The sequence below is a fragment of the Ambystoma mexicanum genome, chromosome 1q, assembly GCF_040938575.1.
Source record: "Ambystoma mexicanum isolate Mex_15411 chromosome 1q, UKY_AmexF1_1, whole genome shotgun sequence".
Classification (NCBI taxonomy): domain Eukaryota; kingdom Metazoa; phylum Chordata; class Amphibia; order Caudata; family Ambystomatidae; genus Ambystoma; species Ambystoma mexicanum.
This window is the reverse complement of record NC_090922.1, coordinates 379583789-379655877: the sequence shown is the minus strand read 5'-3', so window position 1 is coordinate 379655877 and position 72089 is coordinate 379583789.

The window sequence follows — 72089 nt, the reverse complement described above, 5'->3', positions numbered from 1 at the left end:
AATGTCACAGGCATGCTCTACCTTGGCTCTGGAATGTTCAAGGACCCACCTGCTCACCACCACTGGTGGAGGCTATGGTGGTGGCTGCATCGAACTAGCCTGTGAGGATGGGTACACCGTTTGCATTCTTCTTTACCACAACCACATGTGGTTGTTTATTGCTGTAGTCCCAAGGGTAAGGCCCCCCTTACCACTTGTGTGCCCCCACTTGACCCATTTTCAACAGCCCTCTCCCATGCAGAAGACCTCGGGTTCCTCTCCCCTGATGGTTTTCCATGGTGTCAGGACTAAATAGTTCAACCGGGAATTCTGACAGATGTGTGTGGGGGTTTGATGTCATGACTTTGTGGTATTCCTTCAGGCTTCCCCACACCATGTCAGGAAGAGGCTCCTCCACTGTAACCTCTTCCTATACCTGCCCCTTCCTCTCCCTATCCCTATCAGGTAAGTACACCTCCACCTGCAGTGCATTCAAAGCTTTTACCTCCCCAAAACCCTTTCTGACAGCCCCCACACCTTAAATGTAACAGCACTCTTACAATGCTGGTAGAGGTAACTTCTTCCGCCATGCCCCCTATCCAGTCAGGACTCCTCCAGGGTACTTGATGCTGCCACAGTCTCCTCCCACGTGATGGCCATGCCTGTCTGCTCCTCCATTGCTTCAGTGGGAGTGTCCACTTGAGGCCCTCCATCCTTGTCACTGTGCTTGTCTCCCCTAGGGGCTTTCTCTGATGGCCCCAGCTCCTCTTCTACTCCTCAGGCCTCCCCAATGCCTCAACCTCCCTCACTGACTTAGATGATCAGCAGTACTCTATGGCCTGGGTCTGTGAACTACCACTAAGAAAGAGATCCAGGTTCTCCCTCCTCACTAATCATGATGGTATCCTCCTCTTCCTGCAAGGGGAAAGGCAGCTCCTCCTCCTTCCATCTATGCTCCTTCATCCTTGTCTGACTTACATCGGAAGTAATACATGACAAATGTAGAGAACCATGCATGTGCGCACCCGAGAATCCAAAAGTGTGTAATAACTAGTACAACATCAAATTATCAAACAAGTGGATCAACAAGGGAACAAACAAAACAATCCTAAATCTAGAACTGCAAGCACAACTGTAACTACAATTACAACAATATGATAAAATATAATACAATGCCATAAAACAGTACATGACAAACACACAGAGAAGAACATGTAGATTTAAAATTGTTTTTGTTTATGACGCAACAAGTAGCTGGGTGAAACATTGTTTTGGCATTTTAACTGTTATAAAAGGACACAATTGGGAAATGCAAACATTTTTCTTTTTTTATAAGGGGAAACAAGCATAAGGTTTACACTCTAACACACACACACTGAATAAATACTTAGAAAATGGGTAAGAAATACATGATTTCCAAAGAACTCTAAACAGCAAAGGACCAACCACAAAAGAAAACACTCCTACAAGCTCCTCAAATGACTTTTCAAATCTCTCAAACAGCAAAAACCTCTTTCTCAAAATCATCTCTCACAGCATACGAAAACCGACAAAGGAACACAAAGTGAACTGGGCCTTATGTAGGGGGGGAAACTTCCTTTAGGATATTCTTGGTTTCTGATTAGCAAAACAAACAAGGACAAACTCGACAAATCATCTGAGAAGGCAGTTATTGGCTCGACAAAAAAGACAAATAAACTTGTTAGTCACATCGAGTTCCAGTGCTCCGGAATGGCAACAAATCATTATGCAGGACCTGTAATCCCAAATTCATAGTGAATTCGTCAGTATCCAAATACTCATCCTGTTTTTACAGTAGGGAGAACTCTTCTTTTAAAGATTGACTGCACAAGAAGGTTTAAGTAAAGGTCAGGTCTGAGTAATGTGCACCTTAGGGCTGTCACTTCTGTCGGTTAATCTTGAATATAAAAAAATCGTACTTTATTGAAAATATTGTTTTGTGTTGTCTATTCATCACTTTAAACTACACATAGTTTGAGAAGTTTCTTTTGCATTTTGTAACACTGTGGAAACAATAAGTATATAGTTTCCAGTCTCCACTGTTCCTATGCAAGAATTCATGGGCTAGTGCCACATTAACAAAATCGGGTCATATTCGCACATTCCTCCTCTTGTCAAGTCCTTTCTTACTTGGGTGAATATCACCTAGTTTTACAAGATTATTTGGCTGACTCCCTCCTGTGCCCCCTCCTCCCCTGCTCCACCTACCCATTCCAGCGACTGCTGCTATCTCCAAAGCCTATTTGTAACCACTTGATGTTTCCCATATGTAAAGCGCTCCATATGTGCTGAATCTCACTGCTTCCCAGGTGGGTTTGTTGTTTCCATAAATATATGAATGTATACATGCACACAATCTTCTACATTTACAGGGTAATTCATAGAATTTCGCACAAAAGTGGCGCACGCGGCTGGCACACAGATTTTAGCCTCCAAAACCAGCCGTGGCGCAGAGTGGCGCAGCGACCCTGCAGCAGCGCCAGTTACGCCCCTAAGAACGCCCTTGCGCAAGGAAAAGCCTTCAAAATCCCCAATCCAGTGCAAAGGGCTACGCTAACCCTGGACCAGTTTACAGGGCTGCCAAACAGCAAACGCCAAGCAGGGAATGTGTATTACTGGGGTTCGCATGAAGTTTCACACGCGAAAGGGCCTGTGCGAGTGGGGTACGTGTATAACTGGGGTTTCCGTGAAGTTTCACACGCGATTGGAGCAGGGTACGTGTATTACGGGGTTCGCAGGAAGTTTCACACGCGAAAGGGCCTGTGCAAGGGGGGTACGTCTATAAGTGGGGTTCGCGGGAAGTTGCACACGTGATTTCAGCAGGGTACGTGTATTGCGGGGGTTCGCGGGAAGTCTCACACGCAATTGGATCTGGGTACGTGTATTTCGGGGGTGCGCGGGAAGTCTTACATGCGATTGGAGCAGGGTACGTGTATTACAGGGTTTGTGGGAAGTTTCACACGCGAAAGGGCCTGTGTGAGTGGGGTACGTGTATAACTGGGGTTTGTGAGAGGTTTCACACGCAATTTGAGCAGGCTACGTGTATTCCGGGGTTCGCGGGAAGTTTCACATGCGAAAGGGCCCTGTGCGAGCGGGGTATGTGTATTCCTGGGGTTCGCGGGAAGTCTTGCATGCGATTTCAGCAGGGTACATGTATTTCGGGGTTGCCGGGGACTCCTACACGCGAATTGGCAGTTTGGGTCCTCCCAGGTGTTCCCTCTACACTCTCCACGGCCACTGCAGGCAGCCCACACCTCAGGGGACTATTCTGCACCCCTGGTCATGTCCCGCAGGTAGCCCATCCACCATGGGCATGCCCCCCAGCCAAGCCACATGTCACTTTGCACTACTGATCACCAACTCTTGTCCCCTTGCACCCACACCCCCCAGCACTGAGTGGCACCTGCCAGCAGGCCCCCACTCATGTCCCCCTGCACTCCCACCCCCCAGCAGTGCAGGGCACCTGCCAGCAGGCCCCCACTCATGTCCCACTCATGTCCTCCTGCACCCCCACCCTCCAGCAGTGCAGGGCACCTGCCAGCAGGCCCCCACTCATGTCCCCTTGCACCCCCACCCCCCAGCAGTGCAGGGCACCTGGCAGCAGGCCCCCACTCATGTCCTACTCATGTCCCCCTGCACCCCCACCCCCTAGCAGTGCAGGGCACCTGCCAGCAGGCCCCCACTCATGTCCCACTCATGTCCCCTTGCACCCCCATCCCCCAGCAGTGCAGGGCACCTGGCAGCAGGCCCCCGCTCATGTCCCACTCATGTCCCCCTGCACCCCCCCAGCAGTGCAGGGCACCTGCCAGCAGGCCCCCACTCATGTCCCACTCATGTCCCCTTGCACCCCCACCCCCCAGCAGTGCAGGGCACCTGTCGGCAGGCCCCCACTCATGTCTCCTTGCACCCCCACCCCCCAGCAGTGAAATTCTGATCTCATGACACAAACCAAAAGTCAACTATGTACATCAACACATGTCCATCACACACATACACTGGTTGGCATTGCTTGTGTAAACCCACATTTTCACATGCATCAACCCAATGAGCAAATCCCACACATGGAACTAAAAAATTAAAATGTATTATGTACATGAAATCAAAAATGAAATTAAAGCATACCAAAATATGAAACATGAAATGAAAAGCATGTGAAAAAGATGATTGAATGAAAATGATAACCATTCCAAAAAAATGTGAAAGAAAAATAGTCCAAAGTCACCCTCCAACAACGCAAATCCAAAGGAAATGTAATAAAAATCTCCATTGCTTCATGTTCATAATAAAAAAAAAAGAGAAATCAATCCATAGTCCAACTATTTACAATCCATTGTCCGGAAAAAATAAATCCATTGCTCCATGTCCATAATGCAAAAAACCCCAAAAATGAATACATGATGAAACTATATACAATCTATTGTCCAAGGATGTAAAGGGTCCATGATCCCAACCAAACAAATGAAACCTACCTAACTAACTACCTAAAAATATAACTATATAAAAATTTGTGTGGCATTGTCCATTGACCACAAATAAAAGGAAAACGAAAAGGAAACCTAACTCTAAAAACTATTTACAAGGGCAGCGGGCTAGTCCGACGGCTCACTTTTGGATGTCCCGGTCCAGGGCATCATCGAACTCCTGCTCAATGTCCTGGAGGCGGTCCTCTTCCATGGCCCCGAGGGTTCGCAGGGACGACGTCATGTTCTCATCCAACTCCCTGCGAATTGCCTCGAGGCACTCGGCCCTGACCATCGTGAGTTCTCTGCCGTGCCTCTTCTGCCCGCTGCCGGTCCGCATCTATAGCATGGCCTAACCGCTGCCACATGGAAGACACTTCCAGTCCTGGGTCCTCCTGGCCTCTGGCCGATGCCTGCCCCTCCGATGTCGAAGGCCCCGAGCCATGATGGCTCCCACCTTGTTGCTGCTGCTGCTGTGCCTCTGCCTGTGCCCTGGCTCTTGCTGCCTGCACCTCCTCCTCCGGCTGGGGTGCAGTTGTTGAGGTGGCCACCCCTGCTGGACGTACGACTCCCGACTGTGGCAGGGATGTGTCCTCCACCAGCCTGGCCACAGGGTCAGAAGCAGCTCCACAGGGTACCCAGGTGATACATGGGTGGGAAGATGGCATGGAGGACGACTGGGGCATAGGGGGTTCAGTTGAGGAGGGGGTCGGAACAAGGTCCAGAAAACGGAGGAATCCGGCCCTGGTGAACTGTCCCAGTAGGTCAATGCGGTTAAAGAGCCATTCGAGAAGACGTGCAGTCTCCTCATGAAAAGACTGCAGGTCACCTCGCATGGCACATTGACGCAATGCCACCCCACCCAGGACAGGCTCAACCTGGTCCCGGATAGCCACGTTCGCAGGGAGAGGAAGGCCAGTTGTTGTAAGCAGATCCCCTCCCTGAAAACGGGTCTGGACGTAGGCATCCCTGCTGGTGCGGGATGATGCAGTCACAGGATCGGGGACAGGATTACACACAGGCACCTCCTGTGCTGCCTCCTGTCCCTGCCCCTGCACTGCACCACTAGCACCAGTGGAATCCCCACCCCCAGACCCTGTGTCTGTCCCTTGCACGGCCTCCTCCTCCACCAAACCCCCAACCAACCTGGATGACTCCGTGCCATCTTCCTCCGTCGGACCTGGTGGCAGTGAAGCTGGTGGTCCTCTGCCTCTCTGGCTGGGGGTTGCCAGTGCTGCCAGATGGTGTTGTGCTGGACATGGCAACCCCAGAGGCAGGAGTGGGTGGGCAACTGGGTCCTGGGGCTGGGCTGTGGAGCGATGGAATCCCAGTCGGGAGTCTTCGGTTCCAGCAGGGGTGGTCACAGCAACTACACCCCTGGCTGACGTGCAGGTAGCAAATGGCAGGGCAGGTGGGCAGCAGGCAGTCAGGCAGCAACAGATGGCAGGTGGGAGTGTGCTCGGGGCTCTAGGGGGCAGTAATTCGGCCTTCTTGGCAGGAGCGTGGTCTTCCGTGTCTTAGGGCCTTAGCATGTAAGTGCGTCAGCACACGCACGTGATTTCATTGGACCAAAGGCCCTTAGCGCGTAAGTTACATTACGCGCACGGGCATTTCCCTCATAGCATGTGATGACAGAGCACATGTGGAAAAACTGCACGTCCGAGCGCATCGCGTGTAATTGGAGGAAAGCGCCCGCGTACACGTGTATCTGACGTGTACTTGAGGGGCGGTTTAAAGGCTATATGTAGGACGTCATTTCCTTGTATGTGCTTTTCGTGGAGAGCGAGTGGGTGAAATCTGTACTTTTTGTCGGTTCACACGCGATTACATCACAGCGTTTCTAGTTCGTACTCCCTGTACCTCTGACAGCTCTTTTCTGATTTTTTGTTGGGCCTGTTTCCTCAAACAGAGTTCACTTCTCCTTTTGTCCTGTCTCCTCAGACAGCGTACAATTCTTCTTTTGGCAGGGGTGTTGCCAATGCGCACACGCGCATATTTTTCACATTCTTTTTCCAGACAGACGGTGAGTTCCACACGTACTTAGCAACTATGCTTGCCCCTTGTGTCCCGTTCCCCTTCAGAGGTCATTGTAGGCTGCGTGTATTATGCGTACGCTTAGTTTTGTGTTTCTGGGTGCCACAGCATAGTGCGGGTTCATTTTGTTCACGCACGCGGTCTATGAGGGGTTGCGTGCACGTTAATTTTTGATTTTGGGATGCCTGTGCATTGCGTGACCCGTCATCTTCCCCCAGGGGTCACAGACAGCCTTGTTAGAGCACTAGGGTACGAATTCCATCTGGTATCCTACCCCTTTGACCCCCAATTGCCCGGGACAATAGTTTACTGCAACTCCCATACGCACAACATCAGTGCCACGGTTGGGAGGTGACCAAGCGGTAAGGGAGGCAAAGGTGGCCGACCTTCAAAAGGTGGGCGTGGTGGGCGCGGTAGGGGACGTGGCCGGGATTTGCAGGGTGCCCCTGTACCCCCATGTGTGGAGGAACAATTAGAGACACCCCTACCCCCCCATGGTTGAGGGAAACGTGGCTGACACCATCCCAGCTCAGCCCCTGTTGGACCAGCCCATTGTGGCACCTGACCTGGCACCGGATGACTCCCTGGCTGACTTCCAGGTCAGCAAGTCTAGGCCACGTTTGGCAGTGCAAGTTGTTGTCATCAAGCCACGTGGATCTGGGGCAGCTATGTCATCTGCTGCCCCAAGTATGCAGGGTGGGGAGGCTGCAGGGGCAGCTGCAGCTCCATCCGCCCCAGCTCTGACTCTCCCAGCCAGGACAGTGTCAGTCCAGGTCCATAAAACTGACGTTCCCCCTGCCAACATTACCCTGTAACCAATGCCTGCATCAAGACCTATGGTCATTGTGCATTCCCACACTCCTACTACCCAGTCCACTGGTGATTCTGCCCCTACTGACCAGAGCGGCGTAAGCTCCACCTTTAAAGAAGAGGAAGAAGGGTGCTCTGGCATGAAAGGCTAAGACCCCAGACACGGCTACACACTCCGGTACTTCAAGGAAGCCTTGTTTTAATGATCCGGAACTTGATGCACTTGTGGCCTATGTGTCAGCACATAGCCGCGAAATGGTGGTGACTGCAGGGTGCAAGACCACACCTGGTCAACGTAGGGCACACTGGCAGACCATCGCAAACCGCATAAGTGCCCTTGGATTTGTGAGGCGCACAGCTGATGATTGCTACAAGTGGTGGAATAACCTGAAACGCAGAGCAAAGAACAAGCTGGCCTCAAATCATGCCGCTACTCTGGTGACTGGCGCTGGGTCTCCACAAGAGGACAACAAACTCACTGAACATGAGTCTGTTGCTGGGGCCTTCGTCACAGAAGAACAGATCCAAGGTGTGGGAGAACTACCTGATTATGATGCATTGTCCGGTGAGTGCCCATGCATGTGTGTGTAATGCATGTGTATGTTGTTTGGGTGACGGGTTCTGATTGAGTGCCAGGTGAGGGTGTGTGTGTCTGAGTGGTATGGGTCACCCATGTGCTTCATCCAAAACATTCAGCGGCCTTGGATTTGGGTGTGACAGTATCCCTTCTGCCCACAGTAGTAATTTAGCGCAACATTATGGCAGTTGCCCTTAAAGTGGCATCTTGCAACAACATTGTTTGTATTTTTCAGTGTTCGTTCAGGCTGATTGTTTCAATTCTCCCACTTTTGCTACGCATTCCTCAGCCCTATTGTCACATTTGTGACATGCTTCTGTCTTTGATGAACCCCACATTGGCCCACATGTGTTACCTTGTTAGGTGAATGATTTGACCATTCAGGCTGATTGAGTATTGGCCTGAACACATACATTTGTGGGGCCTGTTTGAATGTGGAACATGATATTTGTTTCCTTTCATGTTGAAGTGCACAACCATTGATGTGTACATCGGCCTGCAATCACTGTATTTTTGTACACTGGATGTATTGTAGTGTGTGGCACATGACTATTTTGTCACACTATGTAGCATTTTTCATCTCATCATGTCCATCTCACATGGATGGCTGACAGTATTCATTCACTGACATATGGATGTACTTGTGGAATGTACCATGGCTATGGTACATGCCATCTGTGTGATTGCATGTGTCATGTATGTGTATTGGACATGCCACTCACAGGCCAATGTGTGATGGCAGTGCTACCCAGCATGCAGCAAATGTGTTGCTCTTCCATCTTGGAATCATCAGTGTCTGGCTTTTGCCTCCCCTTCCAACTCAGTGACAGTGCATGCATGGGAGGGTTATAGTCATGTGGGACATGTGTAAATCATGTACTGCTTCTGTCAGGCCTATTTGTGTGCTATGGTGCTAATGCCTTTTTCCATGTTTTGTCTTTCATGTTTTTGCAGGGGATGACGCACTTGATGCTGTTGAGGCTGAGAAGATGGTGCAGACCCAGGAGGGATCTCAGGCACGACCGGGCACCAGTGGGGGACGTGGTGTGGTGGTGGGTGAGAACCCACTCTTGCTGCAGACCATTTTGTCCAGGGGTGTCTCTGGGTGCACCTCCACAAACCTCTATTCAGGTGCTGATTCGGATGATGAGACCTATGTGGCGTTCTGTCCAACCCACCTGCACCAGGGGTAGAACCCTCTATAGGGATGTCAGTGTTGGTAAGTCCGCCTTTGGCGGTTACGGATGAAGGGTCACACTCCACAACATCTGATCCTCTTCCTGGGCCAGCAGATCAGAGGGGGAATGCAGTCCTGCAGCCTCAGGCAGTGCCGGCACAGCAAGGTGCAGATCGCCTTGCCCCAAGCAGGTGTGGTGCCCGCCGACGCGGTGGCCGTACGCCACCAGGCAATACTACATGGGAACAATCTATGTACGGTATGGCAACCCAACAGGCAGCATCAGTTGAGATGATGGCTCAAGCAATGGAGAGGGTGGCCACTTCCATTGTCCCCCCTGAAAGGCAGATGGAGCAACTACAGCAGGCAACAGGCTCCATTTGCCAATCACACAGGGAGGACATGTTGGCATCCAACAGGGACAGACGGGCGGCACTGGAGACTCTACACCAATCGATATCAATAGAGTCCCAGGGCCACAGGGAAGCCCTGAGGGTAGAACTCCATCACCTCAGGGCGACTCTTGTTGACCTTGAGGCTTCCACTAACTTGAGGACAGAACAGCAGCTGGAGCGGCTCACACGTTCGCTCTCAGCTGAGATGCAGGCAACTCGGGAGGAGATCCGGGCATCACGTCAGGTGGTGCATGGGGATCTCTGCACTATAATCCTCCAGAACGAGACCTTCCACACCTGCATGCTTGCTGCCATGGAGGACCATACCAAGGCTTTGCGTGGGCTGCCTCCCATAACACCACCACCTCCTGTGGCAGCAGCAGAGGGTGATGAGAGCGACAGCAGCAGTTCTCTCACATTGGCATAGCCGTGCAGGCCATGAGCCCATGGAGGTGTTTTTTTTCCCAACTTCCACACAGGTGGCTGTTGGTGCGCACCCTGTCCTTGGACCTCCTGGGTGGCCTCCCGCCCAGCCCCCACATGGCCATTTTTTATTTTTTATTTTTTTTTACAGTGTGTTGCCTTGTGTGGCTCCCGTGGGCATCCACTGTATTCCGGCTGGGCACATGCAGGCTTGTCCTGAGTTTGGGTTAGATGCTTGGGTTCGTGAGACACACACCCCTCCTGCTTCCCGTTTCCATGCAAAGGATGTGCCCAAATGACAGTGACTTACACAGTGACGTTGAACTCCCATGAGATGTGTGGGCATTCTGTAGTCAATACTGTGTATACATTCCTAGTGGATATTGTTGTTGTATTGTACACTGCATGGTGTATTCATATGTGCTTGTGCATCCATGTCTTCCTCCTAATTTGCAGGTTCATTCCTCATGTCTTCACAAGGCCATCTACTTTGGAGATGGAGTTCATGTTGTAAGCAGTGCACTTACACATTTGCGTGGCAGCAACACTGTACAGTTGGAAGTGGTCGATGTGCTGGCATAATCAGGTTGTAAGACTACCACTACTTAGTACTGTCATGTTTATGCTATGTTTGAGGTTGTGTAGCTGCATTGTATTGTTGGGAAGTATTTGGTCAAGTGTGTTGTTAGATCTACATTACTTGGAGCATTTTGTGTGTGGCCAGTTTCCATTAGGGACACTGTACTTTGTGACACTTGTGTCAATATTTTGGGGATTGCTTTATTTGCTCTCACATAGCATGACATGCCATGGTGAGTTGGGTGGCGGTGCTGGGGAGGGGTTGGGTGACATGGCACTGTTGTCATGTTGTATTTTGCAAGGGGGTAATGAATTTAGCAGCAAAGAAGTGTGTCTTTTGATGACACAGCATTGGTGGTGTTTGTGTAGGTAGGGATGCACACAATGTAACACTTCCAGGTGACCAATCTCAGGCTCGTATGGTTGTGACAGTTGACTGTCCCTTATGTCATCATCATTGATTGTCAGATGGTATGTGCCAGGGCTGTGTGCACTCCACAGGGGTGTGATTTTAGGTGAAGTAATTAGCCACCAGCTGCGTACGGGCTGCCTCACCCGTGCCCTTTCCCCTCCCATTCGCAGCGGGCGTGCATGTGGTTGGGGATGTGAGGGCACCACCATGTCCACGGGCAGGCCCTGGCGTGTTGCAACATTGTGCAGGACACATGCTGCCACTATGATCCTGCACACTACTGGGGGCGCGTATAACAGCTGCCCACCAGAACGGTCAAGGGAGCGAAAGCGTGACTTGAGCACTCCGAATGTGCGCTCCACTATGCCCCTCATTGCAATGTGGGCTGTGTTGTATCTTACCTCGGGTGGAGTGGTGGGGTTCCGAATTGGCGTCATCATGTGGGTGCTCAGAGGGTAGGCACTGTCCCCTGGGGAGGTGGTGATGGGTATCATTAGTGGGGTTGTGACATTACTCAGTACCTGACATGCATGCATGTGCTGTAGCATTTATACTCACCGAGCAGCCATGTATCGCCATGCCGCCCAGCTTCTAGGTCCCGGTTTAGGGTTGACATTCTGTAAATAAAACTGTCGTGGGTGGAACCTGGATAGTTGGCATATACTGAGGTGATGATTCCCTTGGCATCACATACTACCTGCACGTTGATGGAATGCCAGTGCTTGCGGTTTCTATAGATGTGCTCTGATGCCCTGGGGGGACGTAGAGCCACATGGGACTTTGGGGAATTGTGCCACCCCATAGAAATCCTGGACGGCAGCCTGCCTTACTGCAGGTGTTCTGGGCAGGTATATGTGCCTGCGGACTGATGGGCGTGCAGTCATGATGGCCAAGACCTGGTGTAGGCAGTGTGACTGCGTGGCCTGTGACCACCCCCCACTATAGCATTTGTCCGCTGAAATGATCCAGTGGCCAAGAAGTGCAGTACATTGAGGACCTTCTCCAGGGGGCTGAGTGCTTGGGAGTACAGGGTGGGTGATGTGAGGTCATCCTCCCACTCACTCACCAGGTCGAGTATTATGTGAGGTGGAAACCTGTACCTCCCATACACCTGGTCATCACGCATCCCAAAATGGCTGGTTCTGGGTGTGAAAATCCTGGGCCTGACTATCCTCCTCCTCCTCCTGCGGTATCCCACGACCACTGCTGCTAGGAACGGTATATTCATCCTGGCGTCTGAGCTTGTTTGTTGTTTGCGTGCACTTTTATGCTGCACAGGTCCACGTACGCCTGCTTCCTGCTGGCGTACGTGTTTCAGGATTAGCGTGTCTTTTTTGGTGCACACGTTAGCCCCGTTCAAATCCATGAATACGTGTTTTGAACGTGCATGTGGGCGTTGCGCGCATTTACCTCCTGTACTTCCCCCGTGACGCCCACATTTTCATGCGTTGTTCCCCATTCCGCGTCTCATGCCCCCTGTTCCTCCTACTTTTGTTGTGTGCGACGTGCTACGTGTGATCTCGCTGTGCGCGTAGCGCACGCTGTTTGGAGACATGTGCGCCAGCGTGCGCCACGCAGTCTTTTTCGTGCACATCCTGGGATTTACACGCGCACAGACTTCCATGAATCGCTGTGCGTGGGTTTCGCTGCGATTTTCGCACTGGCACTGCGATTCGCACGCTTTTGCACGCTTGCGCTGAAAATTTCAGCACACATTAATTCCATGAATCGTAGCCTTCATTTTGCAGCCCACGTTTACTCTTGGATCTGCTATAATGGCCTCCTCTGCAAGTACTCCCAGCATCACCTCAGGGGGCTAGGAGTAGAAAACATCTCTTTCAATCAGTGTTAGGCTTAGTTGTAAGGTTGAGTGGATGTAAGGTTTGACATCTGCTTTGGGCAACATTCTCAAGGCTTAAGTCGAGGGTACACGCAGGAGTATGGAGGCCCACACCTTTATTGAAATCAAACACATTTTTTCCAGAGGGCACCTTGATATGCTAATTTCTGGTGACACCACATTCAATTGGTATGTTAATGAGTCCCACCACATTTTGTTTTAGGACTTGACCCCTACTCACTCTGATTTTAATTTCATACGATGATGTCTCAATGGGCAGGGATGTGGGTGGCGTCCCAGCAGTCTTCGATTGGCATTTTGGTAAGTTACAGATGTATTGCCAGTTTATGACAAAAGGGACATATGCTGAGTTAATTCCTGATGCAGTCAATGCTGCATTAAACCAGCATGGAGCAAGCCCCCGCCCATTAGAATGTTAGGCTGTCCAGGGAGAGGAAGGTAAGGGTATATACCCCATGTTATTCTTTGGCTTGCTTGGGATGGCGCAGTTTCCTACATTCTGATTCCCTGAAGGGGGGTCTCTGTTCACCTGGGTTGAAAATGTCATCTAAGGCTGTGTATTTTTAGGCTCTGTATTGAGTGCATGCATTGGGACAAGCACACACATTTAAAGAGACAAATCCAGCTACATCAGTAGGAAACACTGGTATTAGTGTGACAAGGTTGTGGATTCAAGAACTGAGCAAGGTATTATGCCATCATTCTTTTTTCCTCTTGTCCTCGCTGACATATGGTGAGATGCCATACCATGGTATGGCTACCTTGATGTCCTTCTGGTAATGATATCAGGCTACAACGTGACAATGAGGGGCGTATGAAGATGGCTCATCTGTCTTTTGTTCAGGATATAGGGTCTTGTGCCATCTGTTGAGAACGTGCTCGTCCTAATGCTCAGTATGAACGTAGTAATTGTGAAACAATGCTCTGCTGGAATTCTTTTTTCACATAAAAAGTGATCTCCAAACCCATGCGATCAGTGGCACTTTCCACTTCACATTCTTTGCCAGGCTTTTATCACATCTTGCTCTTCCATTGGCTCCGTGCATGAGTTCTCTCAATCAGTATGAAGTCTTTCTTGGCTTTGCCCAAGGGGAACCTGCTCAGGGTGAAGGAGGAATCTGTGATCTGGGTTCAGTTGAGTATGTTTCAGAGAGTGGCCTTTTCTGCAGCTTACTTGCTGCTTGTGCTTCCTTTCTGCCCGTCTTTCAGACCAGGTGTCAGTCCACATTTATTTCAGTACAAGGTTGTTTATATTTCCATATAATGAAGCAAGGTCATTCTCTTTGGTCTGGGCTTAGGAATTTTCAGCCATCTAGGGTAACATAATGTTTTCATCCTTCACTCCACTTGTGGCCATGACCAGTGGCCAGATTGCTCAGAGCATGGCTGAAGCCATTGCCAAGGCCCAACAGCCCAAAAGACCTACAACCCCATAGCACGGCAGACCAACTTAGCACCCCCTTCCCATATATCTAACAATCTGGCTACTGCCAATTTGTAAGTGCTTTCAATCTGGCACACACCCAAGTCACGCCCAGCATGCAGTGTACAAATGAAACCCTTATTTATTTTATTTATAAGTTCAATATTCTGAACAATATACCACTCATATCACACCCTTCTCCTGAGACACCCCCGGTCACACTGAACCAGGAATCAGGCTAGTTTGCAAAATATGTATTTATGTATTTAGAATTTAAATCACAATATATTTTAATAGGTAACAATAATCACCAATGGGGTGACAGAAAACTAAATTATGCCTTTAATGCACTAGGAGTCAAATAATGAACACAAAAACAAATGCAGCACACAAAAGAATACTGGTGTGTTGGTTTGGAACAGATAGCACTATGGTTAGAGGTTCCCACTGCAACACCCCTCCACCCACCAATAGGCAATTTAAATAGATGTAAGGAGAGAGCAGTTATTCAGGAATAACACAAATTAAACAGAATATCACTCCCACCTTCCCCCTTTTAAACACAAGAGAAGAACGGAGTTGACTTTCAACTGTCAGAATGGCTATGAAATTGTCTATTCAAAAACACCAAATATGGTCACAAATGCTTAAATTATGATACATTTCTATGGGAGCCTCTTTGAACAGATGCCACAATCACAAGCAATGATTTAGTCAAACGAAAACTTTTGGAATCGTATTCACACGTGTAAAATCTTTCAGATGGATAGCTAAGGATGTTAGGTACAAGTAGGAGTTGACATTTCGCTTCTATCATAAAAACTGAGGGAGTTATAGAGGTTTTAGTAAGAGTCGTTTTTGCGAAATAGGCGCGAGAATGGAAAGCAGAAATTCAGGTTAAAAAAGACAGATAGGTTTTCGTATACTAGGTCAAGGACTACAAAAAGGAGAATGCCACACAGGAATCAGTTATTCATGACTGCTCATAACCATTCATGCGTGATACTCTACTTTCCGTTTGGTTTGGGAATTACTTTTCTTAATGAAATCAATAAGAAGTTAGGGTTTAGTAACACAGATGAGAGAAAAGTCAGCGCAAGGATAGTTCTAGCAATACTATGGTTCGGAGTTAAAGAGGGGATGGGTTTGAGATTGAGATCATACAATGCCAATATATTATGGCTCACTGTTCTTCCTATTAATACTTACAGTCCTTTGTAATTAAATTGGACCATCAGTTCTGGTCATTGGATCGGGTCCATCAAGGAAAGGAAAGCACATCAGGCACGGGACTGGATCAGATAGGCCGGTCACTGGATTTGCACAGGATCTGCCCTCCTTGTTTCTGGGTATTTCAAATCAGCTGGATAGCGAGTTCACCAGGCAAGCCTTGTGGTAGCAAGTCAGATAGTTTCAGGATACTGGTTCAGAAGGCCTTCCCACACCACAGCGCTCCACTGGGTTGTGAGAATAAATTTGAGGATTTAGGCCTTGCCAATATCAATAGTTCTCTACTGCTTGGCAAGGTTCTTGGCATCTGGAAAGATGTTAAAGCTGGATGTTGAATGCTGGAACAAAGTGCTTCACCGGAATCAGGAAAGTGAGTGTATCAGTGAGTCCCTATGTGTTGTCAGCTGTCTCTATTTATCCTTTTAAATGACAGCACAAAATGGTTGTACAGGCCGGCTAAACTAAGCATTCCCCTGTGAGCTGGGATTGGATCAGGATCTCATCTCCGCCTTGCATCTGAGTGATTGGATCAAGGCCGGATGATGTCACATTTATGGTCAACTTTACAGTCCTTAGAAACCTCCCCTCAGCCACTAGTGTCAAAATCGGATTTTATCCTAAATACATATTTCTACATTGGTCACCTCTACACAAATCATGCACAAAGATTCCATATTTCATGCAGCATCTGTTCATCAAAATCCCGCAGCTTTGGGATCTTGTTTCACCTTTCTACAGAATTTTGCCCTTTTCACCATTAACACATTTTCCAAATTGTTTGCAAATTTCTAAAAATGTATGCGTTTAACATAGGGATGTGTGTGTAACTTTTCACAATTCTAGCATTAACACAGTTCACATACAACCATATATATTGCCATTCCTGTCCAGAATATGTTACACGGTTCAAACTTCTCTTAAAATGTGCAGCCACAAATTAAATTAACAACTCTGTCTTTTTTATATTTTTTACCACTTTGAATCACAAGCTATGAGTCTCTAAAAATTGTTCATTGTTCATTCTTAACAGCAAATGGTCCGCACCTTCGTCTCTCCCTGGAGTCCAGGAGTAGCCCCCTCCTTTGGGGAATTCCTTCCAGGAGCAGTTTACGACCCTTTCACACATCCGTTTCCTAGGCTGGAGGATTTTCCATTGTTCATTCCCTTTTTGTAGACAAAAGTCTGACCTAACTCACAATTATCATCTACCAGTGAGTTTTTGCTGAGAGGATTTCCCTCCCCTTGGGAGAAACCTGTTTTTCCACTTCTTATAGCTCAGCCAGGCTAATTTATTCTTAACTTCTTAAATCCAGCAGAAACCAAATGTATTGCATCAAACATAAATACATTACTTTCTTAGCTTTAAATCTGTGGGATCAAAAACATAACTGAGATCTGTATTTCTTTTAGCAACAATCCTTTTGTGTTTGCTAATCCAGCAGACCTTTAATTTAGATACTTTGCAGTTTCATCAGGAGCTCATCTGACAGCTGTCACTCACAGGTAACCCAGTGTACTACACACAGATTTTGACAGGAACTGTCAGTTTACAGACATCCAGTTTGTCTGAGGAAATGTTTTGCTCTTTACACTTTAATACTTTGTATATTTGCCATGCTTCATTAGATTCCATGAACTTAAGTGCCAAGTAAAATATTGAATGTTTGAGAAGTGTTGTGTATAGGCATTTTGGAGTTTTTAGCAACAAATCAAATGTCATTTATAGGCACATTTTGGACTTTCATTTGCAAAACGCTTCTTCTCTCTCTGCACTCTGTTTGCTGGTCATGGAGCCCACTGGCACATTTTCTGCAGTGCGTGCTCTATCCCACCATATATGCCCCATTGGTGGCAGGTTGTGCGTTTAAACATGTGGTTTTGGAGGTTTTTGGCGCACACAAAGGTTTTGCCGCCATTGTTGTTGTTACTTGCACCATAACTATCAGAGTGATGCCGCATAAGATAGCGGAGTGGGTCAATACATCCCACAAATTCCAATATGAAACTTTCCATCCCTTATCAAAACTAGGGCCTGCATTCACTTTTCCCTATCTGTAGCACAGGGACCATTTACCACTTTTGAACAAAGAAATTAACACATATGCACACCTCAGTTTCTCTGGAATAGATCAATTTCTGGTTTTTGGATAAGTAGCGAGGTGCAGAGGAGAGATACACAACCCTGAGACTAGGTTGTGAGTTAAAGAACTGGAAAAGAAAGGGTATCCACAAGCTGTGGAACCCTTGCGTCCCCTGCACACTCAGGTTTACTGTCAAACAGCAGTCAATCTATTTAGCTTTCTAAGTACATGAAAGTATAAATAAACACTCTCAAAAATGATCATACCTGTATGGTTCAAAAGCAATCATTCTATCAATGTATCTAAGGATAAAGTGTACCTAGAGATTAGATGCTGTAATTCGTTTGATACCACCCACTTTTTCTCAATAGTTTTAATAAAACATAGATTTCACTAAACATTCTCAAGAAGAAGAATTTATATTTATTTATACACCAATACTATTGTAATCATAGTTAAGGGGAATCATTTTTTGCCATACATTTGTGGTGGTCCTTATTTTCAACATATTAGTTTCATAAGATACACAAAATGTGAGGCAATCTCTGTTATAAAACACAGAAAATAATGCCTAAAACTCAACGTGTTTCGGGAAGTACAATCCCTTCATCAGGAGTAGATGTTTAGGGTTTTCACGGTCTAATGTTGTCGATAATGTTTTCTTCGATTCAAAAAGATTCAATGTTGATTTTCTGGATATATATAAAAGAAACAACAATGCCTAGGTTGTATCTTAAGGATATCATATTGTGCTCTTGTAAATAATTCTGTATGCCACAAATTGTAGTATTTCCTACCTCACATCGGTGCCCCAAGGTTGTCACTAAGGATGTCGTTTCAGTAATAGTATTGGTCACACTCAATAATATTACCATTCTTAGGTGGTATGTGTCCTATAATATAAGGATAAATTGGTTTAGCTAATAGAAAGTGACATGCTGAGCATATACCTAAATGATAGAAATGCTTAAGGGTAAGTAAATTGCTCATAGTTTTATCACGCTTTGTCTTCAACTTATAGTTCTAAGAGATGCAAGAAGCTCTGGGTGTAACTTCAATTTCCTAAGTGAAATTGAAAGAACAATGAGAGTACTATTGTAAATTGGTATTAATGTATATTTACTCATATGTGCAGAAAAAAGGAAGGGCAGCTTACCTGCCGTTTCTCATAGGCTCAGTGTATTTAGTGCAGAACTAGATTCAGGAAGCAACAGAGCACTTAACAATCATAGGGGGAAGAACAAAGTTAGGGATCAGAGAAACGCGGAAGTGGAGATTCTTACAACACAGGAGGGAGTGAGTTCTTAGCAATGGGTCTACAAGTAACCAAGAGAAGAAATAGTGGTGATGTAGGTGTTAAGGAGGAGCCATACATATATTATAATATATGGTTTTGCATATAGGCATGATGTAATTGACCATAGACTGTTATATGAAACCTGTGATTTTAACCACTCCGTTCCACTGGTATTTATTATAACTTCCAGACACAATTTAAGTGAGCATGCCGTGATTGTGTAAAACCTTGGAACGGCTCCACATTTTGTATGGTAACTTTACAGCGAGTGGGACTTTTGTTCTGAGTAACTTGTAATTGCCCCACACCAATGAATGATGCCTCTGACAAGTGAAATGAATACTACTCCTATTCATCATTCTGCTACCATGATTGGGTGTCCACATCTGGGTTTGATGATAGACGCCAACCCCAGGTTTGCATGAAAAACTCAATAGGGCCAATCAGACAGTACAGAATTGTCTACCAATGTGGATTTAACATATTTCTTGCAAGATTCCGTTTCACTCCTTATCTGGAGTGCAAAGCTTTCGCTACTCAGGAATTACAAATAACTTGTTACTCGCAGAAGTGACCACGAAAATACATTTGTCACCTAGTAATTGTAACACCAGGTGCATTACTTGCAATTACACTTCTAGAACTGCCTGTTCCTTCACGATGCACTGCGCGCCAGTTTCCAATTGTGTTACTGGCAATTTGGTGCCCATTGACACTTGCAGAACTAATAGGAGCCCTGTTTGTAATACTGCCATTACAAATGATGGACTGTCAGAAGACTTGTATAATGATGGCGAGGTGTATGTGCTTTCAAAGGAATTTAATGACTATGTAATTTTAAAACTGCAATGCTACACTTTTAATGAACAGCAACATAATAAATCAATCATATATTGCATTTCTTGACCTGGATACACTATCCTCATTTATAATGTGCCTCATAAAAAAAAGTGTGAGTAACGCAAATAGAGCTGAAAGGGTTAGAATTCGACTCATAACCATTCATGGGTGATACTTTAGTTTCCGTTTGGTTTGCGAATTACTTTTCTTAATGAAATCAATAAGAAGTTAAGGTTTAGTAACACAGATGAGAGAAAAGTCAGCGCAAGGATAGTTCTAGCAATTCTATGGTTCTGAGTTAAAGAGGGGATGGGTTTGAGATTGAGATCATACAATGCCAATATATTATGGCTCACTGTTCTTCCTATTAATACTTACAGTCCTTTGTAATTAAATTGGACCATCAGTTCTGGTCATTGGATCGGGTCCATCAAGGAAAGGAAAGCACATCAGGCACGGGACTGGATCAGCTAGGCCGGTCACTGGATTTGCACAGGATCTGCCCTCCTCGTTTCTGGGTATTTCAAATCAGCTGGATAGCGAGTTCACCAGGCAAGCCTTGTGGTAGCAAGCCAGATAGTTTCAGGATACTGGTTCAGAAGGCCTTCCCACACCACAGTGCTCCACTGGCTTGTGAGAATACATTTGAAGATTTAGGCCTTGCTGAAAATCAATAGTTCTCTACTGCTTGTCAAGGTTCTTGCCATCTGGATCTGGAAGGATGTTAAAGCTGGATGTTGAATGCTGGAACAAAGTGCTTCACCGGAATCAGGAAAGTGAGTGAATCAGTGAGTCCCTATGTGTTGTCAGCCGTCTCTATTTATCCATTTAAATGACATCACAAAATGGGTGTATAGGCTGGCTAAACTAAGCTTTCCCAATGTGAGCTGGGATTGGATCAGGATCTCATCTCCGCCCTGAATCTGAGTGATTGGATCAAGGACAGATGATGTCACATTTATGGTTTAACTTTACAGTCCTTAGAAACCTCCCCTCACCCATTAGTGTCAAAATCGGATTTGATCCTAAATACATATTTCTACATTGGTCAACTCTACACAAATCACACACAAAGATTCCATATTTTATGTAGCATGTGTTCATCAAAATCCCGCAGCTGTGGGATCTTGTTTCACCTTTCTACAGAATTTTGCCCTTTTTCGCCATTAACACATTTTCCAAATTGTTTGCAAATTTCCACAAATGTTTGCGTTTAACATAGGGATGTGTGTGTAACTTTTCACAATTCTAGCATTAACACAGTTCACATAAAACCACATATATTGCCATTCCTGTCCAGAATATGTTACACAGTTCATCCGCCTCTTAAAATGTGCGGCCAAAAATTAGATGAACAACTCTGTTCTTTTTATATTTTTCACCACTTTGAATCACAAGTTATGAGTCTCTAAACATTGTTCTTTCTTAACAGCAAATGGTCTGCACCTTCTTTTCTCTCTGGAGTCCAGGAGTAGCTCCCTCCTTTGGGGAATCCTTCCAGGAGCAGTTTACAACCCTTTCACACATCTGTTTCCTGGGCTGGAGGATTTGCCATTGTTCATTCTCTTTTTGTAGACAAAAGTCTGGCCTAACCCACAATTATCATCTACCAGTGATTTTCTGCTGAGAGGATTTCCCTCCCTTTGGGAGAAACCTGTTTTTCCATTTCTTACAGCTCAGCCAGGCAAATTGATTCTTAACTTCTTAAATCCAGCAGAAACCAAACTTGTTGCATCAAACATAAATACATTACTTTCTTAGCTTCAAATCTGTGGGATCAAAAACATAACTGAGATCTGTATTCCTTTTAGCAACAATCCTTTTGTGTTTGCTAATCCAGCAGACTTTTAATTTAGATACTTTGCATTTTGATCAGGAGCTCATCTGACAGCTGTAATTCACAGGTAACCCAGTATATTACACACAGATTTTGACAGGAGCTGTCAGTTTACAGAAATCCAGTTTGTCTGAGGAAATGTTTTGCTCTTTACACTTTAGTACTTTGTATATTCGCCATGCTTCATTATATTCCATGAACTTTAGCGGAAAGTAAGATTTTCAATGTTTGAGAAGTGGTGTGTATAGGCATTTTGGAGTTTTTAGCAACAAAGCAAATGTCATTTATTGGCACATTTTGGAGTTTAATTTGCAAAACACTGATTCTCTCTCTGTACTCTGTTTGCTGGTCATGGAGCCCACTGGCACATTGTTTGCAGTGCGTGCTCTATCCCACCATATATGCACCATGGGTGGCAGGTTGTGCATTTAAACTCGTGGTTGTGGAGGTTTTTGGCACACACAAGGGTTTTGCCGCCATTGTTGCTGTTTCTTGCACCATAACTATCAGAGTGATGCCGCATAAGATAGCGGAGTGGGCCAATACATCCCACAAATTCCAACATGAAACTTTCCAGCCCTTATCAAAACTAGGGCCTGCATTCACTTTTCCCTATCTGTAGCACAGGGACCATTTACCACTTCCGAACAAAGAAATGAACACATATGCACCCCTCAGTTTCTCAGGAATAGATCAATTTTTGGTTTTTGGATAAGAAGCGAGGTGCAGAGGAGCGATACACAACCCTGACACTAGGTTGTGAGTTAAAGAACTGGAAAGAAAGGGTATCCACGAGCTGTGGAACCCTCGCGTCCCCTGCACACTCAGGTTTACTGTCAAAAAACAGTCAATCTATTTAGCTTTCTAAGTATGAGAAAGTATAAGTAAACACTCTAAAAAATGATTATACCTGTATGGTTCAAAAGCAATAATTATATCAATGTATCTAAGGATAAAGTGTACCTAGAAATTAGATGCTGTAATTTGTTTGATACAACCCACTTTTTCTCAATAGTTTCAATAAAACATAGATTTCACTAAACATTCTCAAAAAGAAGAATTTATATTTATTTATACACCACTACAAATACTACAATTTGTGGCATACAGAATTATTTACAAGTAGCACAATAGGATATCCTTAAGATACAACCTACGAATTGTGGTTTCTTTTATAGATATCCAGAAAATCAACATTGAATCTTTTTGAATCGAAGAAAACTTTATCGACAACATTAGACCATGAAAACCCTAAACATCTACTCCTGATGAAGGGATTGTATTTCCCGAAACGCGTTGAGTTTTAGGCATTATTTTCTGTGTTTTATAACAGAGATTGCATCAAATTATGTGTATCTTATGAAACTAATATGTTGAAAATAAGGACCACCACAAATGTATGGCAAAAAATGATATCCATTAACTATGATCACAATAGTATTGGTGTATAAATAAATATAAATTCTTCTTTTTGAGAATGTTTAGTGAAATCTATGTTTTATTAAAACTATTGAGAAAAAGTAGTTGTATCAAACGAATTACAGCATCTAATCCCTAGGTACATTTTATCCTTAGATACATTGATAGAATTATTGCTTTTGACCCATACAGACATAATCATTTTTGAGAGTGTTTACTTATACTTTCATGTTCTTAGAAAGCTAAATCGATTCACTGTTGTTTGACAGCAAACCTGAGTGTGCAGGGTACGCGAAGGTTCCAAAGCTCGTGGATACCCTTTCTTTTCCACCATTTAACACTTCCCACATTTTGCACACATTGACAGTCTCCACAATCCCTGTGGCTATCTTACAGACATGCATAAACAATAAAGAACTCACAGGGAATCTCCTATGAGAACCCCAGCCTCTAGTGATGCCCTACTGTTGGGCTGAAGAAGTCAAATTTCAATTATTAGTTAGAACAACTTCTTAACACTAATATTCCTTATGTTCAAAGACCAAAGCTGCAAGAGCAATCTTGACAAAGTGTAATTTGCATGTACATACAGCGATGAGGCAGTGAAGTGCTAACACGGGTTCAAAACCTGCCTATGCATTTCGGATATAATCCGTCATCAGGGCCAAACCCTATGCTAATCCATGCACATGAGAAATGAAATGTAATAAAGCAGTTTGAGATAAACAATCCACATTCAATCAAAAGAAATTCCACAAGAAGGTCATATGTGTCAGCATGTAGATTTAGCCACAGTGATGATAAATAGAACCGAAAACAAAGACAGAAAAAAAACAAGATAAATAAAACTCTGGTTAGTACCTCTGTGTCTCTGATCAAAATACTTGAGACAAAAAAAACAAAAACACATTTACCTTGGCTTTCACTGCTAGCTAAAAACTGCAGGAAATTTATTTTTTATTTTTATTTATTTTACATTTTTAAAGCGCTCACACAGCCCGCGGGCATCGAGGCGCTGTTACAGGAATTGTTTTTGTTTATTTAGTTGCGTAATTGTTTTTGTCTTAGTGGCGTATTTATAACACGCTTAAACACCCAGAGGTTTCTAAGCGCGGACCCGGAGATTGAACCTGTGTTGCTTCGTGTTGTCTTGCTTCCAAGGCGCACCTTGCCGCTGAGTAAAGCACGTTCAAATATGTGAATATGGTATAGGATACACTGCCACCTGGTGACAGTGTAATCCCTCACCTGTGTTTATCTTCAAACGTCAGACATGAGTGTGGTTAACATGCGTTGTTGGTCTGCATCTGGGGAAACATTAATGTGTGTGTTGTTTAAATTAACAGTGCAGAGCTTAAAGATGCAGCATGAACATCAAAGGGGCCTAACGCCCACCCTCTTACCATGGAATTTCAGCAGCTACCAGCAGCATGTTGTGTGGGTAAAGCCGTTGGCCTCCTTCTGTGCTCCTGAAGAGCAACAGGACCGTGATGGTACGCGCACCGGAGCGTGATGACGGGGTGCGCAGTGAGATCACTCACGCACTGTGTGTACACAATGCGTAATGATGATGTAGGATGCTGTGATTGCTAGAAGGAATTGAGCTACAATGGGGCACAACAAAACAAATGGGTACAATGGGATTAGTGCAGAACTCAGACCCAGAGGGTTAAGCACCATGTACATTAGCTGGGTGGATTAACACCAAATTTGCAAAATCCCTCTTTTGGGGTGAGGCCGCTGCACTTTGTGCAAATTTGGTGCAGTTATGTGTCGGGTTTCAGAAATGGCAGTATTATTATTATTATTATTATTATTATTATTATTATAATTATTATAATTACTATTATTATTATTATTATTATTATTATTATTATTATAATCAGGGAATGTATTCAGTGCAGAACTAGATTCAGGAAGCAACAGAGCAATTAACAATCATAGGGGGAAGAACAAAGTTAGGGAGCAGAGAAACACGGAAGTGGGGATTCTTACAACATAGGAGGGAGGGAGTTCTTAGCAATGGGTCTACAAGTAACCAAGAGAAGAAATAGGGGTGATGTAGGTGTTAAGGAGGAGCCATACATATATTATAATATATGGTCTTGCATGAAGGCATGATGCAATTGACCATAGACTGTTATACGAAACCTGTGATTTTAACCACTCCCTTCCAGTGGTATTGATTATAACTTCCAGACACAATTCAAGTGAGCATGCCGTGATTGTGTAAAACCTTGGAACGGCTCCACATTTCGTATGGTAACTTTACAGGTTCGGAGTAACCTGTAAATGCTCCACACCAATGAATGATGCCTCTGACAAGCGAAACGAATACCACTCCTATTCATCATTCTGCTACCATGATTGGGTGTCCACCTCTGGGTTCGATGATAGACACCGACCCCAGGTTTGCATGAAACACTCAATAGCGCCAATCAGACACTACAGAATTGTCTACCGATGTGGACTTTACATATTTCTTGCAAGACTCCGTTCCACTCCTTGGGCCTCATTCCAACCCAGGCGTTAAGGGGTTTACGGCGCCGTAAACGCCGCCGACCCTTCACGCCTGATTACAAGGTCCCTTAGCGCCATGGTGAGTTTAACGCCTGCTTTTTGCAGGCGTTAAAATCCATGGCGCTAAGAAACCTTGGAGATAATTACGGCACCGTAATTTACGGTGGCGTAATTATCTCCTTCCCCACTCCCATTATTCCCTATGGGGCAAAAATGGGAATGGGGAAGGGTAAATGGGAAATGGGGATTTACCGCCCCACGCACCTTGGAATGGGGCGGTAAATCCGCCAACCACCATGATGTAAACGTAGTTTACGCCATGGCGGTAAAGGTACGACCCAGGTGGTAATTTACCGCCTGGGTCCTAATGAGGCCCCTTATCTGGAGTGCAAAAGCGTTCGCTACTCAGGAATTACAAACAACTTGTTACTCGCAGAAGTGACCACGAAAATACATTTGTCACCTGGTAATTGTGACACCAGGTGCATTATTTGCAATTACACTCCTAGAACTGCCTGTTCCTTCACGATGCACTGCGCGCCAGTTTCCAATTGTGTTACCGGCAATTTGGTGCCCAGTGACACTTGCAGAACTAATAGGAGCCCTGTTTATAATACTGCCATTAAAAATGATGGACTGTCAGAAGACTCGTATAATGATGGCGAGGTGTATGTGCTTTCAAAGGAATGTAATGACTATGTAGTTTTAAAACTGCAATGCTACATTTTTAATGAACAGCAACATAATAAATCAATCATATACTGCATTTCTTGACCTGCATACACTATCCTCATTTATAATGTGCCTCATAAAGTGTGAGTAACGCAGATGGAGCTGAAGGGGTTAGAACTCGGGTGCCTTTAGATTGCCTTAGCTTATTAAAAGGGATTCTTGCTGTTTGACTTTCTGTAATTGACCGCTGGAATTAACATTTCTCAGATCATAAATGTGAATGCGTTTGGAAGCAGAGCTGTCTCTCAATATATAAATACTGTCTGTTCACAATCTTAATGTTCATTAATATATCAACAAAACAAAGATTATCACAATACATTTTCAAATAAAAAAAACAAAGCGTGTGCTTATAGAGTTTTTATCAACATTCTTCACATTGTAGTTCCCTGGCCAAAATGTTTGCAGAGGAACCACATTACTGAATGGTTTCCAAAATGTAGGTTTGCGCTTACTTGAAATTATAGATTTACTTTGGTGATTGTTCCTAAAATCTATTAAGATAACAACTGTAATGCCCAGAATTAAATATTGTGCGTCACTATAACCCCTTCAAAATGCATCTGTCCTAAGATATGGTCCTCCGGTTATTCCTTTGCATATGTTGGATTTGAAAAGCCTGTATCAAACAGTACAGCACTCCAGTATTCAGCTTGCAAATATTGTATTTCACACATGGGATAAGGTACCCTCTACCGTACGTTAAAAGGATATTGCAAGTCATCAATGAGTTTCAAGACCAAATAGAGGAATGAGGATGAGTCCCTTTATAAGGTTACTGAACTCCAAGTTGATATGATATGTTATTTATAACGCGCTTAATACCCAGAGGTTTCTATTCGCGGACCCGGGGCTTGAACCTGTGTTTCTCTGTGTCGTCTTGCTTCCAACGCGAGCACGTTGCCACTGAGCTATCCTCCCAAGGCTTGCAGTATCCTTTTATGTATGGTTTGAGGTATTTTATTCCGTATAATACATGGCCACACTCATCACTTGCATAATATAATGTAAGAGATCTTCCATTTGCTGAGCCATTTAAATAACATAGAATATGTTTGGATTTTATTTAAAGCAAAAATTCAGCTCCTAATGTTTTGCAGAGAAATAATTCAGTCAGTTTAATAAAAATGTTTTCATTGTGTGCTTTGAAATAATTAATAACATACAGATTCTTGTTCACGTGTGTTAAAATCCAGCAGTACACAAACAAATCAACATAAACAGTTCCTTGTCAATTAATGGCCGTAAAGAGACACAGAAAACTATTCTGCAAGCAAGGATTTGGAAAACTTTTCAGGGCTTTAAATAAGTGCTACAGTAGAAGCTGGAATTTTCTGCTGGCTCAAGCAGCAGGTTTTGTGATATCACAAATGAAGCTTAAACACGGATTTCAGAGCAGTTGTGATGTCATGTTCTTGTTAAAGGTCAGTTGTAATGTCACAACTGACCTGTAATAAGAGCATTATTTCATGGCTTGTATATGGATATTGCAGGTAGGCATGTATTATATTGAGATTCCATGCCTCACTTCTCTGTATTCCCGGGATGAGAAGTGTTTCACCACAATGCGCACGGAAACTATACTGACTGATAACCATCCGCAAGTCAGCTTATTGCCCAGTCCCCCTTCACAATTGGCAGATAGGGAATGAAGTCACTGCCTGCCTGTGGGATCGCTCCATGTAATGGGGCTGTCACTACAAACATCTGCTGTATTCCACCTTTCTAAGAATGCTGTAAGCATGTGGAATGGTGGCAATAATAATAATAATTTAGCATTTATATAGCGCTATGAACCCTCAGGTATTTTGTATTCATATTTTATTATTTTCATGTTATTTAAGTGAATCAGAGAAGAAATCTGCACCATAAATAAATGTCCCTGCCCTCCCTTCTCTCCTCCTCCAGAACGTCTTCAAGTACCATCATTAGGTGCAGAACCCTTCCCCAGATGTCTTCATATGTCTTGCTTTTCCACGGGCATTCAAATGTGACTCTCTCCACGAATAAGAGTTAATTCAGTTCTTGCATCCATGTTGCAACAGATTGATGTTTATCCATTTTTGCGGTCTCTTAAGATCAGTTTTCTAGCCATTAAAGCTAAGTAGCCATTTCTTCTGTCAACAGGTCAATTCAGTCACAAAATTATCTTCTCCTGCCGCAGTTGCTGGAATGGCCACCGGATGCCACACTAGAGATGGCAGTTGCTATGCGCAAACTGCCTCCTCCAAGACTTTGATCTTCGGCTTCCGAGTCAAAAGCACCTGGGAAATGGCCACCATTTGAGTATAAAGGCAGGGTTGGGCAGCAGGCCATTGTGCCTTTTTGAGAGTATGTCTGTGAATGTTCATCTTGCTATTCATCACCCTTGTCTTGATTATTCATTGTTTCCTGCTGCTCCTTCCTGTTTCCCTGTTGCCTCTTATTCTCTTCCTCGGTTCCTTTTTCCCTGTCTCTCTTGAATTCATTTCTGCCCTATAAGGAACTTCCTCCTCTGCCCCATACATGGTAAAGGATACATCTTTGCTGTAACCAGCTTAGATTCCATTTGTCTCATCACGTGCAAAGTGGCTCCACTTTGCTTTTTTTTTTACCGCAGCTTGATGCCTAGCAGGTTGGCTTCCTCCATGGGATGACCCATATTCACCATAGACGAAGACAAGCCCTTGGAGGTAAGACCCACAATTACCAGAGATATGTATGCTACCAATCTCACTTATAAGAATATTCTGTGTGGCCTGCTCGGCTGTCAATATTATATCTAGTCTTGAATATATGTCATGTGCTCCAAAGTGAAAAGTATCATCTTTATCAGAGGGATGTTGAAGTCTCCATACATCCATCCATCAGGTTATATTCCTCCATCAGAACTTTCAGGGCCTTGAGATTCCAACCCTTTTCTTCTTGCATATGCCTATTACTCTTGACTACTATTGGGCCCAGCACTTTGTTGGAATCCCTGCCCAGTAAAATATTATTGAAACCAATACCATGCAGGTGTTGTGCTGCTTCTTTAAAACATGAACCATTGCCCTACTATCAGAGGCATATATATTCCATATAGTCACTTCCTTCTCTTTCATTTTAATTTTAGCTGAGTCTAGCCTCCCATCTTTATCCCTATGATGTAACAATACTGTTATTGGAAGATTCTTAAGTAGTAAGAGCGCTACCCCTCTTGTTTTTGAATTAAATGAGAATGCATATACCTGCCCAACCCAACCTTTACGTAGCTTTTGTGAATACTCTTCTGTTAGGTGAGTTTCTTGTAAAAGCACCACTTTGGCTTCTAATACCCCCAGTTACCATGGTATTTTTTTCCTCTTAATAGGACAGTTCATGCCATTACCATTCCAATAGACAATTTGCATACTTCTATTTGCATACTTTTCACCGACATATTGGTGATCTGGCTATGATCTGGTAATTGTTGACATAAAGTATAGAGATTTGGAGACGAAATTGGACAGAAAGAAAAAGGATAAGGAACCCCCAAAAACTTCTTAAACCAGTGTCAGTCCTGATTATGTGCAGTTTAGCATCAATCCTGAACCAAAACAATGCTTTCTTCCACCTCCCCAATCCCAAATAATCTCTTATCATTCCTACCCCTAAATACATTTCTTGACCCATCCCATATTATGATCATATGTTTGCAATATGTACTCTATTCAATCCCTAAGATTGATGACCTCCACAATGTGATCTTAGAGATATCATATTCTATCTACTCTAAATAAGAAAGATACTAAACTCCACGTTAGCACATCGTGGGGAAAACAGTTAACAAAGAAACCTCCTTAACGTGTAGATTGAGATTGTCCACACTTCTCTTTTTTATGTTACTGGCACTCCAGATTACTTTCATTTATTAGACATTTATTAGACACCTTCTGTGTTCTTCATAAGCGTACATCTGCATGCGTGTTACTAGCGGTAGTCCAGATATATTTCCTTAGTCCAATGACCGGTTCCCAGAGTTTTGCAGATTTTCCTGATTCAACCATCTGTGTACTCCGGTACTTCCTCCAAGGACACTCCATACATCTGCATGCGTTTATGACCCATGTTGCATCTCTGTGAATATGAGTAAGGGACCTTGTCCTTTGTTCTTCCTGCTTCTCTGGCCTATGTTCTGTAGATACCGTTCAACTGTTCTCACTTCCCCTCACCATTTTGTTCTGTTAATGCCTATCTGTGTTAAAACATATATCTCTAAAAAAACACTGAAAGGAACCGATCAAACTCTTTGAAAAGTAGTATAACGTATGACTGTCCTTGCATCTGTCTTGGTGGGACTTCCAACCATGTTCAAAGCTGGATGAAGCCCTTGTAAGCTAAGCCAACACAAAACCTAAACTGAGTCCTCTGTGACATTGGTGCCTTCGGGTAGGAATATTTTCATTGTCGCTGGTTTGGTATAAATCACCATGATGTTTTTGTGTTTCTCCACTGCCTTAGCTTCATTTAAGGATTTCCTTTTTTTCCATTATTTCTTTAGGATTGTCAGGAAAAACAGAAAAAAAGTTTTTTTATAAGCATCCAGGGTGGGGGGAGCAATCAATCACATGCCTGATCAAACGTGTTGCTTCTCTGCTGGAGCCTGGCCAGCACTGCTCAGCCTTTGTCTGCCAAATGCACACACGAATCATAATTGTTTTCCAGTCCATCCAACACTGAGGATGGCACATTAAGACTATAATAATGGTAAAAGTGGCGCTATACAAATGACAAGTATAATACAATACAATAATGTTTCTCAGATCGTGGGCTGAATCCCACGATCGAAGGCTGTATTTCTGAGCAACCTGACGGCTGCTCCTCCCACTCTGCCATCTTTTCCCACCCTCTCTTCGCATCTCCTTAATTAATTTCCACGTCCCTCCCACCTCCACTTACCTGATGGCTTCAGCGGCATTGCCCCCGCCATTGCTGCTGCTCTGTCTCTCTTCTGGCCACTATGGAAATGGAAGAGGGACTCCGCTTGGAGCCCCATCTTCCAGCTCAAATGTAGCCATTTTGAAAAAGTCTTTTGAATGAATAAACAGGATTGTCAAGCCGGTGTGCTAATAGCAATAATCACACGTTCCAGTCCTTCGAACGGGTGATCATTGCTATATTAGCATACAGTATTTGATCATTCACCTGTCAGCGTTAAAAATACTTTCTTTTTCACTAATGTTAGTGAGGACCAATGTTATTTGGTCCAGATCTGAAGGGTTAATAATGCCTGCTCCATATATTTCAGTAAGAGATCGTATAATTATTATTATCCTTCTTCATCTCACCTTGTTCCTCCAAGCCCAACAGGCGCAAGTTATAGCATCTACCTTTCAGCTCCAATTCTGTATTTCTGATCCCTACCCTTGTTAATTCACCTTTTAGTTCATTATATGTTCTAAGGCTGCCAGAAAGTTCAGTCGCAAGTCCTCTAGTTTCTTTCTCCACTTTTCATTTTTTCAGGTGGTACAACTTCATAGATAAGTCAGTTAGAGTTGATTTCACTTTCCCTATATCTTGCACTACTTTCATCAGAAGAGTGTAAATGTCTTGTGGTCCAGGTACCTCATCCATTTCAGGTGTAGATTGAATTTGCCTGGGTTATGTCAGCATGGGATTCTCTGAAGTCTTTGTTTTTTTCTTACTATTATTCATGTTATCCTTGTAATATTCTTAAACAGGGGAGTGCAGAAGCTTCACGATTAAACTGCTATTTTGTAAACTGGCATTCTTCAGGCTTGTGTAATTGCATGTGATATACGTTTAAGCGGCATAGTGTAGTGGATGGCAATGCGTGCGGTGCATTCTGACATCATGGTGCTGAGTGCTTCTATTTTGCAGTGTATTCCAGAGTCTGCTTTGCTTTGGTGGTGAAGGAGTGTAAACGTGAGGCATGACAAGAAACTCGGTTTTTGTACATGCAAATGGATGGACTAAGTTCTCAGTATCAAGCCCCCACCACCTCTCTCCACTGAACGCTCCTTCCTGGATCTGGTGTGAACTATTGGGTGAAAGAAGTTAAGAACAAGTTTGGTGATCCAGTCGAATAAATTCAGACCTGATTTAGTCAGCTTTTTTATTTTGCTTCTACAGTTCTACAAAGTTAAAAAGATTTACAGTGCAAGAATACAATGTGCGTATGTATACAAAAGCAATGGTCTGCTTTACAGAGGATTAATTTGGCATATGTAAAACATCTTGAATCCCTTTCTACCTGGTATTCATTTCTTCTAATAAACTATGGAGACTGTCATTTGGGTATTTGCTAATATTAGAACACAGGGTGGGGGAGCAACCAATAAGGTTGCTCGGATCACGGTCTAAGACCCTCCATCCAAGCACATGTTCCGATCAACCTGATGGCTGCTTCACTCGCCTTGGCATCTTCCCCTCACCCTTCCTTCCCTTCTCCTTAATTTCTCTGTCCCTCCCACCTCCACTTAGCTGATAGTGTCAGCAGTGGCAGCACCCCTGCCACTACTGCTGCCCCTCCGTCTTCCTTTTGGTGGCCAGGGAAATGAAACAGCAGCTCTGCTTGGAATCCTGTCTTACAACTCAGTGGCAGCCATTTTAAATAGTCATTGAATGAATGAACGGGACGCTGCGAGGAGTACTGTTAATTTATCCAAAAGACAAAGCTATCAGCACCCAGGGTTACTAGATTGGCAACCAGGGGCCTTAATAGAAATACCCAATCCAGCTCAGGCCTTTATCTCCCGTTCTGCACTGTTACCACCTGTTCCATCCTGTGGAACAGGTGTTTATTGCTATATTAGGACTCTGAGGAAAGACTCAGCACAGCATCACATTGCTAGAAAAGCAATGATGACTGCAATGAAATGACACTATTTTTCCAGCAAATCCCATTCACTGATGTTTAGATCATTTTAAGTAAAAGGGGTGTAGATAAATGGAATGTAGTCCATACTTTCAGGTATGTCTACGCATCCTTACATTGGATGATTTTTGATTTAGGTATTGTCACTGGTGTAACAAGGGCCCCGCGACCCCATGTCCTGGGAAGGGGCCCCACTTGAAGTAAAGAAAAAAGATTAATTTTATTTTTTTATTGTTTCTTTTTTAATTCACTTTGCATTCATAAAGAAATTATTTCTGCAACAGAAATAATTTCTTTATGAAGGCAGAGTGAATACAAAGAGAAACTTTCTTTTTAAAGTCCGGGCGCTAACCCCACACCTTGACATGAAGATCCTAGGCTGGAGGCCTCTATGTGATAGGGTGAGGGACGCCCTATGACTTCAAAAATAAATAATTTAATTTAGAAGTGACTCTGCCTTCATAAACACATTGTTTACGTTATGGTTCGGTCATTAACGGAAATAATTTCTTTATGAAGTCAGAGTGAATTCAAAAAGAAACAATTTATGTTTGAAGTATTATGGCTCCCCTTAACCCCATGACGTGTGCATGTGTGCGTGTATGGTGAAAGGGTGCACACTTAAATGTATGGGTGGCTGCCTGGGTCAGTGTATGGTGAAAGGGTGCACACAAATGTATGGGTGGCTGGGTGTGCATGTACAGTGAAAGGATCCACATTTAAATGTATGGGTGGCTGCCTGGGTGTGCCTGTATGGCGAAAGAGTGCACACTTAAATGTATGGATGACTGGGTGTGCGTGTGTATATATGGTGAATGGTGTGTGGGCTTGTGTTCAGGGGGGCCCCATGGGGGCTAATACTTCAAATGTTGGAAGAGGCACTAACTTCCCGTGTGATGGGGAGGAGCAAATGTATTTGTGTGAGTGCATCTAACTTCTTTACAATGAGACTATTTTAGTGCAGCTTCAATGTTCCAAGCCTTTAAGTCTCTCCTTTAAGTCTGAAAGCACTCACTTATGGACTCCCGTGAGAATGACTGGTTTCCTGTTCCCTCTCTACCCTTCCAATCACTCCCCTGGCATGCAAGTACTAAACCCACATCATAATTTCAATTGCCTAAAAAATGTGGTATTCGAATGCAGGTACTAACAGTGAAATGGTGTACAATAATAATTGCTGGGCCAGGCCCTTGTTAAAAGAGAAACCCAGGTGCTGTTTAACATCTGTGTCCTTTTCTGTCCGGCAACCGCTCTGTAGGTCAGCCAGGTCAAGTCAACATAGAACACACTTTCAGGAGGGCGAGGGGAGTGCTGAAGCCCAGTCAGCTCAATGGTGTTGCACCACTACTTGTGTTTAATGCCTTGATTTCTTATTGGTAATCTTCATTACTCCTAGCTCTTTTCTTCCTCATCCCAGTACTTGTGTATGAGGCAGTACTTGTGTAGAAGGCACTATGCCTCATAGACAAGTACTGGAATGAGGTAGAGGTACATGAAGGTAATGCCTGATTAAGCTACCTGTAATCTTCATTACTCCTAGTCCCACTCTTCTTCATCCCAGTACTTACCTATGAGGCAAGGAGCCTCATACGTAAGCACTGGGACAAGGAAGATGGACATGGAGGTAATTCTGGGCCAATGAGCTGATTTTGGAAGTTGGGGTGGAGCATGATATGATATGATATGATATTTTATTTGTATCGCGCTCGTACACACGTGTTTCAGAGCGCAAAGGGAGGGAGAGGGAATGTGTGGGGGGTGGGATTGTGCAATAAATCATAATGGTCGTCCATGTCCTTTCTAAGGAGGCATGATATGTGGTAATAGTGGCTAGAGAGGCATTTCAAAGTAGCCAGTCTAGTCATTCCTCAGTTTGGTAGGATTGGCCAGTTCCTTGCAAATTTTAACCGTGTTGTTAGAGGCCACAGAGACGCAGGCTTGAATGTGTGCTCTCTTCTTGATGAGTCTTATTGCTTCGACTGGCATTTTGGTGCAACCAGTCTAGGCATGTCTAAATGTGGCCTGGCATGCTTTACTTTAATGTTATTACGCGACTACACTGGTCTACATTGTGCCGCCAGTTGGACATGTTTTCATTGTGGCATGGCATTTTTAATAGCAAAGCATTAATGTTCATGTGCACTGTTGGTGACTTGCATGTATTGCATTGGTGTTGCCCTACAAAAGAATAGCAAACACTGTGGCTTTTTATCCAATTTTTCTAAGAAAGTGTGCTGTATATTGCATTAAACATATATTTATATCTTTCTCCTAGTGCAGTGTGCGGCATACCCCTACAGCAGCACGTTCGTGCGTATTGAGCAAGTGCGGTAATCTAGGTCGGCCCAGTGTGTGGCACGGCACGTGATTTTTTGCCGAGTTGGGGGCTGGGGGCCCCCTCAGCGGCTGCCTCAGCATTGCTCGCAAGGGGCCCCCCAGATCTTGTGTTACGTCACTGGGTGTTGTATATGCGTAACCCACATGATAAAGTAAGCAGTTACTGAATGCCTGCTTGTGGTATATGGGTTTCATCAATGGTGATTAATGAACTATGGGCCAACGTAATTGAAGTGTAAATAATAGAAGCTAACCTGTCTAAAAGTGTTATGACAGTTTCATAGCTGGATGACTAATGCGGATTAGTGTGCATGCTTTAAACCTAGTAGAACCTCGCTTGCTGCTTGACACTAACATCTACCAAGAGTTAGTATTGAACCCTGAGGCCAGCTGATGCTGTGGAGACGTACCTATGTGATATAAACTCTGTGTGTTTAGGAATGTATAAAAAGGAGCATTTGAACACACCTAGAAATATGATATTATTATTAGTATATTAGACACAGGCTTGAAAGAGAGCAATCCTTTCTGTGCATGAAGGTAATCATTAGGGTTATCAGCACTTTCTCATTATTTTATTTTTATTACTCTACCTTCCCTGTATATGCTCATATGTGTATACATTATACTCACTCTCCTTTCCTTTGGGTGCAGTCACATCATGCGATACACATACATATGGTAAGTAGCAGCTTTGAAACAGAGCAATAGTTTCTCTGCATAACGACAATCAGTTAGGTTATGAACTCTTTCTGCTACTTCTTCTGCTTTTTTGTTTACTTCACTGTCCCTGTATATAGTCATATTTGTATGTGTTGTTGTCTCTTTGTGTTTTGTCTGTAATAATTATGTATTAAGTGGGTTTTATTATCTACTTATTACATGTTTCACAGTACGCAAAACTCTAATAAGAAAGCAGTTATCATTTCACTATTCAACATGGCAAGATTATGAATATGGCACCTTCATCATGTATGCTGCATAGACTGTCTATGTTTCTGCATGAGTAGCTTAGTATACTGTATAGAACTTCATAATAGAATGCTATTTATATCAATGCATTGCTTAATGCACTAATTAGCTCATGATATTTATTCCAATGATCCTTGACAGTTTTTGGTCAGCATTATAAGAATCCCTTGTGCAGAGTTTTTATGAAAAGTAAATGCACATGTGATGTCATCAGTGATGTCATCAATGACATTGGTGATGTCATCTTTGATGCCCTGGGTGTTAGTGTTAGCAGTGCACGGTGGCGCGAGTTATGGTTGCTTATTTTACCATAACTGCCGAATTTCAGGGGTTTTTTGGTTTTACTTTGAACCATAACCTCCCTTTAACAAAGTTTTTTCACTGAATTTCATAGGTTTTTAGTAGCGCAACTTAACCATAACGTCCCTTTAACAACATTTTTTTACTGAATTTCATATGTTTTTAGTAGCACAACTTAACCATAACGTCCCTTTAACAAAGTTTTTTTACTGAATTTCATAGATTTTTAGTAGCACAACTTAACCATGATATCCCTGACTTTAAATACATGTAACATAGAACATACTGAACCCCTAGCTAGTGATTTTGATGTCCGCGGACTACCGCCATGTCCGCGGACATATCGAAAATCTGAGCGTGGTGAATGTAAATTTAAATAGTGTGCCCCATTTCCCCTTTGAGGTTGGCTCTGAAAAGAGCCGTTTTTTTGGTTTTTTTGCAGATGCTTGACAGACACCTGTTATTTTGTATTTTTTTCTTCTTTTTTTCTTACTTTACTCCTAAAACCTTCACATAACCTTCTCCAAAGCAACCCTTACATTCCAAAACAGCATGGCATTTCCCATAAAAGATAAGGAAATGCCATCTTCTTTAAAATAAACAGCATTACTGGAATCAATATTCGCATTATTACAGAAGAGCATACCAGCTCTAAGCATGAAGGCACACATGCCTCGGTTGATTACACACCTAGCATTGTTTTGCTGAGGACTAAAAACTGAACTATTGTCCCATATTACCCTAGGTAGTAATCCAGAAAAAATTACTTTGGCATTTGGAAGGATGTTAATTACTGCTTGAACCAAGTGTTCCAAATCTGCCAACAAAGTAGGGGCACTGACATAGCCCAAACGGAAAGCACCATAGTGCAAAACTACCACATGGGGACTGTTGATCCTGCCCATATCTTCACAAACTTGTACAATTCCCTGTACATTGCAATCAGGCACAGTGCTCCACACGACCTCCACTCCTTTAACATCAAAATTCTTTGCAACATGCCTGCATTCAGCGTACTGCTGTAAACCATGAACAAACATATCTCCGAGCACCAACACCCTGACATTCTCCACTTCTGCCATCTTCACTACACACAGTCTCTTTCAACACAAATCCACAACCTCAACATCTGATTGGCTGATCCCTACAGTCTTCTTTCCATGCTGGATTTGCTGGAAAACCCTGCATGTAGCACGCCCTGTCCACGGACAGCCGTGGTGTCCACGGACCACATAACTCTTGGACAGCCCTTCTACCATTTCCACTTCACTCTCTGTGCCATTCCCTCATTGCATACAGCTAAGCAGTCACACAATACGGAGAACGTCCTCAGAACACCCCCATTTTGTTTATTTTCGAACATTTCAGGACACCGCGAGTGTTCTTATAACACATGCTACTTGCCAGCGAACAATACAGACAACGTCCTCAGAAACCCCCATTTTCTTTATGTACGAACATTTCAGGACACCGCGAGTGTTCTTAGAACACATTTAACTTGCCAGAGTACAATACAGACAGCGTCCTCAGGACACCCCCATTTTGTTTATGTATAAACATTTAAGGACACCGCAAGTGTTCTTAGCTCAATTTTGGCTTGCTTGCGAACAAAACGGATACATACTCTGTCCTCAGAACACCCGACCATTTAGTTTATATAGAACATTTCAGAACAGCCGTGTTGTCCGCAGACAAATCAAACACAACAAAAGTGTCTAGCATATAAAAAAAACAGAACATTGAACCTATCTCATACTCCCCCACCCTCCCCAATTACTCTTACACCAACACACTCCACTAAATACAATTTTTAATCCAAGTTTCACTGCGCTGTCCGCGGTCATCCGCGAATGCAAGATGGCAGGCGCCACAGAAAATCTGACGTGCTTCACGCACCACGCCGTCCAATCAGCGAACACGTCGGGTGTCCGCGTACATCACGCAAGCCGCTCTGCCAATCAGGGCACTGTCCGTGGAGCGAACAGGGAAGTCCGTCTGCGAAGTGAACAGAGATTTCACTAATTTTTTTGCCTTACATTTTGGTCATTTAAAAAAAAAACTACTGGACGGATTTACACCAAATTTGCAAAAGCACGCTTTCGGGACCAAGCCCCCACTCCTGTCGCACATTTGGTGTAAATCCGTCCAGCGGTTTGGGCTGTAGGCGTGCGCAAAGTTTTTTCCCATTATGTCTATGGGAAAAAACAAAAGTTTTGGGACCCCCCCATAACTTTGCCCCCCCGCACCAAACCTCTCCAAACTTTGCAAAAAAAAATTCAGAGTGGGCCATATACTTTTTTTGCAAAGTTTGGTGAGGATTCGTCCAGAGGGAGCGAAGTTATAAGCCATCCAAAAAGTGCTCTTCCTATGGAAACACCAGCTTAACCATAACTACATGGACGCTACCGCGTCCATGTAATATTTATTATGTTATTGCTCATTTATAACATGCTTAATACCAACGGGGGTTTGGAAGCACAGGAGCAGGATTCGAGCCTGTGTTGCACCATTTTGTCTTGTTTCCAAGACAAACGTGTTTCCCCTGAGCTATCCTTTGTCTCAGAAGATTTAGGACCTCCCTCAGTCTACATACTTTATCATTTTATATTCATAGTATGTGCCAAATTCTTCAAACATTGTGGGACAAAAATTGGGTAGTAGAACAATTAATAATTTGCACTAAAAAAGATGTACCCTATTCCCAAAGTGCATTTTGATGCAAACATCATAATGTGCACTTTCAATTGGCCTTTCTCACCCCTTTCCATATTTGTGCAAATCGAGCCGGATTTATGTACAATCTAACATTTATCCCACATTAAAAAATGGGATGCATTTTAATAACAACGATCAGCCAAGAAACTCCCTACAGCCCTTTACAAAAGGTGCAAAGCTATATAGAAAAGAAAGCACAATTCTTTCTCACACTTTCATAATTTGTTTTAAAGTGGACCTGCATCAGTACAAACTCCTCTAATCCCATTTGCATTCCTATCTCTTAAAAGGAATACAAATACTATTTCCAATTTCCATTTTGCAACCCGGGAGGGGGCACTGGCCAATCAGGAAACTCTGAATGAGGGCTATATTGTAGGGTACAAAAGATGCCTCCTAGGTTTAAACTGAAAAAAACACTGTGATTTAGTGTGAGCAGGGGTGGGAGGAAGTTTGGGGGTGAAGGGGTGGCTGGAGGGGGGGCTTGGCAGGCAATAGCAAAAGGGCTCTACTTCCCCCATGTATCCTTGTTTGCTTTCTCCCACTGCTTCCCCACCTGTCACCTGACCTTATTAAAAAACACTGCACATTCAATGTTACATCGTTTTCTTTGTAAAGAAAAAATATTTGTATTCATATTTGGTCAGAGCTATTTTGATGAATTGTAGACATATTTGAGCCATTTTTGTGATTGATGATTCACATCTTAAAATTGGCTGAAATTCTTCATAGTAGCCCCTGACTACTGGCAAATATTTGTATTTACAAAAAATTGTTTAACATGGATTTTTTAGTGTCTCCGTCTGTGGCAACAGGTCCTCTTTGTATGTGTTTCTGTCTGGTGCAGCGCTGAAAAGGTTCAGCTGCCTGTCAGCTTAGAAGGAAAGCTGTGTGAGTACGACACTCGCATGAGGCCACAGTGTCACGATCATGTTCCAACCTACTGTGCCTCTCTAGAGCACCGGCACCCAGCAACCAATCAGAAGCTGCAGGCCCCCTAATTGCTACGTATCACTTTCTTTCTTCAAGGAGAGTTTAAAATTAGGAGCAATTTTTAAATGATGGTTCATTTAAAGGACCATTGTTTTGGACAAGACACTCATAACCTTTCTTTGTAAAGAAATGCAAATGGACATTTAATTCTGAAAGCACACAGAATGCACAAGTTGGTTGGCTAAATCTACGCCGTCCTCCAGGCAAATGTAACACAGAACAGTTTAAAAACTAAATGCATTATTTTCAGAATGTAATATTTCCACCATATCTTAGATGAAACCTGCATTTGTCAAACACAAACAGGTAACCCTTTCACATATTAATTACCTTTTGTTATAAGCTTTGAAAACCCAAAGGCCATTTTTTGCCTTTTGCTGAATTGCATTCTGGTATTTAGAGTCTCCCAGTCAAGATGGGGGGAATGATGCTACAATTGTACTATTGTTCCCTACCATAGTTCTTGTAGGATTATACATGTATGAATACCTTGCTATAGTATAAGTGCTTTTCATTTACTGGAACATTTCTTCTCTGAGGTTATTTTTCTGGTGTTAATTACTTTTTTTAAAGTCCAATGCTCTTTTCTCTTGCACACTTTCTTCTAAGGGGAACTACATTTGCATATTTCACTTTAAGATATGTTCACTTACTGTGAGTATTTTCAGGGGTGCCAGCTTTTGTTTTTTGATATGGGGACAAAGGACCCCCACACAGAGTGAAGTGAGAGAGCCATGCTCATCCCCAGTCAAAACAACACATTTTAAAGCGTATGTCGCTGCAAGAATAGAAAAAAAGCCATATGGTTTACCGGAAGGTATAAACATAAAACTTCCCAACAACAATCACCTAACCTGCAGAGTTTTCAACATTCTGTAATAGGATCCCCTGTCCAACAAACAGTTGTGGCCTGCTCACCCCCTCCTCTCAAGCCTCAGGGGGTACATTAATGAGACTCCCTTCTCATTTTTTAGTGAGCAGCACTTGATAAAAAGTTATCTGCTTGGTGTCTATTTCTTTTGGCAGTCAAAATAATCCTTATTTCTACCAAAGTGAGTAAGATATTACTGGATTAGCACATTCATCTTTATTCTCCAGAAAGTGTTCATAACATCTTGCTCTGAGAGACATTACCCTACTTATACACGCAATGAATCAATAACAGAATATTTGTGTTATTACACTGGAAAAAACAGTTATCTGTGTTTTTTAAGGGGGCAAATTGGAAAACACTGATAAACAGAGATTCTGAACATTTTGGAAAACACGGGAAATGAAATCGAATAAACCCCTAAAACAGGAAACCCTCATTATAGTAAAGGTAATTGAGTTCTTAAAAGCTTTTTGGGTGGGTGGAGAATGTGATGTAGGCATCAATTCAAGAACATAGTCATTAAGTTGCAGTTGCAGTACTGGATGCCCCCACCTCTGTCACACTTTTTATTTTATCTTTACATAGTTCTACGTTGCTAGTTTACACTGTGGTTCATATTGTCATAGGTATCCTCTACCTAAGCAATAAGCAGTGAACAGTGGGAGTTCAGGGGGGGCATTAACACTTCAGGTAGTGCCCCGGGGCCCATAGTTACAGGTTCAAGTGAAGCACAGAGGGTGACAGGGGGAAAAGAGGAGGGAAGAGGGAAGCACATACCTTATTCCCATGAGGGAAGATGGCGGCCTCCAGCTGTGTGGAGGCTCAGAGCAGGGGATTGCCATGTGGTAATTCCCACGTTCACAGCCTCCTCATTGGCTGGGAGGCTGCCACCCACCAACCCCCAACGGGTTCTAATCTAAAGTAGATACAGTGTCGACAAGTATACAGATGCTTACTTCTGTGCTGGACAGATTATTTGGTGCGGCAGTCATCTCCATACAAGAGGGGAGATACTGTATGCTGACCAGTATGTGTCCTAGGCAGTTCACTCGAAATCAACTGTGCTGTAATGTGTAAATGCACACTTCACACTAAAATGTTAATGTATTCTGTAATTCATACATCCCTGCAACTCCGAACCAATTCTAAAAGGCCATCTATTGTACATCACATATACCAGAGAGCAATATGATTTTTGCGAGTGTCCAACTGTACTAGACGTGTCTGACCCCGCACCCCTGCACCTATATGCATTTAATTTGACCTCCTCTTCATGTAGCCACTCACCCAACACCAGAACCCTATTTCTCTGGGTTCACACTTGATGTGTGTCTTATATTGTGGTTACTGAACAGTATGCATTTAAAGTAGTTTACTGGAAAGCTTTTTTGTGGCAATGATAAACGTTTAAGCATACTGTGATGCATAAACACTGCACCTCTGGACCCATTACAAAAGTACATGTAATCTGGTCTTCAAAAGTGCCACACTGTATTAGCCATGTGTCTGGACCAGCACTCCCCACCCCAGATGCATTCAATTTGACCTCCTCAACAATGTGGCCATCCTCATAATGTCCAATACCCATCTTTCTGAGTTCACACATGATCTTTTTGAAGCATTTCTCTCTTGCCACACTATCCTACGATAAACCTTGGGGAGTCAGGGGAACTTTCAAAGTTTTATATAGCCTGGGTTAGGCCCCATGAGTGACTGTTCACATTGCAAATATCACAACTATATAAGCACATGAAAACTGGCAGAACATCAATGAAACATTTATCAGGACAACATTCAAATGCATGAAGTTGTTCAGACATTTCATAATGCGTTTTACATGATGCAGGACAGCACTAGAGTTTCCACTGCCCAATTAATAACACTGTTTGGTATGCTGCAACATATGCTGTGGAGCGGGTGGCGATGCTCCAAGCAGTCAGATAGCAGTATTGGATTATTGCTGTGGCTCCTATTGGAAGTTGAAGGATGGACAAATGTCAGAATAAAAATCCAGTCAAGAATTGTATCTGGCAGCATCCACATATGGACATCAAATGCCTAAAGTATTGTCAGGAGAAATAATACATTATTACCCATCTCTGACTAATAAATGGGGTATTAATTTCATTAAATAGCCATACAGAAAAAAAACCCGCCCCACCAACACTTCTCTACCTCAGACATGCAAAAAGGGCCTGCGGGTGCCGCCACATACCTGGGTGTCTAATAGCCACACAGGCTATTAGCCACATAGGCATCCTGCTTCAGTAGCATACTGTAGGCTCATTCAATGTAATGGGATGCATTAATCCACACTCTAGAGGCCCATCCACCCACCTTGCTGTAATAACAGAGACAACGCTCCCAACACAGGCCATCAAAATAGCCTGTCAATGAGAGCTTACTCAAATCGGCATGAAATCACACCACAGTATTCTGCAGTTACATGATGTAGATACTTCTGCCCACTCATTGCATTAAGTGCTGGTTATCCAATTTAGTGGCCAGACTCTGCAGTAATGAAAAATGTGCAGTTCATTTTTGTCATCCAGTCCAGCACTGTAAAGAGTCACATTCAGAACAGTATCCAATGTCCATCCTTTGTGCTACAAATAAAATGTAAGATGATGTGAGATGTGAGCATTAAAACATCTTTTAACTAGCAAAGGTCACTGAGGAGAGCATGCCGGATGCGTGCCATATACGGTACTTGGGAGAGTGGGGAAACCAGCTTGTTTGTCAGTTCTGACTACAGTACATACTGGTTGGGGACAATGAAGCTCATTGCTTTCCAGTGTATGATCTGAAACGCATTCCAGACTTAGACAAATAATGCTAAAACAGATGCCTGAATATGAGATGGCAGGCAATTTATTTCAAAGTGATCAATTTAAAGAAAGGTCAGCTTGCTACAGTATACACAGTACTAGATACTAATTAATGATATGTTTAACTTTGCTTCCATAATGTCTACCTGATTCTTGTACAAATGGCAGTGTGTACTTCTCATGATCTTAAGTAGCCATGCTGGAACTTCACTCATCATGTTTGATTTCAGAGAAATGCTCAAGGAGAATACTAGCCGTTTCTATGTCTTTGCATTCATAATATTCAAAGGAAATTGGGGTTCTACAACCTGGCACTCGGTTGCTTCATGCCACTGAAGGCTACGCTGCCACAGACATGAATGCTCAGGTATGAGAGTTTTTGAGGCTGGCCATGATCATCCTCAAGAACAAGATCCTCGGCTTAGAACTCTGTATGGTTCACGATTACTGTATGGGGCTTCATTGTACAGTATCTCTCTGTCTCCCTCTCTCTCTCTGTATCTCCCACTCTCTCTGTATCTCCTTCCCTTCTCTCTCTGTCTCTCTCTGTCTCTGTCTCTCTCTCTCTCTCTTTCTTCCTTTCCCTCTCCTATTCCTTCCCCCTCTCCATCTGTTTCTTGCACTGCCATGTGAAATATAACATGCTTGTCATTTCTTTTTGCAGGCACTCCTGCTAACTTGATGGACTAGTCACTGTCATCATTGGAGGAGTAGCTCTTGGACATGTCCCTCAAGTGGGACATTGAAGGTCCTGTTGGGAACCCTGAAGAAACCAAAGCACCAGAGTGCTGACATACCCAATCCCCACTGGGGTTTGCAACCACAGACTCCATGGATAGCCCTTCAGGCTTCCCTACAGAACAAGAATCAAAGAAACACACTAAGATGGCTGCCACTACGTTGTCCCTTCTCAACAGAACCTTCGAACCCTGCATAGCGCTACCTTAAAGGAACGCTGATAGGCCACTCGTGCCTTCATCATCCACGCTCCCTGCAAGCCAGCAGGGGTTGCCGGCCCAATGAAAGGCCAGCATCCAAGGCTGAGGAACAGTCCTGTTGGGACCCCTGAGGAAAGCAAAGAACCAGAGTGATCACATACCCAAACCCCAGTGTGGGCTGCAACCACAGACTCCATGGATAGCCCTGCTGGGTTTCCTAGAGAACAAGAATCAAAGAAACACCATAAGATGGCTGCCACTGCGGTTTCCCTTCTAAACAGACCCTGGCGCCCTGCACAGTGCCTGCCTCCAAGGAATGCTGATAGGCCACTGGGGTCTTCATCATCCACACTTGCTGCAAGCCGGCAGGCATTGCTGGCCATCATCAAAGGACAGCATCCAAGGCCAAGGAACAGTCCTGTTGGGATCCCAGAGAAAATCAAAGCACCGGAGTCCCCACATACCTAAACCCCACTGGGGGTTGAAAACATGGACTCCATGGATAGCCCTGCTGGGTTCCTTAGAGAACAAGAATCAAAGAAGCATCCGTAGATGGCCACCGCTGCGGTGTCCTTTCACAACAGAGCCTCAAGCCCTGCACAGTGCCCGCCCACAAGGAATGCTGTTAGACCACTGGGGCCTTTGTCATCCACACTTCCTGCAAGACAGCAGGCGTTGTGGGCCCTCATCAAAGGCCAGCATCCAAGGCCAAGGAGCAGTTCTGTCGGGACCTGTCAGGATTCAGGAAGGCCCGGACCCATCCAAGGCTTAACACTGTATGTTGCATCAATGCACAAAATATTCGTTGTCACACTCCGCATGGCAACTTCCCGACCCACTCCACTGTCCCTCTCAGAAGCTTCCTGCCACCACACAACCCTAAACCGCTTCTCCACCTTATTTGGGCAGCATCGAGTAGCGGACCAGCAACACCCCCCTTCTACAGTTCCAGACCATGTCTCCTAGCCTCAAGAAATACACGCCTCTCTACTAGGTGCATGCTCCTCAGCAGACCTATGAGAATCTGCCTATGAAATGAGCATATTGGCTCTAGATCCTCCCCACATTACACATATACCAAGTCATGTTAAAGGCAGAAGTGTGCCCCTGAACAATGCACAGCCTCTAAAAAATACTCAAGCTCCTTTACTCACTCACACACGTGTATCTGAGCCCACCAGTCCAGGCCTGCTTAATGGTAATGGCAGCATGTCCTATTTAAATGACACTTTGCCCAGAGTTGTTACGTGTATGCCTAAAGTCAATGCTACTATACCCTCAGTGGTTACCTGTATGCCTAAAGTCAATGCTACTATGCCCCCAGTTTATAACTGTATGCACAAAGTCAATGTTATTTTGCCTTCTGCTGATACCTGTATGCCTAAAGTCAATGCTAGTATACCCTCAGTTGATACATGTATGCCTACAGTCAATGCTACTATACACTCAGTTGTTACCTTTATGCCTAAGGTAAATGCTACTATGGCCCCAGTTTATACCTGTATACCCAAAGTCAATGCTTTTCTGCCTTCAGCTGATACCTGTATGCCTAAAGTCAATGTTAGAGAGAATTCTCCAGAATGGCTAATTTCCCTTACCTACTGAGTCCCTCAGCAGCTTTGCTGGATGTCTAGGATTTATTTTTTTCACCTGGTAAGAGTGTGAGCCTTTTTTCCCACTCTTACATGTGTTTTGCTGTGTGTTTACCATTTTTGTGTTCATAAACTGTGGAGCCTCACCTACTCCATAGTCATCATCTTTTTACTGTGTGTCACACAGCACCTTCAGTGCAGTGACACAGGGTTGTCTTTTTCAGACTTCCCACTTTAAACTCCATTTTCTCGGACTGACTACTGTCTCCCTGAACATGTAAAGTTGCCATTGACTTTATTAGTCTTTTTAAATTCACAGACCCAGTACAAACTATCTTACATAGAGTACTTGAAAGGGTTAATAGTTATCCCTTTTTGTCTATTTCTCATGGAACATTATTTAGTTCCCCTTTCTTTAAGATTTGGCTGGTGGCAGTGGTATCTACCATATTTTTCCTATCGCGGTCTATGAAAATAGCCTTGGTACTGTTTTAGGCTAAGTTAGTAGCCTCAAACTTTAATCAGCTGGACCCCATTTACTTTTATTTGGTTCCGGCTGGGTTTATTTGCCATTTCTTTTTGTAAATGTCTTTCTCGTGTTTTACTCTGTGCGCCAAACCAGGTTTGGTTCCTTTGTTCGCCGTCCTTTGGCGGGCTTCTGCACAGATGCTCTCCTTAGGCGGCTGAGAATCTAGGGAGACAGGATGTGAGGGAGGGGTTTTAGGCCCCCTTCATAGGATCTCCTTGGAGACCCAAGTCGCACTCTTGTCTGATTGGCTAGGTGACTGTCCTGCCAGGACAGCCACCCTGCTGGGTGATTGACAGCCAGGCTGTGTGAATAGGGGAAAACTGCATAAAAAGCAGGTTTCTGGGACTTGGAAGGCAGAGTCACCACTCGATCGAGAGAACCAAAAAGAAGCTGAAGGAAGAGGACTTCTGCAACTACTGAACCTCCCGGTGATGCCCTGTTGCAGGTCCAAATCTCCTAAACTTCGACAACACAGAAGATCTGCAAGGAATCTTCTTCCCTTGAGCTGGTGGGACCAACCAGTTCATCAAAACACCAAGCAAGGCCTCCCTCCCCTGGTCGAATTTGCTGTGCATCGCTGCAGTGAACCAGATAGCCAGGAGGACCGGACCCTGTTTCGGTTTTAAGGAGTGCACCTTTTATTCGTTGCTTTGCTCTGCTGCTGGTTTCTTCCCTTGGCAGTGCAGGACCCTCCAGTCTTCCTCCTTCGTGTCAGTCCGACAGTTGCTTCAGGAACCGTGAGCCTGCAGGGTCTGCCAGGAACTTCTGCCTCAGCTACAGCATTCTTCTTTTTCTAAGGTACTGTTCAAACCCAGTTGTTCGTTCAGTCCGACCGCGGTGAAAGTGTCTTAAATCTTTCGCCAATCCGAGGGCTTGTCCATCTCTACTCTTTTAAGTAACTATTCTTCTGACCAACTTCGTTTCAAACTCTTGGCAAAGTCTTAACCGTGAACTACTCTGAACTGTGTGATCCTCTGCAAAGGTGCTGAACCATTAACATTGGCCCAGTCCTATTGATTTGAATCCTCATTGTAGTAAGCCTTTTCTAGATTGCCCTGCCTACTTACTTGTTGGTGCTGCTTAATTTTGTACAACCTTGTCTTTCCCTCCCTTTTTAAATTCCTGGAGTGCCAATTTGCTCACACTTCATTTTGAGCTTAACTTGTCCAGAATTGATTGGGTGTTGTGTAATATATTGAGGTTATGATTTTTCTGCTGATTTACTCAGTGAACTGTTTTACAAATGATTGTGTAAATAAATGTATATTATTTGACTCAGAAACCTTGAGCCAGTGTTTGTTTGAACCATAGCAATTGCTGCCCTTTGTGTAACTTCTGGTACTGCTCACTATACTCTTGAGATAGGTCTGGCTGCTCAGCCATCGCTACCACTTTACTGTGTAGTACAGGCTTGTACCAAAGGTGAATTTGTACTGTAGTCTTAATTGTGTGTGGTACTCCCAAAGGGTACTGCATATGAATCTGCCTAACAGTCAATGCTACTATGCCCTCAGTTGATACCTGTATACATAAAGTCAGTGCTACTATGCCCACAGTTGATACCTGCATGCCTTAAGTCCATGCTACTATGCACTCAGTTGATACCTGTATGTCTAAAGTCAAGGCTACTATGCATTCAGTTGATACCTGTATGCCCAATGTCAATGCTATTTTGCCCAAAGTCAATGCTAGTATGCTCTCAGCTGATACCTTTATGCCCTGAGTCAATGCTTATATGCCTAGCGTCAATGCTATTATGCCGTCAGCTGATACCTATATGCCTTAAGTCAATGCTACTATGCCCTCAGCTGATACCTATATCCCCAGAGGTAATGTTTATATACCTAAAGTCAATGCTATTATGCCTTCAGTTGTTGCCTGTATTCCCAACATCAATGCTACTATACCCTCAGTTGATACCTGTATGCCTAAAGCCAATGTGTGTTTGCATATTGCTAGCAACTGTATCATCAATGCTGTGGCCCACGCTCCCAATGTCAATGCCTATATACCAAATGATACTGCTTGTGCTCCCATTACCATGTGCTGCGTGCCCACAGCCGCTGCCCCCCGACCCAAAACCAACACTTGCATGAACATCACTAGGCCCCCTGCCTCCTTTTGCGGGTGCACCTGCCTCCAAGACTAGTGCACCTGCGCCCACCTCCAGCACGGACACGCCCTGATATGTCACTGATACCCAGCCTCATAACCCCCACAGTTTACATACCTCCTGCAACAAAGAATTAGATGCTCCACCAAGCCTTTAGGCATCCACAACCTCCTAACAGCCAATAACCTAGATGTCCTTGCAATCACAGAAACCTGGTTGGACACTGCTGCAGGGCAGCACTATCCCTGGCCACCCCACAAGGATACCCCATCTTTAGTAGTGACAGACCGACGGGCAGAGGTGGCGAAGTCGCCCTCATTAAGAACGAGCACCTTCATATTAGACAACTGAACAACTCACTGAACAATAACTGCGACATCGTATCCCAGAACTGCCCACATCCTCTACAAAAACCATCACTACCCACCTGGTCTATCGCCCTCATGGCCCTATCCTCACATTTGAGAAAAACCTCCTCCGGACAGCGGAAAGAAACACTAAAGCCTCCTCTCAAGTGCGCCTCATGGAAGACCTGAACTTAGGATTCAACGATCCCTATGATCTTCCATCAATGTCTCTAGCCAACACACTGTTGGCCATTGGTTTAAGCCATCATATCAACAACCCCACGCACACCAAAGGGTGATCCCTAGACTGGATAGCCGATTTCAACTGCCACACCATATCACATTCAATATATCGTGCCCGTGATCCGACCACCATGTCATCATGTTCACCATCCCCCTCAATCCATCCCCCAAAATACTCATCAACGTGCTGCCACCATCCCTCACCCAAAGTGCCAAAAAACTAACAAAAAAAATCTCTTTCCATTCCTTGATGCCCTCATCCATGAGATCCACAGGTCCTCTGAAATCAAGAATCTTGTGGACCTATACACCAAACCCCTGATGGATGCCATATTGCCCAGCTAGCACCTAAAAAATATTGATCACTAGCAAATGTGAACTCCTGGTCCACTCAGGATCTCTCAGAATTGAGAGCAAAAAAAAGGTGAACTGAAAACGCCTGGAGAAGTCAGCCATCCGATACACTCAAGCAGGTGTTCCTAAACCTCTGCAAGCAATATAAAATTGATATCATCCAAGCCAAAGCCAACACATACAATTCCAGAATCGCCAAAGTGACTTCCAACACCAGAGAACTGTTCTCCATCCTTAGGGAACTGGAAACCCCACTCTCCCCTCCCTCCACACCACCCAAAGACCACGATTTGTGTGATAGCATTCAGAATGCCATGCTGGTCAAAATTGCCATACTCCAAAAGAAAATTCTCACCAAACAAGCCTCCCTGATCCAAACCAAACAAGCTACCATGAACCACATTGATATTGTGTCTAAACCCACCCCTACCCCTTTCCAGACAACCCTATTACTCCGCTATTCAAATTTAATGCAATCACCAACCAAGACACTTTACACATGCTTAAAAGCCTAATGCCCTCAAAATGCAAAGGAGACATATACCCAGCCCGCTGACCGAAGACTGTGCAGAAATAATGGCCACATTTCCCATTTATCAAGTCAATCTCATCCTTTTCATCAAATATGGTACCTGCCAGCCTTAAAGATGCCTGGGTATTACCGCTGCTAAAAAAGGCCACCCTTGACCCTAAATCACTGTCATGATGCCTACCCCCGGGGAACCAGACCAGGTTCAGCAACCCCGGAAGCAGGCATCAAGTTGTTTTGAGCAAGCCCAAAAGCCCCTGTTAGGGGCTGTTTGGGTGCGGTCCTGGCGCCTATGGCGCCAGGCTCAAATGGAGAGTCAGTCCTGGTGCCATAGGCGCCAGGCTTATAGAGTAAACTTACCTGATGCAGACCATGCTGCAGAGCTCCAAGCCAAATGAGGTTTGGAAGGGACTATTTTACCTAGGGACTATTTTTTTACTCGGGTGGGGCTGTGGAAGAATACTCACCTGGGACTACTTTGGTGGCTATTTAAACCATGCCCGAAGAGCAGCACACGCTTCGTGTTATTCTGCATCCAGCAGCGTAACGCTCACCGTGTCTGCAAGCTTGCATCCAGTCTTCTGCCACGCCCGCCTCGAGTCTGCAGCTCCTAGAAAAAGGGAGGAACAGAAGGAGAAAGGTTAGAATAAGAGTAAACCTTCGATGCTTACCTGGATTCCGGATCCACCGCACCTTCGAACTGGAAGAAAGAAGCATTTACACGTGCCGCCTCGCCTGCTGCAGCGCCGCGCTGAACTCACCGACCCTTGCAGCATCCTCACGGTCCACCGCATCCTTCTGCACATTCCGCCGCATTCTGGCACCTAAGGGGAACACAAGAACAGCAAAGGTGAGCCAAGGAAATAAACAGAGGCAATAGTAACTACCCCCGTAGATTTACCTGATTACCGCCGGGGGTACTATTCCTCTTCACGGGTCGGCGCAGTCTCCATTGCATCCTCGCCGCACCCTGGCCCCCTAAGGGGAACAAAAGGACGACAAGGTGAGACAATGGGACAATAAGGGGAACTCTTCTCACCGCAATAGACTTACCTAATTTTACCGCCGGAGGCATAATTCCTCGAACTTCATATTTTCTCGCCACACCTGAATAAGGGAACAGGCAGCTTACATCCTGGCCTTATTTTATTGAACTGTGTAGGATAAGCCAAATCCTTACCTGAACTTCATCAGCTACCACGAGGAACTCTTCGCTGGGGTCAAGCTGCAAACTGCAAGGAATCGGACAAGAGTGAAAGTCAGACATGTGAACTCTTATGAACTATATATTTTTCGGAGTCATTATTGTTCTGGAACTGACCGATTCCTTCGAGCCAGTGAAACAACTGGTTATCAATGCGCCCCTGCGCTCAATGCAGGATGGAGAGCTCATCTTTTCAAACCATCAGGTGAGACTATAGGAGGGGACATCAAAGGTGATCTGTGGGGAGAACAGCGGGTGGTTAATTCCCTTTCTCCATTTGCAGAAGGATATTCCTATGGGCCAAGCAAACAAAGCTAGGTGGGCCAGTCCAGTCCGTCATCTCGGCCCTAAGCATCACATTGGTGGAGACCGCAGCTGTCCAGATCAGATCAACGTCTCTGTGGGAGCCAGGTGAGCGTAACAATCACCAAATAACTGATGTCCCATCACGACTGTCCCCTTTCTACTAAAATACTTCACAGAGCAGACTATCCAAATTCAGCAGCATCTCAAAGCTAACCACATACTCAGAGTCCGCCAATCTGGATTCAGCGCAGGGCATGGAACTGAATTAGCTCTGCTTGATTTAAAAAATCAGTTGGCCAACTTCCGGGATGATGGTAGACTTGCACTATTACTTCTTCAAGACCTATCCGTGGCACCTCCTGGAGCGCTTCCTTCCCTGAATGTAAAATAATGAAAGTCTTCTCAGAAGAAGCTAGTGCAACACCTTCACCTATCAACTGCGATGTCCCCCAAGGGTCCTGAGTTTTTCCAACTCTCTACAATATCTTCACAAAGCCCCTATCTGACCTCCTAGATTCCCCCGCCATACCATACGTCAATTATGCTGATGACATGCAAATCATACTCCCACTGTCTGGCACATGATTCACCATCACCATCATTCAAGCATGGATGGCTACATATGACCTATGTCTAAAGGATGACAAAACTGAACTCCTCATCATAGAGCCAGTTTCAGCACTAAAAAATGGGGCTCTGAATATTCCACCTTCACTATCGATGGCATATCAATCCCAGACTCACCCTCGGTTAAAACCCTGGGAGTCTACCTCAATGCCTTACTATCACTATCCAGACAAGTGAACGCCAACGCCTCTTCAGCGGCCTACTCCACAAGACTTCTAAATGCCTCAAGACCCTTCTTATCGACAGATAGTTGCCTGGAAATTGCCCGAGCAGTGGTGGTTGCCGACCAGATTAATGGAATGTTCTCTTCACCGGCACCTCAACCCACAACCTAACTAAGCTCCAAACCATTGAAAATAACGCCTTACGAGCCACCCTTAACATCCCCAGATCAGAACACAAGGCTGTACACTGGCTCCCCATCCGGGAAAGAATTCTATTCAAGATCTTATCCATCACTCACAGATTCATCTCTAAATCAGCAGCACCTTACCTTATACAAACAGTATCTAAATTTCACTCACTCAACAAGGCCCATCAGAACACCCTACACACAAAGACAGTGCAAACAAAATTCAAACGTGCTAAAGCAGCCGGCTCTAGCTTCCCAGTAATAGCAGCAAAGCAATGGAATACCCTCCCTCTCAACCTAAGATCAGAGGACTCCTACTGGGCTTTCCAAAGCCCTCAAGACATGGCTCTTCAAGTAATCTTAAGGCCAATTGTAGTGTCCACTACCTGCATCTGTCTCAATATGCCGGTACCTAAATCTGTAACTATGTGGGATTTCTGCCTATGCCTATGTTCTTCATGTTACTGGTGTACCTAGCTCCCTGATACCTGAGGGCTTGTGTGCGCTATACAAGTGAAAATATAAATAAAGAAGGTACCAATGGCATGCATGCTCCTATGTATGGAGACTTTGGAAGACTGCCCATGATGGACGACCTAAGTGGTGCACATTTCAGGTATACCTTAATTTGAGACTGGATCATTTCAAGGGGGTTTATGTCTGGATAGTTGGACCGGGGTTTCCCCCCCATCTGAATCTTTGTTCCACCATAAAGATGGCCACTGTGGTTTGCTTAGGGTTGCTATTCTGGATAACACATTATGTGCAGGTGTCCTTGTAGTAGTGTTGTTGTGCGTACGGCAAGAGGTATTGCATTATAATGAAAAGGGCACGGTCCATTAGCCCCTCAAAAACATTCGTGCCACTGACCCCTTTTTGGAGATGCTGCCCCAAACATGCATCTTCACCAGGTGCTTAGCACAAGGCTAACTGTAGCAATAACGTTCCCTCCCGAATACCATTCAGTTAAACCTTTGAGAGCAATAGTAGACCGTTATGTAGAAAATACATCTTTGAAGTCTTCCGTGGTCTCCATCAAGGCCTTAAGGTGGGCAATACACTTTTGCTTGTTTTTAAAACAGTCTGTATCCTAGTAATTGCCAGCACATATCCCTGCTTGATGCTGGGCAAACACTTTTGCTAAGGCTTTTTAAGCCATGTTGAGTCTTGGATTGATGAACATGGGATCCTAAATCATTTACTTGGGGGGTCACAATGGCATCAACACGGTGGACCAAAGCCTTTGGGTACGGTTGCTGTTTGGCAAATATGTTATTCTTAGGAAGATGCCCATGTATGAAGTATTTATAGATCTTTGCACAGCTTTTGGCTCAGTCCCCAGATCTATCCTCTGGGAGACTCTGTCAGTGCAACATATTCTGATCCCGCTATTAAAAGCCATACAAAGCCTTTATAGAGTCAACACATCAATCATAACATGGGGCCTAGATGGGAGTACTTCAGCAACAGTACGCATAGAAAAGGGGCTACGACAGGGCTATATCCTGGCCCCTATGTTATTCTGTATCTTTATCAATGGAGTAATAGACACATTATTAAGTAAGCAGACTGGTGCTCCAGTGTTGGCAAAGGACAAGATTCTGGTCCATATGTTTGCAGACGATGCAGTACTTCTTCCTCTTAAACCGTCTGGACTCAAACTACAGCGCAAATACTTCATTGAATTCTGTTATTCAAACAGGCTTATCATTAATGTGTCTAAAACGAAAAACAAAATCTATAATGTTTAACAATAGTAGGCACAAAGGTAATAAGCCTATTAGATTCCACCTAAGCAAAGTGCCGAGTGAGAAGGTTGACATTATTATCTTGGCCTGTGGGTTACCAATTCCAGCAGGTGGAAGAAACAAATGCTCAAAGCCAGGCTTACACTTGCACGCTACAGTGGGGCCATTGCAAGTTTCCCAGATGAACATGGGTACGGGCACAGTCAGTGTCTCCCTAGAGGCCTATAGAGTGCAACCCTGTCAAGCAGCATTACCTGGCGCTGAGCTCTGGGGCAGCATGAGGTGCCCGAAACATTCAAAAATTGAAAACAAGTTAATGTAGAACTTCTTAGGGTTGCCGACCAGTGTACCTTATCTCCCCGTGTACTTGGAGACTAATGTGATGATACAGATAAGACCAGGGACGCACAATGTCACGCCCCTGGCAGTCCCCAAATAAGAAGGAACATATAGGATAAGGAAGTTGGAATAGTTTGCTGTAGTCAGCATTATTGTTTAGCAAAATATAACACAAGTAGTATAGAGTTTGTTTTTGTCACACTGTAGGGAATTAGTGTTATAATATAGGGAAGGTTAGGTTGCTGAAAACACAGAGAGGTAATGTAGTAAATGGCGGCAAGCTAGGAAGGGTACATACGAGAATGTTGAACATGACAAGAGGATTGCCATTTTGCGTGAGCAAGGCCCTGCAGGATTCTATGTAAAAAATATACAGTACTGGAGGTTAAATTGATGAATAGAGATTGTGTTAAGTTCACAAAATGTGTTTCGAAAGGCTGAGGATGCCAAGGTTGAGAAAGGAGGAAGGGCACGATAGGGAACTGAAACTGCATAAATGGGCCTTCCCAGGGTTTTAGCTTAGATTTACAACAATAAGTTAGTGTCTTTTGATGGCAGAGTAAAACACACAAAACTTTGATCGCCAGATGCACACATTAATATTGCCAAAGATTCTATAGCAATATGAACACACAGTGTCCGCCATGGTAGAAGAGGTTTTGTGTGCACACAGAGAACACAGTAGCAAGATAAATAAATGAGAGAAGTCATCCATGCACATTGGCCCTGCACACCGCAAAAAGCAACAATTCAGATTCAATAATATCATGCACTTGCAAGCAACAGAGTGTGCTACAAGGGTGGACCTGACAAACTGTGAAAGGTTACCAAACTGTCTGGGAGATTGGGGCCGACATGGACAGTGAGATGGGAGTACGTTTGTTATTTCTGCCCATGGCAACATTTCGATCTTGCCCTGCACATTAAAACATATTTGGGTTGTTGTGGACTAATGCAACATCCAAGACTGTATGAATAACAGTTGACCAATGGCAATTTTTCTAATAGTGTCAGCACATTGTGGTGCCAGTCAATCAAAAATTGTCCAGATGATGTTCATGAAGTGTCGTCTCGTCTAGAGGGAAGCACAATGAGTGGGTCCAGAGATTAGTGACTGGCCAATGAGCATTTATAATATATAGAATAATATAGGTATTTGCTACCTAATATCCAATCAGCAAGCCGTAGTATTGTTTTTTGGAATTATGGCAATGTATTGTGTTTGGTTTATAACCCCTGATGTAATGGCATTCGTTGTGAATGTTTTGTACTTTTTTTCCAGCTGAATTAATTCATTAAAGTTGATTTTTCATTCACTTTGGTCCTTTCCATTATTTTTGGATAAATGGGTGTTTGAGAGCGTGAATTCACTTGGATGCCCCAGCAAGATTTCCATATTCCTTGGAGGATGGAAGGATCCTGGCGGCACCCGTTAAACAGTGGTGTTGGCCCATTGAGAACGGAATCTGTGCACACAAATGAGGATATTGGCAGGCACCGAATTCTGCAAGAGTGCTGCATGATCTCGCTGGCTGCACACTGGGCCGAGAGGCATGCAGGCAGTTGAGGGAGGTTCAACATCGGAAGATCTTGGAAATCCTAGAAGGTGAGTATACCCGTGCATGAATAACAGCATTGAATATATGTATGATTTGTTGTTTGTCTAAATGTTGAGAAGAAGAAGAAGAAGAAGAAGAAGAAGAAGAAGAAGAAGAAGAAGAAGAAGAAGAAGAAGAAGAAGAAGAAGAAGAAGAAGAAGAAGAAGAAGAAGAAGAAGAAGAAGATAGGGATTCATATCTCAGATCTCAGTGATCAAGGGAAACCATATAGCTGTAGAGTAGAGGTTTTATAAAGAGATATTGAAGAAGAGGATACTCCTCCTATAATGAGGGAAGACAGCATTGCATAGTTTAGAATTTATAGAGTTGGGAGGGCATGCTGTGCAGAGTAGGGGTCAGATGAAGACCTGGTTTTTGGTTTTAAAAGGTATTATTTTGTTGACTGGTTGATATTGTGTCGCCCCGTATGAGAGCTGGTGCAAGGTTGTTGTTGTAAATAATAGGGAATAGTGATTTTTGAAATAGTGTGATAACCCCAAAGAGGGTGGTTGAGTTAGTTATGTGGTAAGATGTAGTAGTTTTAGAAGAATATTTTGGAGTATTATAGGGTATGATTTTGTGCGGTTATGTGAGGGTGTGATGATGAGTATGGAAGGGTAAAAGTTGAATTTGTTTTATAATTGCTTTGGGTATAGAATAAAGAGTGGGAGTGTGATTTAATTTATGGGGAAAAAGTATACATTGGAAAACGCTGCTGGAACAGTGTCCATTATAATTATTAACAAACAAATAAAGTGTTATATTTTGGACTTGCCACTGGCTCACATATGTAAGTCACTACCCCAATATCAGGAGAAAATAGTAAATATTAATAGTAAATTACAACACACACAAAATGTGTAGGCGAGACAGCCGGTCAGATGTTTAGGCCATTGCTCATAGATGGAACACACACAAAGGTGGTGCTACTGCACATGTATACTCATTTGACCACCACATATAGGGGGAAAAAGTTGAAAAATAGGATAAACATTCTCAAACTCTGAAAGTTATTTGTGTAGGAGTAAGTAAGTGCGATGGTAGTGAAAAGAAGCACAATGAAGTACACGTGCCGCCTCCTGCTCCTCTTCCTCTGCAATGCTCTCCAGTATCAAACATGCCCGGACAGTACCCCTAATTGCCCGCTGCAGGATATAGCAATCCCCAGTTTATACCCCCTGACAAAGACAATGACAGAGTGACAGGACAGGTAAAGGAAGAAACAAGAAGTGTGATCATGCTATGGCAAGAGAGCGAGGCACAGCAAAGGGTAGAAGCGTGATTGTGAGAGACACTAGAAGAGTTAGAACAAGCGAGCATGAGAAAGAGAAATGAACAAGGAGCAGATTTAGCTCCAGATAAGGGGAGAGCAGGACAAATTATATTTAAAATACACAGCAGAACTGTCAATGACCCCGAAGTTAGATTACCACAGATAACAAATGCGCAGAAGGGGAGGGAGTATTCCCCCAGTAGCCAGACAGAGTGAGGCAGCAAACAGAGAGGAGAGAGGATGTCCTCAGTGTGGGAGAGCCTACCAGCATTGCTTATAATTTAGTACATGGGGATGAAGAAAATTAATGGTAAAAATAATGTGATGATCCTGATGAAGGTGAAAAGCGAATGGATGAGGAGGAGTTAGCAGGGCCCCCATTTCCAGTGCCCCGAGTAAATGCGAGAAGAGAGTAAATATATAGAGACAGACTTTGGTGGCTGCCATGGCCATGGTAATGTGGAAAAGAACAGGGAACGCATCCCTTGTTACAGAAGAGTACAGTATTGACTCAGTACATCCTGTGGCCCTAGGCGGATAAGGGTAATTTAATACATGAATTACTGCCTTTCACAGGAGGTGCAGGCAAGTGGATTCATGAATTAGAAAAAAAACTACAGGGATTACTTTAGCTGTAGGTGACATGAAAAGTGTATTTGCTTCAATATTGGGAGAGCAGACAGATGATCTTTGGAGGAGATCAGGATATGCAGGATTAACATCTAATTCTAACCATCATGATGGATCACCATTTAATAATTGTAGGGCTAATATGTGGATGGCATTAAGGGTGATATACCAGACACATCGGACATGAGTGCCAATATGATGCAGAAAATACAAATAGATGAGGACCCCGCACAGTACAATGAGGATATGAAGGAAAAGTGGAGCTTAGAAACAAGAGAAGCATGGGACAAGATTGTCCCTGTGTTTTACTATATTATGTGCCAGGGTCTTCTCGAAGATATGCAGATGCTATTACAAAAAGTGGTGGGAATTGAGATGAAACAGTGGCCTGAAATACAATCCCACATTGTCTATTTCTGTAGTTTGAAACAAGAGAAGGAAAGGAAGATAGTAGAATAGAGGTAGATGAAGAAGCTAAATTGGTGCAAAAGAAAATGGCAACAATTGTGGTAGAAGGGGCAGTGGTTACAAAGGTGGGAGAAGAAACATATGAGCAAAAGTTACCAACAAGCAGGACCAATGGGATATAATCTAGGGAGGGGAGAACAGATGTATTACCCAAGAGGAAAAGGGAACTCACTAAGGGGTAGGGGCAGGGTCACTTGATTTGGACACAGATTCAGAGGAGGATTTAATGGAAGCAGAGCTAGTTTTGGGGGCTTTGTGAATTTTGGAGGACAATGTTGGACATGTGGAATGACAGGACATTAAGCAAGAGGATGTAGGAATAGAGGAATGGTACAATATGGATTACTACCTAATGGTCACAGAGGTAGGGTAGCACATTCTGCACCCGTGTATCCCCCACAATATTAGATACAGTATCCCTACAATGCACCACAAGCACAGCAGGTACCATACACCCGACACACAATTGACTATACACAGCAACAGACATTACCAAACGTAGCAGTACAATCACATCACTAAATTCAGCAAAAGCAACCACATGCCTTGCAGATACAAGCACAGCAAACAACACATCTGTTGGATAAGAATGTGATACCAGTGGGCATTGAACCAATTTTTGGTAGGGTTACCATTAGAGGAGAAATCCGTTTTCTATCTACAGGTATAGGTATATACCCAAAATAGGGTCACCCACAGAAGGCTCTGATGTGACATGTACTATCAGTAACTCCAGACCTGGAAGAGGAATCAAAGGTAGGGGTGAGATTAGGAAACAGATCAATCTCTTTCTTAGTAGACATAGGAGCAACTCGATCTTAGGTCACGAGGGGCAATTCTGTTGTCAGACATGCTCAGCAACATACTGGGATTTTCTGGGGTTCTATGTTGGCAGTTCATTTCACAGAAAATTTACCGGTCACATTAGGAACACATATGATGCTAGCACCCTTGTTATATCCATGAACTACACCAGTGAAAATGTTAGGCAGAGAATTGATAAGAAAATTGAACATGACATTTTTGCTCTCGGAAAAGGGTATACTGTGTTCTACATCAGGGATTCACTATAAACACGCTAAAACATGTATACACGCATATCGGGGCAGATGTGTTTTGAGAGGTGTGCCGCTCAATTCAGATTTGTTTTCCTATTGAGTACAGCTGTTATTAGGATGTTTCCCCAAAATACAAAACACACATTTACGATTACCAACAAAGTTTTTGTTCAGACCCAAAATACCAACAGACATTGAACATGGGACAGTAATTACAGTGCACCTAGAAGTAGCAGTGATAAGGGAGGACAGAGTAATACTGCATGGTACAGATGAAGATGGCATTGACTGGTGTGCAGTTTTAGATATTGATCCAGCATTGCAATTGTCTTGCATCCGTGATGAGAAACTGCTTCAGGAAGAGGACAATGATGATGAATTAATGTTTGAGATATGTATATCATGTCTACTAGAAGCAGAACACAGAAAGCCCCCAGAAGACATTTTTGGCCAAAAAACTGTCACTGCATTTTCAGGAAGATTTAGAGAAAGTATCAAATGAGCTATGGACTAGCAATCCCAATGATATAGTGTTCCTTGTGGGATGTTTTAACCCACTTCTGCTCTGCTACGCTGCAGCACTGTGTTATGAGGGTGACAGAAATAGCAAAATGGGCGCCAGACCCTTGTGCATGCCAAAACCCCCAAAAATTGTGCTTTACAACACACAAAAAGATGGCGGCCCCATCTGCCACGCATGTTGTCAGTGGTGGAGCAGAGAACTCACTCCTGGAATATGTCACTGTGCTCCACAACAATTGAAAATGGAGTACAGAAGGAGAAAGCAGTGCTTTGCTAAATGAAACCCCAAAATCGTGCTTTAAATCCCTTTTTTCTTTGTTGCTGAAACTGCAGATGCTAGTACAAAACATCCTCAAACATCCAAAATTCTTGCTGGCTGCTACAATTCACTTAGTCTAAGAAATCATTGTGAACGTGCAAGGTCCTGAAAAGATGAAAGCATAAAGGAATTTCCAAGCAAAGGTGGCCTGTTTGTGGATTTAAAAGAAAGATTATCTGTGCATTAGAGGGCTGCTGGAGTATCAGCTGTCAGGAGCCTGCCTGATTATACTTTAAACATGTATAAACTGAAATCAAGTGTTTGCAATCTAAGAGGCCTGTTACTGAGAGTAACCATCTTGTACTTGCTTTGATCCCATGGTTTAAAATCTTGAATCAGAATTCTAGCTCCTATTTTGAAATCACAAGTTTGTTTAAAGCTAAGGGAAAATGCAACAGAATTAACAATTAAATCAAGCCTGGCCAAAAGCGACCAAACTGGAATATCAGGTTTCTCCACAGAAGGAGGGCCTTTTCCCCCCACCAGGAAATCACACCCAAGAGGTAATTATAGGGTTTGGAAAGAACTTGGTCTACAGAGGCAAAAGGGAACAATGAACAGCTGCTGTTATGGAAATGCGGGGTGTGAGGCTGTCATAAATGGCCTCTGCCAAGAGCAAACAGGGAGGAGACTGCTTCTGAACTGCAGGGAGACAAAAAGAGGCAGAGACAAACAACCATCTGTGGCATAACCTTCACAAAGTACATTTTCGTAAAAGACTTATCATTTGCCAGTGAAAATTGTCCAAAATATAAACATAACAGATCTGTGAATCTAAATTTTGGCTGCACGTTTTAAGAGGCGGCAAAATCGGAAGTCGGAAAACTTTATACACTTATGCCCATGTTAAACGTGCACACTTGTAGAAATTTGCTTATAAATTGGACATAGATGTGATAAAAAAGGGCAAAATTCTGTGAAAAGCCGAGACAAGATCCCACAGCTACGGGGTTTTGAGGCATAGCTGCTATATAAAATATGTCATCTGTACATGTGATTGTTATAGAGGTTGCACATGTGTAAATATGTATGGTGCCAAAAGTAGAATTTGTGTTCAAGGGGCCAGTGGTGAATCCTCAGCCTCATAAAATCACACCATAAAGGTGACACACTGTTTCTATCCTCCTATCAAGGCAGAGAGGAGACTCTCTGTCAAAGGGGTGAGCTTAGGATCAACCAGTCCACACACCCCTTTATCATAGCATAAATAGAGACAGCTCACCACTCAAAAAGACAGACAGATTCACCCACTATCCTGATACTGGCGGAGCACCCTGTTGCTGCACTCTACATCTTCCTTGCTCCAGACTCCAGAAATGTGGCAAAGCAGAAACCCTTTGCATAGCTGAACCATCTCCAGCAGGGCTCAGATTCCAGAACTAGAACCCCACAAACCTAAGGGGAAGCATCAAAATACAGCCGGCCTGTGCTGTACTACTTAAATGCTGAAATAATTATCATCAGAACCAAGAAGGGCAATCCAATCCAGTCTTGTGCCATGCTGTGACCAGAGTGCATTGCAGATCCAATCCAGTCCTGTGCCATGCTGTGACCAGAGCGCCTTGCTGATTGCAGATCCAATCCGATGTACCCAGCTGTCTGTCATAGAACCAGATCCCATTCCCTGACCAAAATCTTGACGGACCAGAATCCTGACGGTTCTGTTTAAAAACATATCTAGTGAGTATCTATAGAAAGAACTGTGTCAGGTACTAGCATATGTACCTTTCTTAGTTAATCCCTATCTTAAACCCATCCTATCTTGTATTCAGAACCTCTGTTGTTAGGAGTATTTTTGAATTGTCTGAACCCTCTATCCAATCCATTCTATCTTCCTCTAGTAATAGTTTTGCTAAAACTATCTCTGTGCTGAACTTTTCCCAACTGAAGAAGGCGAGTCCTTACTAGGCAGTCATTCTGATCAAGTGGCTGTGTTCCTGTGGGGCATTCGTTTTGTTCATAGTCCTCCTCTAGTGTAAGAAATCTGTTTGTCATTTTAAAAGCACATTCCTGTTTCCCATTCTCGCGCCTATCTCGAAAAAACGACCTCCACGAAAACGTCCATAACTTCCTCAGTTTGTGTGCTAGAAACACAATTCCAAATCCATACGGTTCGCCCGTTATTGCGATTATCGCGCAGTGAAAAGTTTTCTGCGAATTTCATTTTTGGGAAATTCTGACACATGTAAAACCACTTTTGATTGCTTCCAACTCAAATTTTATGATTTCAAATTGTTTCTTGGTATTAAATCATTGCTTGTGTTTGTGTACACCTATCCAAAGTGGCTCTCATAAGAATGTATAATAATTTCAGCAATTTTGACCATATTTAGGGTTTTTACCCAGTCCATTTTAAGATAACTTTAAAATCCATTCTGCCAGCTTGAAAGTCAATTTGTTTTTCTCTTGTGTTTGCTGGGGGAAAGTGGGATTGATATTTTGTTTGAGTTCTGCCATTCCTGAATATCTGCTCTCTCCTCCTATCTCTTTACATTGCCTATTGGGGATTGAGGGTGTACAGGGGGAACCTATAACCACAGTGCTATTTGATCTGAACACACACACAAAAGTATCATTTCTGTGCTGAATTGTTTTGCTCACTATTACTGCTTGTGTATTAAAGAGATTATTCAGTGTTACATCACCCCATTGGTGATTATTGTGTACCGATTAAAACATAGTGTGATTAAATTATAAACATATAAATATATATTTTAACTTTGCAAACCAGCCTGATTCCTGGTTCAGTGTGACCCGGGGGGAGAAGGCGATTCCAGGAGAGGGGCGTGATATGAGTGGTATATCGTTCAGAATAAAGAATTTTTAGACAAAATTAAATAAGGATTTCAGTTGTGCATTACACACTAGGCATTGACTTGGGGTGTGTGTCTTGGGGGCTCGTCACGAGATCCTCAATTAGACATACCAATTGTGACAGTCTAACACAGCATGCTAACTGACGGGGTACATACAGTTTGTTGGGCGACCACACTGTGCTACACTGTAAAAACACCCTTCAATAGAAACACTCAAAGGAGTGGGCCGGTTTTGCAAAAATAAAATAACCCTGAGATAAGTCAGAAGGAAATTAATATTTCCGGATTGGCAACCCTAGTGGAAATCAATATGGCAAAAGAACACCTACTGCACAAATTGTTTGTCAGGGGTGAATGGGTAGAGCAGGATGAGAATGTGTGGCTGCAGGAAATCAAACAACAAATCACTGCCATAGAATTAGATACATAGCAGGACCAGGGTCCATTACACCAGGCACTTAGTGAATTGTATATGGCCCCAAAAGTAAAAGAAGAGCAATGTAAAATTTCCAAAATAGCGGCTTACCTATACCTCCACATTTGAGTAATAAAGGAAAAATATACCGAAAACCTAGATCTGGCAAAGAGCCAAGTGCAATCCCTAGAGAAAACCCAAACTGATTTGGATTCTGCAGAGCAAAGGCTACAAAAGAGCCAAGATTCAGAGAGAGAAACCAGACAGTACCTGACGAAATTGAAAGAAGACATGGATCTCCTGTAGCAAGAGAAGGTAGAGCAGGACACCAAATTACTGACACTGCAAAAAGAGTGTCAAGAAAGATTGAATTCGCTACAACAGAGCCAACAAAAGCTGGAACAGCAAGTAAATTATAATAGATAGTTGCCCTAGAAAATCAGATTTATGAAATGAAGAAGGAAAATAATAAATTAATAGTGAAGGATCTCCACACTCAAACTGATTTTAATGAGGAGCACCAGAAATGATGTGCCATTAGAAAACAAAGGGACAACCTGGCTGCACAGAGGGGTACTCTAATTCAGGAAAGGGACACCTTAGGCCGGGAAGTCAGCCATTTAAAAACCAAGGTGGAAGAAAATCACCTGGCCCTTCAGGGACTGGGATAACTCAAAATGGACTATGAAAAACTGTTAGCGCACACCAGGAAGGTGGAAGATGCTCTGGCAACGAATGATCAGGCCAGTAAAGATCAGAATCAGGAGGTGTGTCTCCTGCAGCAAATGTTGGCCCAATACTCCCAATGCAGACAGGAAGCATAGAGAGACAATGAGGCTCTCTGTAAAAAAAAATGACAGGCTCCATAGACAGATAGCCATGCAGGAACAACTAATAGAGACCAGTAGGGCCTTAATAGAAGAACAAAAGGGGCAGATTCTTGCCATCAGGGAGTAGGGGGCTGAGAGAGATGAGGTCATATGGGAGAGGGAAACCCCTGAGCATGACCTCAGGAACCCTGTCCTCACCAGAGACTGTAATCCCTTCAATTCCATGGACTCTACCACCCCCATGTCCACTGGCTCACATGAGCCAAGGGCCACAGGGATAGTAGACTTCAACCCAATGGGAAATATGGGGCTAATAGGTCAGCAACTCCCAGAAATGGATGGGCGGGCATCTCTGTACAGGTTCCCAAGTGCTAGGGCCATCTTCTTTGATCAGGGAGACCCCAGTGAGGGGAGAATCAGAGAAATGGATCCTCAGAAATATAACTTACCAAGAGATCAGGCAGTGAAATTTGGTGGGGAGAACCACGAGACTAGGCCCACTAAGAGCATACTAAAAACCTCTTCAAAGCTAGTACAGTGGGGGGGTACTCAACCAATCCTGGGAGCAAGGAAGAGTCAGAAGACTCTTATGAGCACCACAGATCCCTAGAGACTAGGCCCTCACATTCTGCCAGCCATTCCCAAGCTTGCAGAATCTGGGAGAGTCTAGAAGATCAGACAGCCACCTCTGGTAGCAGCGCCCCTGAGTCAGAGGATGAGTGGACCAGGGTGACCAGAACTAAAAAGGCTAACAAAGTTAAGAGGGCCTTACTCAAGAATCCCCTGAAACAAATAAAAGCTATTAGGAGCGTCATCAGGCCCTACCACAAAAATGCCAAATATTCGGTTTGGGAGCACCTTGAATTATTTGAGCAGATGATGGAGACTTTCCATCTGAAGGGCAGCCAAAGCTGTATTCAGTATGTAAAGTGGACGTTTTCTCCTGAGTACTCCAGCTTCTTTGCGGGGCTGGAGGATCAGAACCATTCCAGATGGTCCACCTATAGGGCGGCCATCCTGAAACACTTTTCCATTCATAGGAACCCTCAAAAGGCCCAAAAGGCAGCCTACAAGTTACAATGTGGGGAAGACCAGGCCCACAAGAATTTGTTCAGGAACTGAAATGGGCCTTTGCGCAGACCACTAGAAGAGTGCGCACGGACAGTAAGGAATTTTTCAACACCTTCTTTCATGCTCTCCCTAAGTACATTATGACCCAGCTAATGAGGGACTTTCATGAGAAAAGATCACTAGATTGGGTCATTGAACAAGCAACACACATCTATGAAGTACAGAACCAGTTGGAAAGTAAAAATATCACCAAAACCAACCACCACCCATGCTGCTGCTAAGGTGGCAGAGGTGAAGGTTGCCCCCATTTTAGATCTGGAGATGGGCTCCTAAAAACCTCCCCGCGCAGAATCCGACCAACCCCAAACCCAGAAGACCCTTGGGCCAATCCCAAATGGGGAGCCAAAGAGGTAACCATGCAAATGGGACCCCTAACTCCCCTGACTACATCAGCCCACGCTACAAGGGAAATAGACCCATCCTGGGCCATGTGTGGACTCCTCCAGCCCAAGGAGGGGGTCCAACCAGATAGCAGGAAACCCAGGAAACTTCCCTCATCACTCCCCAGGAGGGCAGTAATCCCCCAAATGCCAGACCAAATTTCTTTCCCCGGTACCCGCCAAACTTCAACCCCCAAAACAACACTTCTTTCTTTCCCCACTTTCCTGAGCCCAGACAGCCCAATCCAGGAGAGGGGAGGCCAAGGGTGGAAGGGTACCCAAACTTTCCTAACCAGGGGTATTATGCGAGAAGGGATAGTTATCCTTCCCGGGATCAACCCAGGGTAGACCTGAGGAAACCTTACCAGCCAAAGCGGGTGTCCGACTAGACCGCCAGGTCCAGAACATGGCACAGGATCTGGGTCACATGCTGAGGGCTCAACAGAACCCTCAGATGAGCATGGCAGCTCATAACTCCTCAAATCCAGAGTCTGGTGCTCCAGAACAATGACGGGGGAAGAACCGTGACAACCCACCAGTTCCCAGGGAGGAGGCACAAGGGGAAGGGGGGCGTAAAGCCTTGGAGGAAGCTCCCTTCCCCACTTGTGAAAAGCCCTTGGAAACCCAGGAACCAGAACCAAAATCTCCTGCCCCCGAAAGTCTGCAACCCAAGGAGCAGAAGGTGGGAAGGAGAAGTCAAGATCCTAAAAAGGCCCATTTTGTTGAGGAGGTGCAAATCTTCCAGTTTGAAAGAGAGGGGTCGTCAGAGGATTCTGGGAAAAGGATCTTCTCCTTCAGGGAAGGGGGAACTCATGCCAAAGAAAAATGGGTCCCAAAGGATCCAAATCCAGACTTGGTAGATGTGGGGACCAAGTTAAAACCGCCCATCATCAGTACCCAGAAAGACCAGCACGGAAATCCCTGTGTTCAAACCCATTCTGATGACTGCCTCCAAAAAGGGGGGGGCAAGCCAGAATCAGACCATGGGAGTGCAAAACCTCCCCCATATCTAGCTGTCACCTTTTTATTACAGGTTCCCAAGATTCCAAACAGAATCCTGCCCAAATCGCCTCTCTGTCAGTATCCAAAGCAAGGAAATTAACCCAGCAGTTGGCCAAAAATGTGCATTATCTTTGCCCCTTGAGGAAAAGGAGGGAAGATTTTATGCCCCCGTCCAAATACAGGGGCAATGTACAATTTTGGCACTGGTGGACACTGGATCCCAAGCCACCCTTCTGTCAAAAAGGGCCTTTGATTAACTGAATTTGAGAAGGGGGGAGAAATACCAAATTACTCTCACCCCTCTTCCAGGACAACTTCAGAACTTTGATGGGAAGGAAATTACTGTTGAGGAGACTGCGGATTTAGACATTAAAATTGGGCGACGCAAGGTGAAGTCCCCGTTCATAGTTGTGACTACAGAGGGCCGACCTTGTTTACTAGGGAATGACATCCTGCGTAGATTGTCACCCCTCATAGATTGTGTAAACAAGGTCCTCTGAACCCAAACTAACCGACCAATAAAATTGAAACAGAGCATCAACCATGTTAGTTTAAATGGCATATGCCACATGGTTGAACAAAAAGCTGTCCAAATTGAATTTCACTTCCAGAATAATCAAATTCCAGACGTGACAGTAATTGCAGTAGGACAACAAACCGGTGATGGGGAGTTCTCTCTGTTTCTGGGGATCAACCTTCCTTCCAGTTTAAGGTGGCATTCCACACTGGAAGGAAACACTCTGAAATTCTATACAAATTCACAATCAGAAAATTCCATTTCTATAGTCCAAAAAGATGAGAAATCAGCTCAAAGCTTGGCTGATATTCAGAAAATTGGAGAGCAGTTGTTCATCCCTATTCAGTTAAATGAGGGGAAGGACTCTGTTCTCACCCGAGTATGTGTGAAAAACAGTAAGAGCTTCATCAGCGAGGTCATGTTCCGCAAACTTCCCAAATATCCAGCCATTCCCACCCCACATTTAAACTGGTAGACAAATGGGAAATAGACCTGGAAACACCTAATTTGAAACATCTCCTGCCAGGTGTATGCTCAAAATTTCCATAGGCAACAAGAGCATAGTCCATAATTGTTGGGTCGTGCGAGATGTTCCTGCTGCATTTTATTTAGGCAGTGACATTCTCAATTGATTTACCATTAGTTTGGACCTAATAATCTTCAAAGCCATGTCCCAATTAGCGGGTAATCCTATGGACTTTGATGACCAAGAGAAAGCATTTCGATCAGCTCAACTGCTGCCATATGCGGTTGAAATTCAGATTGGAGAGAAAGTCACCATCCCAGAACGGACCTGACGATTCTCATTAGAAGTAAAAATTAAAAGAGGACAGAAACTGAAAAATCCTAACGCCTATGTCCATCTTAATACCCATTTTCAACAGCAAGTGTTGGGGGTAAACCCAACACCACTAGTCACATAGAACACAACACCATTCCAATAGAGGTGGATAACAGTGACCTAAAGAGTATCACTCTGGGCGCAGCCACCATTATTGGAATGGCGGTTGATGACCAACATTTTTCCATAGATTTAGGTAATGAACTGTTAGGGCCAATCCCCAAGTACTGTTTTGATAGAGATGATGACACAACACCACACATGATCTTCACCCGGCCTGGGGGGAATTTCCTGGTGTATTTTTCCTGCCCTTGTGGTAAGGAAGATGTAACCTGTGACTTCAGGAGGGATGAGGTGATCTTTCAAGTCCGCAAGGACTGCCTTCCCCACCTGAAGCCATCAATCCAAATCAGCACTCTGACCAGGGACTTCTCCACCCAGCTGGAGGAGGCCGCTGAGATAGCAAAACCAGAAGTCTTTCCAGGCTTCAGGCAGATGGTTGAAGAGAGAGTCAACCTAGCTGATGCCTGTGAGACTCTGGGGCAAAAGCAAAAATTGAAACAAGTTGTCTTAGATTTTCAAGATCTCTTTGTGGTGGACTCATATGACCATGGTCACACCGACATCCATACAACAACAATTCCCACGGACCCTGGCATGACTCCAGTGTTTGTGAAGCAATATCACTTGCCTTTCGCATCAATGGAGTCCCTTACTGAAATAATTAAGAACCTTGAGTCCTGTGGGATAATTTGTCCAGTCCACTGCACCTTCAATAATCCGGTGCTGGGGATTTTGAAACCTAACGGCCAGTGGAGACTCTGTACTGACATAAGGGAGCTCAACAAATGGGTCCATACTTCCCCGATGGTCTCTCCCCTACATTGACCAAGGGCTGGCCCAGATCCAGGGTTCAAAGGTATTGACTGCCATTGACCTGACCAATGGGTACTGGACTGTACCTGTCAGTAGGGAGGACCAATACAAGCTGGCCTTTACCTCCGGGGGGCAGCAGTACACTTCGTCCCAGACTCCTGAAGGTTGGACACCCCATTGCTCTGCCGGCAATTACCCAACAGAGTCAATTAAGACACATCCAAGAAGGGAATGAGACCAAGACCAAGTGAGAGTGTGGTTAAAGGTTGTATCTAAATTAGAGCAAACAGAATCTACTCTGCTCACGCCGAGAGCGCTCTGCCGGAAACATGTTACAATACACTTATATACAATTTGTGTCTTTCAAAAAGGGGGAAGGCCTATGGGGCACAAAATCAATTGGGATTGGTCACTAGGGGTTGGCACCTATAGATGCTGTGGGGTCGGAGACGGCGGATTGGTCCACAGGCACGTGATGAGATGACATGATGCTTGGGTCAAACGTTCAGCTGGGCTCAGCGTCTTGGCATCCTGAAAGTGACGTGTAGACACCCTATCTGCAACATTTGCCCTTGTACCCATTCATTCCTATCCATTCAGAACTTTACTTTGTTTGTCCGGTGGTAAGGCATGTATCATTACACCTGAGGAAACATAGGTCTGAGACAAGCTTGTTCATCGTGAATTATTTCCTGTCACTAGAGGAATTGTTTTCCTGCCAACACACATTTAGGATGTACTAGACACGGGGTGGGGCTTAAGGGGTCAAAGGATGAGCAGGGGTGTCCATTCTTCATTAACATGGGGAACTTCAAAGCACATGGCTAACATGACTGAGTTACAAGAAAACACATATCAGGATGAAGGGGCATTACATTGTGGGATTTAGGGTTTAGGTGTCCAAACATCAATAATTCGTCTTGGGGTCAAGGTAATAGGGTTAACTGGAGCCTCCTTTGCAATCTAGTCCTGCACTACACAACAGCTTAGTTTGTCTCAAGAGTACGATTGGCATTCAGTCTTCCTCATGAGGCTGGCTGTTTTCGTACTTAATTAACACACGTTAAAGATATGGATTTTATTCTCATATGGCTAAGTGTCTTTTCTTCAAAAAGGACAATCCATTTATTCATAGGCTAACTTCTAATTCGCGTTCATCTGGTTGTATTTAATTTTTTCAGGAGCGAGGTAGCAGTGTGTGAGTACATAAAGACATACATTTTGCTAACTGTTGTCATATAATGAGCCATGTTACAGGAACTTCAACAATTATAGGTCGGCATTGAATATATTTCCAATATAGCAGGTTAACATAAAAGCTTCCAGTCATTCATGCATAGTATTTACACCGCCTACTCGTAGGCTTTCTCAGCTTGTCAACACATTAGTATATTTTTATATAAGACAAAAAGATATCTTTGCTTTTACTTGGGACAAGAGAAACTAGATTCACCGATTTAAGAAACTTCTTTCAACTTGTTGACCTTGATTTCGGGTACACAGGGATTATATATAATGGCCAAGGTCTCTGGGGTGCGGGGCAGGAATATAAAACAGATAGCTCTGGCTCCGGACAGCATCTTGAGTTAGCAAGGGCAGGCAGAAGACAACTGATACAGTGTGGATGTTGTTGCATTTTCGCAGTCATTCTTCTCATGGGAGCCAAGCAGTTATGTGGATGGCAAAAGGGAGGAGGTGGGGAGATCATTTCGCTTGCTGTGTGTGTGTGCTCGGAGGAGCGGCTGCGAGCCAGATAGAGCTACTGCTAGTCCATTACTTTTAGAAAATGGAGTCTGTGGTTTGCAAAAATGGAGTCTTGGCTGCCCACAGTGTTGGTGGGCAGAGTGCTTACGTGGATCTCGTGGCGCCCAGAGATAGTTCCCAATGAAAGGGTTTGTGGTTCCTGAAGGTGTTCCCGCACGGGTGCCTCGGGGCCAGGGTCCTGGACCCAAAGCAGCCATGACTGGGCCTACCGCATAGAAATAAGGGGGGGCTTCAATGACCCCTCCTTCCACTCACTCCCTTCGGATACATCAACTTTGCAATGAATTTAACATCTTTCTACACAAGGCCATGCCCGACCTGGGTGAAAGGGGTAACCTGGCCTACGTAGATGATGTTCTAGTCAAAAGCTCAACTGTGGAGGAACACATAGCAGAGATCAGTTACAGGTCCTGACAAAGTTGAGGACTGCCGGAGCAAAGCTCTCTTTCTAAAAGACACAGTGG